At 42.7% G+C, this 72,089-nt stretch overlaps 3 protein-coding genes and 1 non-coding gene across 4 annotated transcripts; 1 reads left to right on the top strand and 3 right to left on the bottom strand.

The window, feature by feature from the left end:
• Nucleotides 1-7,369: 7,369 nt before the first annotated feature.
• On the bottom strand, nucleotides 7,370-10,039 carry LOC120056303 (G-protein coupled receptor 55-like). The gene is made up of 2 exons (XM_039004543.1): nucleotides 9,314-10,039; nucleotides 7,370-7,579 (listed from the first exon to the last, which is right to left on the bottom strand). Exons 1-2 carry the CDS (start codon nucleotides 10,037-10,039, stop codon nucleotides 7,370-7,372), a joined length of 936 nt encoding a protein of 311 aa, XP_038860471.1.
• A 3,215-nt stretch (nucleotides 10,040-13,254) lies between these two features.
• LOC120055856 (protein SNORC-like) lies at nucleotides 13,255-23,882 on the bottom strand. The gene is made up of 4 exons (XM_039003878.1): nucleotides 23,607-23,882; nucleotides 23,187-23,337; nucleotides 14,874-15,044; nucleotides 13,255-14,529 (listed from the first exon to the last, which is right to left on the bottom strand). Exons 1-4 carry the CDS (start codon nucleotides 23,637-23,639, stop codon nucleotides 14,420-14,422), a joined length of 465 nt encoding a protein of 154 aa, XP_038859806.1. The 5' UTR covers nucleotides 23,640-23,882; the 3' UTR covers nucleotides 13,255-14,419.
• Nucleotides 23,883-24,012: 130 nt separating this feature from the next.
• Nucleotides 24,013-60,500, bottom strand: gigyf2 (GRB10 interacting GYF protein 2). The gene is made up of 28 exons (XM_039003879.1): nucleotides 60,409-60,500; nucleotides 57,526-57,577; nucleotides 57,163-57,316; nucleotides 56,831-56,926; nucleotides 56,524-56,635; nucleotides 55,961-56,069; nucleotides 55,478-55,518; nucleotides 55,317-55,349; nucleotides 53,319-53,507; nucleotides 52,726-52,955; nucleotides 51,640-51,787; nucleotides 51,273-51,524; nucleotides 50,801-51,039; nucleotides 41,070-41,214; nucleotides 40,571-40,737; nucleotides 40,006-40,232; nucleotides 39,360-39,493; nucleotides 39,079-39,179; nucleotides 38,540-38,701; nucleotides 38,162-38,314; nucleotides 34,790-35,035; nucleotides 34,365-34,496; nucleotides 33,840-34,085; nucleotides 32,903-33,132; nucleotides 28,882-29,021; nucleotides 28,464-28,672; nucleotides 25,176-25,326; nucleotides 24,013-24,975 (listed from the first exon to the last, which is right to left on the bottom strand). The coding sequence occupies exons 2-28, from the start codon at nucleotides 57,561-57,563 to the stop codon at nucleotides 24,908-24,910; spliced, it is 4,152 nt and encodes a 1,383-aa protein (XP_038859807.1). The 5' UTR covers nucleotides 57,564-57,577; nucleotides 60,409-60,500; the 3' UTR covers nucleotides 24,013-24,907.
• A 6,858-nt stretch (nucleotides 60,501-67,358) lies between these two features.
• On the top strand, nucleotides 67,359-67,430 carry trnap-agg. The gene has a single exon. It is a non-coding gene; the product is annotated as a tRNA-Pro (tRNA).
• Nucleotides 67,431-72,089: the final 4,659 nt, after the last annotated feature.

Raw genomic sequence — 72,089 nt, forward strand, 5'->3', positions numbered from 1 at the left:
ACTGTTAAGATTTTCTACTGCCAAGTTTACACCTTCACTATTACAGTGGAACATTTTATCCAGGAAGTTGTCTAAAAGGGATTGAATTTGTTGTTGCCTAATTGCTTTTTGGTAGGTTTCCAAACGACATTCCTTCCATCTATAGCATTTCTTAATATTACTCAGTTCCTTTGGTTTTGATGCCTCATGACTGAGTATTGCTCTGTTCAAGTAGACTGTGATTTTGCTGTGGTCTGATAGGGGTGTCAGTGGGCTGACTGTGAACGCTCTGAGAGACTCTGGGTTGAGGTCTGTGATAAAGTAGTCTACAGTACTACTGCCAAGAGATGAGCTGTAGGTATACCTACCATAGGAGTCCCCTCGAAGCCTACCATTGACTATGTACATACCCAGCGTGCTATGTACAGTACATATCTATCTATTCCTCAGAGATCCTAGAAGGTAACAAGACTTCACAATTTCATTAGGGGTGTAGTATATCCTATAGGACACCATATTTTGTCAGAGAGCAACGCCTTCATGACACGCCGATGACGCGGGCGGCCATCTCTTGAATGACTGTATCTTTCTCAAATAAGCAACAATTTGGGTCTAACAAAGCTAGCTCGATAGCCAATGAGCTGGGCTTTACGGGAATACCCGTAAACAATGTATATGTCGTCAAATGTAGCTTCTAACCTTGTACGATAGCATGCCTTTTCATTTTGGACAAAAATTATAAGGATATTCAGAGTTATGAAGTTATGAAAACGGGTTATTTTGCAAATGTTGAACTTATAATATGGCTACTAATGATTGGAAAGCTAAATCAAAGTCCAAGTATACAGATTTGACGATATTCTTGCAGAAAAATGGAATATGAATGCGAATGTGTTTTTCATGATTTGCCCAAATGTACCTGGGGACTTCACACTAAAAGTCTTGAGGATCAGTCATACTCCAAGTTATCCATCTGAAACTTTGCACATACACTGCTGCCATCTTGTGGACACTATCGGAATTACAACCAGAGTGATGGCTTTAACAGAGACCTTTCTCTTGCATTTCAAAGATGGTGGTAAAAAACACAGGTTGGTTTTTTCTTTGTATTTTCTTCTACCAGATCTATTGTGTTATATTCTCCTACATTCAATTCACATTTCCACAAACTTCAAAGTGTTTCCTTTCAAATGGTAGGCCCACTGCAATTTGCATACAGCCCCAATAGATCCACGGATGATGCAATCGCCATCGCACTCCACACTGCCCTATCCTATCTGGACAAGACGAATACCTATGTAAGAATGCTCATCATTGACTACAGCTCAGCCTTCAACACCATAGTACCCTCCATGCTCATCATTAAGTTTGGGGCCCTGGGTCTGAACCCCGCCCTGTGAAACTGGGTCCGGGACTTCCTAACGGGCCGCCCCCAGGTGGTGAAGGTAGGTAACAATGCCAAGAGTGTGCAAAGCTGTCATCCAGGCATGTATTTATTTATTTTTATAACCTTTATATAACTAGGCAAGTCAGTTAAGAACAAATTCTTATTTACAATGACGCCCTACTCCAGCCAAACCCAGACGACGCTGGGTCAATTGTGTGCGCCCTATGGGACTCCCAATCACGGCCGGATTTGATGCAGCCTGGATGGCAAAGGGTGGCTACTTTAAAGAATCTCAAATATAAAATATATTTTGATTTGTTTAATCCTTTTTGGTTAATACATGATTCCATGTGTGTTATTTCATAGTGTTGATGTCTTTATTATTATTCCACAATGTAGAAAATAGTAAAAAATAAAGAAAAACCCTGGAATGAGTAGGTGTGTCCAAACTTTTGACTGGTACTGTATATATGTATATATATTTATACTCCGGACTCCGACATTGCACGTCCTAATATTTATATATTTCTCAATTCCATTATATTACTTTTAGATGTGTGTATTGTTAGATGTTACTGCACAATTGGAGCTAGGAACACAAGCATTTCGCTACACCCACAATAACATCTGCTAAAGATGTATATGCGACCAATACAATTTTAATTGACTTGATTTTTGGTTTGATTTGACAGAGAAGAAGTCAATAAAGGACAGGGTAATGTTCATAAGGCACAACACAAAAGACAACACAGTGAAACCGGGAGGTAGAATAGTATCTCAACTTGTGCAATATCAAATGTTTTTTTCGTCGTTGCAACAGGTTTTGTTATGGTCTGTGCTCTAATGAGCACAACCCAGGTTCAATAAAGAACATGTTTAAATCATTAGAGGACAGCATCAACATGGTTGATGCTTAGATGGAGTTTAGATGGATGACATTGTATATGTTGAGTGTTTGTGAGTGAATGAATGGACAATGGAGGAGCATCCTAAGCTGGATGCTCGGCTGGCGGGAACAGGACACACACAGCCTCTCCATTGAGTGTATACTGTCACGTCTGCTCCCGCTCTTCCCTTCCCCTGGCGCTTGAGGGCGCCAGATTACCCTGCATCACACGCTCCTGCCATCATCACTCACACCTGCCCTCCCTCGTCACTCGCTTCAGCGTTATTGGACTCACCTGGACTCACTTATCACCTGTTATTTCCTCCCCTATATTTGTCAGTTCCCCAGCTCGGTTCCCCGCTGCTGCAGTGATTGTTTTTGTCTTTGTTTCTGACGCTGTTCCTGTCTCGTCTATGTCAGTTGTTTATTAAATGTTAACTCCTCGTACCTGCTTCGTCTCTCCAGTGTCATTCCGCGTGACCGATACAATACAAAGGAGTTAGTAGAGCCACACAATGGACATAATCATAAAGCAAAACCATGTAGCTAGTTAGTAAGACTAAGATGTGTACCTTGATTACTGAAGGAGCAGGAAAGGGATGGAAAGGTGCCACCACTGTCACGCTCAATTTAGTAGAGCAAATGAATAAGAACATGAAGCAACTGCTTTCGGGACTTACGTTTTTCAATGGATAACACTAGATGGAAAGTTCAATGTAATAGCCTACCACACATTCTTACCTTGGAAAGCAGCACATGCATGTTGTGTGTCAGTTGCCCTGTGTGTGTTCCTGTTGGTCGGAATTCAGGAATGGGTGGTGGTTGAGATTGTCTCCCTAGCCTCTTGGGGACGTTTCACAATTCGTGAGCTCATTTTATAAACTATGAGCACGTTTGATATCAATTCATGCACAGGTTTTAGTAATTTGTGAGCATGTTTTATCATTCGTGAGCTCGTTTTATAAATCATGAGCATGTTTATTATCAATTCATGCACGTTTTAGTAATATTGTGAGCTTGTTAAAAAAAGATCTCAGTCAATGTCACCTCCTGGGCTCCGTAGGAAACAGACAGAAAGGATTCCTTAATGATTTTGTTAAATCCCCTAATTCAAATAAACGTGCACTGAGTTGCTCAAAAGCCTGTAGTGTGCAACTGAAATCATGGCTTTGGTTAATTCTGCTGCAATTACAACCCCTGCCACCGGGTGCCATTGTTATACCAAGGTTGAGGCACGAGAAATGCAGTATGCAAAACATCACAACTTTGAAGTGGCTTACACAACAACCATCCAAGCAGTTAAATGACATTGCTCATCATTATGGACGTACAGTTTGCTCACAAACAACCCCTTTCAACAGCTAGATGAAAGAGGAATCCCTCTGTATAATTCCATTAATTCCTAAAGACTGTGGGTCAGATTGGCTTAGCTAAGCATTTGCAACTGCTTTGCACCTGTGTTTTTATAATGGAATCAATAAACATTAAAGGTGCACTATGCAGAAATTACTCCGCCATTTCCTGGTTGCTATAGTTCTAATAGTTTGCCTAATTTCAGTTTATGTGAGCAAGTAGGCCGTCATTGTAAATAAGAATTTGTTCTTAACTGACTTGCCTAGTTAAATAAAGGTTAAATAAAATTAATAAAAAATTGTGTTGAGAATCATTGTTCCAACTAAACCGCTGTGAAATATATTTTCCAGAACCAAAAATATTGTATTTTCAAGTGTTTGAAGCTGGTGTACAAAACCGAAAGTAAAAGACGCAAAAAAACAAATTTAAGAATGGGAGGCATAGAAATAACGCTTCTTAGACTTGCTTTCAATGAGTGACAGGTCTATAACTCACATTTCTATGCGAAAAGTTACACATTGCAGCTTTAAGGACAGAAGAAAAACATAAAATAAAGCTTTAAGTTACAGTTAATTTTCTTACATTTCAGAAAAGTTAACTATACCTTTAAACTGACTGATGTTAAAGGTTTTTTCCCATTATGTTACTTAGATTGATTATTGGGTGTGTCAACAGACCTTTAAGGCTTAAGAGAAAGAATAATAAAGTTACAAAAAGGTTAAGAACGTTTTAGCCTTGTTTTATGTGTTAAATCCCTTACTGAAAAAAGGTGCAAAGTGTGACCTGATCTGAGACCTTTTCTTTATGTTTTACATGAGATCTATAGTAGAAGTCCCATATACTGTATGGGTCTATATATATATATATATATATATATATATATATATATATATATATATATATATATATATATATATATATACACACACTATATATATACACACACACTATATATACATATACACTATATATACACACACTATATATACATATACACTATATATACATATACACTATATATACACACTATATATACACTTTAAAATGATGAACTTGGATTAGATAACACAACGTGCCATTAGAACACAGGAGTGATGGTTGCTGATAATGGGCCTCTGTACGCCTATGTAGATATTCCATTAAAAAATCAACCATTTCCAGCTACAACATGAACAATGTCTACACTGTATTTCTGATCAATTTGATGTTATTTTAATGGACAAAAAAAATAAGCTTTTCTTTCAAAAACAAGGACATTTCTAAGTGATGGCAAACTTTTGAACAGTAGTGTATGTATATGGTTATTACTTTGATTCTGATTCTGTGTAAAGTAAGTCACAAGAAAGTGAGTCATTGTAGAGGCTCATGTGGCCAACCTAGTCGGGCCTCAAAGGGAAATGGATCAGGGGTTTATTCGGAAGTGTTTATCACTGTGTTCCATTTGCGTTCTCTTTTTTTCACCATGAGGGTTTAAACTGACTTTCCTTCAAAGCCAGACTAAATCAAGATCCTGAGAGTTCGGCCAGACAGCAGTCTACATTTCTGTTCATCCTCCTATCAGTTTCAAAACACCAGTTAAAGGTACATGTAACGTACTGATAAGGACTGTTTTGAACAACTGTTTTTAGAAAACAGATCAAACAGCACTGTTTACTTTTTAAATTTGATTTCATCTAATGACAGAACAAAACATATTTTAGCGGTCAGTAACATAGGTTGCTGTTATATGAATAGACAGCTTTAATAATGTTTACTCCTGTTTGGACTGTTGTCTAACAAAGCAGTCATTAATTTACACAAAAGGGTAAATGACTGCAGCTAAAACAATAATGGGCAGGATTTTTATGCAATTTAGCAGGGTTTGGGTTAATTCCATTACAATTCACCTAAATCACATATACTAATCGTATCCATCCTTGTCACGTTCCTGACCTGTTTTCTGTTGTTTGGTATGTGTTTAATTGGTCAGGGCGTGAGTTGGGGTGGGTAGTCTATGTTATGTGTTTTCTATGTTGGGTTAATGGGTTGCCTGGTATGGCTCTCAATTAGAGGCAGGTGTTTGACGTTTCCTCTGATTGAGAGCCATATTAAGGTAGGTTGTTCTCACTGTTTGTTTGTGGGTGATTGTTCCTGTGTCTGTGTAATCCACATGGGACTGTTTCGTTTGTTCGTTCGTTTTAGGTAGTCTGTTCCTGTTCTTGCGTCCTTCGTCTATATGTAAGTTCGTTTGTTTCAGGTCTGTTGCCTTCGTTTATTGTTTTGTAGTTTGTTCTAGTGTTTTGTCAGTGTTTCGTCTGTTTTGAAATAAATCGTTATGTATTCATCACCCGCTGCGCCTTGGTCCGTTCATACACCACCAGACGAACGTTACAATCCTATACACTACATATGTATTTTAAATAGACTAATTTTACCTTAATTACAGACATGAACAAAACTAGGATCATATAATAATGTAATACAATTATAATACACAATATTCAATACAGAACATAATATATAGTTGATGAACATATGTTTAATTATAACTCCACAGTAACATTCAGCATACTGTATACACAGATAAGGGAGATTTTTTCCCGTATGACGGCAGTTGAAACCAGTGGCGTGCTGTCTTAGCCCACATACAGTGGAGTCCAAAATGATTGGATCCCTTGATAAAGCTGAGCAAAAAAGACTGTATAAAATATAATATATAAACTATGATCAGATGACATGAAAATAGAAGTATATGGCCACGCACGCCACTGGTCGGTTTGGCCTTCGAAGGAACAACGCATATGCAGAAAATACCTAAACTCGACAGTAAAATATGGCGGTGGATCTTTGATGTTATGGGGCTACTTTGATTCCACCGGTCCTGGGGCCCTTGTTAAGGTCAACGGCATCATGAACTTTCCCAATTACCAGGACATTTTAGCCAAAAACCTGGTTGCCTCTGCTAGGAGGCTAAAACTTGGCCGCAAGTGGATCTTCCAGCAAGACAATAAACCCAAACACACATCAAAGTCCACAAAGAAATGGTTAACTGACCACAAAATCTACATTTTGCAATGGCCAACTCAGTTTCTGGACTTGAACCCCATTGAAAACCTATGGTTTGAATTGAAGAGGGTAGTCCATAAGCGCATACCAAGGAAATATTCTGGAAAGATTCTGTTTAGAGGAATGGTCAAAGATCCCTCCCAATGTGTTCTCCAATCTCATAAAACATTTTAGAAAAAGGCTCAGTGTCATTATCCTTGCAAGGGGAGGGTGCTGGAGTATTGAAAAATGGGGATCCATATCTTTTTGAGATTTCAAAAAAATGACTTGTGAAACAAAATCTCTTTCTCTGAGCAATTGTATTAGCATAAAATAATATAATTGTCTTTTTTTTAAAAATTGAGCATACAATACAGCTCAGTATTTGTGTAATTTATTTTATACAGTCTTTTTTGATCGTCTATATCAAGGGATCCAATCATTTTGGACCTGACTGTATGTCTTAGCCCACGTACTGTATGACTTATAGAGCTCATGAATGCCTATTGTAAGCAAACTGACTTCTCCTATTCAACCTACAGTACCTTGTTGTCCTTCAACCTACCTTGTTTTCAACAATAAACACTCCTTTTTCCTTGTCGACGTCCCTTGTCCTCCAACAGTGGCAGAATGTCTCACAAACTTAGTCAGATTACAGCCAGTAACTTCCCAGTGGGCGAAAATGGTTAAAACGTCATTTCAACCAGTTTGGCTCAGTGTTTTTTCCTCCATGGGTCTCATCAGAGCTCTGAGGTGCTGGTGGTGGCTCTCTTCTGGCTCATGGACCTCCTGAAGGTGAAGGTCTGCTTGGAGCTCCTCACCTCCGTGGTGATGAAGTAGTAACACAGAGCGTCCAGACAGCATGTGATGTTGGCCAGACTCATGGTCACCTGAATGTACAAGCTGATCCTCGTCTTGGCCAAGCAGTCCTCGATCAGGCTTTGATGCACCTGGGAGGACATAGAGGATTAGATAGAGGTTATGCCTGTCAGGTCAGGTCACATGGCCAGGAAAAACTCTGGTTCTTAGCAATAACAGACCAGAGCAAAAGGATGAAGATGCCCCCAGACAATTAAAGTACCAGTCAAAAGTTTGGACACACCTACTCATTCAAGAGTTTTTCTTTATTTTTACTATTTTTTACATTGTAGAATAATAGTGAAGACATCAAAACTATGAAATAACTCATTTGGAATCATGTAGTTACCAAAAAAGTGTAAAACATGTTTTTTATTTTTTTTGATTCTTCAAAGTAGTCACCCTTTGCCTTGATGACAGCTTTGCAAACTCTTGGCATTCTCTCAACCAGCTTCATGAAGAATGCTTTTCCAACAGTCTTGAAGGAGTTCCCACATATGCTGAGCACTTGTTGGCTGCTTTTCCTTCACTCTGCAGTCCAACTCATCCCAAACCATCTCAATTGGGTTGAGGTCGGGTGATTGTGGAGGCCAGGTCATCTGATGCAACACTCCACTCTCCTTGGTCAAATATTCCTTACACAGCCTGGAGGTGTGTTTTGGATCATTGTCCTGTTGAAAAACAAATGATTGTCCCACTAAGTGCAAACCAGATCGCTGCAGAATGCTGTGGTAGCCATGCTAGTTAAGTGTGCCTTGAATTCTAAATAAATCACTGACAGTGTCACCAGCAAAGCACCCGCACACCTCCTCGTCATGCTTCCCGGTGGGAACCACACATGCAGAGATCATTCGTTCACCTACTCTGCGTCTCACAAAGACAAGGCGGTTGGAACCAAAAATCTCATATCTGAACAGATTTCTACCTGTCTAATGTCCATTGCTCGTGTTTCTTGGCCCAAGCAAGTCTCTTCTTCTTATTGGTGTCCTTTAGTAGTGGTTTCTTTGCAGCAATCCGACCATGAAGGCCTGATTCACACAGTCTCCTCTGAACAGGTGATGTTGAGATGTGTCTGTTACTTGAACTCTGTGAAGCATTTATTTGGGATGTAATCTGAGGTGCAGTTAACTCTAATGAACTTATCCTCCGCAGCAGAGTTAACTCTGGGTCTTCCTTTCCTGTGGCAGTCCTCATGAGAGCCAGTTTCATCATTGCGCTTGATGGTTTTTGCGACTGCACTTGAAGGAACTTTCAAAGTTCTTGAAATGGTCCGTATTGACTGATCTTCATGTCTTAAAGTAATGATGGACTGTAATTTCTTTGTACTTATTTGAGCTGTCCTTGCCATAATATGGACTTGGTCTTTTACCAAATAGGGCTATCTTTTGTATACCACCCTTACCTTGTCACAACACAACTGATTGGCTCAAACGCATTAAGAAGGAAATAAATCCCACAAATTAACTTTTTTTAAAGGCACACCTGTTAATTGAAATGCCTTCCAGGTGACTACCTCATGAAGCTGGTTGAGAGAATGCCAAGAGTGTGCAAAGCTGTCATCAAGGCAAAGTGTAGCTACTTTGAAGAATCTCAAATATAAATAGATTTTGATTTGTTTAACACTTTTTTGGATACTACATTATTCCATATGTGTTATTTAATAGTTTTGGTGTCTTCACTATTATTCTACAATGAGGAAAATAGTAAAAATCAAGAACAACCCTGGAATGACTAGGTGGGTCCAAACTTTTGACTGGTACTGTATGTGCACAAAAGATAACCGTAAGAAAGTATTTATGGCATTTCTAGCCGTATTATTAACTCACCAGGAACTGCAGCAGGATGCCCAGGTGGCTGGGCGTGAACGGGACCAGGAAGGCACAGAGACTACTGTAAATGATCTTCACGCAGCTTCTGCTTTTAGGGCTCTCCTGGCCCGACTGCCTCAGTGTCCGGATGCTTTGGGCTGAACACACCACCAGCACCAGGGCCGGCCCCACGAACCCGAAGGTCAACAGGCAGCCGATCACCTTTGGATGCCAGCCCTCCTTTGAGAACGTGTGGAAGCAGTGGAAGTACCCCGTTTCCTCCTTGCGGAACCCATAGATGGGGGAGATGCCCCCCAGCACCACCACCCAGACCAGGATGCAGGTCCCCAGAGCAGCCCGGGGGGAACGGAGCTGCTTGGCGCGGAATGGGTGGCATATGGCCACCCAGCGGTCCACAGCAATGCAGGCGATGGTATAGATGCTGCCGTACATCCCCACGAAGTACAAGCTCTCCAGGAGGGAGCATAGGAAGCGGTGGTGGGCCGCCCATTGGTGGTTGGTGGCGTGCATCTTGAAGGGGAGCAGGAGGAGGAGAAGGAGGTCCATGAGGGCTAGGTTGGTCATGTAGATGGTGGACTCGCTCCACTTGCGGAGGAAGATGCAGAAGACAACCAGGGCGAGGACGTTGAGGATAAGGCCAAACACGAAGATGGGCACGTAGATGACGAGCTCCAGTGATGTCATCAGGCGGTCCACCTCGTCGAAGGAGCAGTTGGGTTCCATGGTGTCGCTGAGGGGTCAAAGGGAGAAACTGGTTGGTGCTTTATATAGTTAATGAAGGCATACTGTAATGTATTATTGTTATGTGATTGCTTTTTAATAAAGTACCATGTATGTAAAATGTGTATGCAAAATGTATATGGAAAATGTAGCAGAAAAGCTGTAAAAAACAAACAAGATATGTGTCCTCCGAAGAGGGGGGGTGGTGGATGGGTTAATAAAGCATAAAGAAATGTACAAAATAAAACATCTTAAGGGAAGACTTCAAAAAGGAATTAAGGTATTTTGATTGTGGATTAATTATACATAAAGGTAATAGCCATACTATCTTAGAATTGTTTAGCTTTTTTCCTCAAAATCATTTTTCCACTACCGTAATATTTAGCAAGCTTGTCCCTATATACCCCAGATACCATTTGAATGGCAAGTGAAACACCCACCCACACGCTCGCACACATACACACACGCATCATTATGCAAAACCACATTCCCTTACTTGTGCGAGCACAGTATCTGTACCCTTCTCACGTACAGAATCAGTGCCTGCCTGATTTAATGTGAGAATCCTTAACCTCTTCACTACCCGTCTGCTCGCCAAACAGACAGTATTCCAAACAAAAATGCTATTTTGGCTGGCTCTCTCTTGTAAAGAGCTCTCAATGAAAGTAAACAGGTAAAATAAAGGTTTGAAAAATGTGAACACAATTCAGACTCTTCGAATTTGAATGGGTTACGCTTTAAAGGAGTTAAAGATGACTTCTGGTTTTGTTTATTACATTGTTGTAGATAAAGTAATGAAATCAAAAATATTGCGCCAATTCTGTTGTAATGATGAAATAGAATACAGTACAAGTGAAACCTTACCTTATAGATGCCATTCTGCTGGTGCGTCTGTCTATCAGTCTGTCTGTCTATCTGTTCCAGACACAGTAGTTTCACAGTTCTGTTTTTTTCCCCCCATGACCACTTCCTATATGTGACATAGCCACAGTAGTCTACTGTAGCTAGATAGAGGTTCTATGCAGCAGAACATTGGGTGAAGTCTGTGACATCCTTAAGACAAAGAGATAACAGACCATAACAAACAATGTAAACAGTCACTTGAGAACATAGTATCATCCTGCTATCACATATATGAAAATATATTAATGCTGATTTTTAAAATGTGCTTATTTCTTATAGAAATATTAAAACTAAGTCAGTCTGTCTGCAGTAGTGTAGCCACACAAGGCTCCCGAGTGGCACAGTGGTCTAAGGCAATGCATCTCAGTGCTTGAGGCGTCACTACAGACACCCTGGTTTGAATCCAGGCTGTATCACAATCGGCCGTGATTGGGAGTCCCATATGGCGCCGCACAATTGGCCCAGCGTGGTCCGGGTTTGGCCGTTGTAGGCCGTCATTGTAAATAAGAATGTGTTCTTAACGGACTTGCCTAGTTAAATAAAGGTTAAAAATAGGTCAAACAGCCACATTCCTTTGAACAAAAGGTGTGAAAACTTTTAAAGTGAAAAATGAAGATGACTTAGAAACGGAGGTGCTTTTTACAATGTCTCTAATGTTGAATTCAAATGTATAGTTTATTCTTGTGGAAAAACTCTTGGTCACACCATACTTTAAGTGGTTTCGTATGAAGGTTATGTTGAAATGAAGTCTGAGACACTTTGATGGCACAACAGACATGAAAGGGCTCATGATTGCGTGACAGCAGTCTGATCTTGTGTACAGTAATTGAGGATTTCCTGGTTTCGACTGGAGGCATAGAAACAATGTTGAATCAAGGTTTTCATCTCTCTCATCAAAGGGATTGAAGACGAATTATCATCATTTTATATGTTATACAAAGCTATTAGTCTCATTTTTACTGATGATACTGTAAACCATACTCATTCATGAAAAGATCATTGATGGTCAAAAATGAACGATTTAATCAACATTATTCTCCAATCATGTTGAACGTTTCTGGACAGCATTCTACTATCAATCAATCAAAAGTATTTATAAAGCCCTTTTTACATCAGCCGATGTCAAAAAGTGCTATACAGAAACCCAGCCTAGAACCCCAAATAGCAAGCAATGCAGATGTAGAAGCTACAGTGATATGAGCTATATAGAACATACTGCACCATATCAACTTTCTTATGACAACTTTGAGGAAGCACCCGATTTTGATCAAGATAACTTCAATGTTTTTACAGGGAAATAAATGTGCTTTTACTCCCCCTAGTGGAATGTTGTATTTATTATGGATCCAGCAAAATTAAGTTTTTAAATTTTAAAAACAGAATACATTCACAGATTTCACAACACACTGTGTGCCCTCAGGCCCCTACTCCAACACTACCACATATCTACAGTACTAAATCCATGTGTACGTGTGTATAGTGCGTATGCTATTGTGTGTGTGTGTGTGTGTGTGTGTGCCTATGTTTGTGTTGCTTCACAGTCCCCGCTGTTCCATAAGGTTTGTTTTTTAAATCTAATTTTACTGCTTGCGTCAGTTACATGATATGGAGTAGAGTTCCATGAAGTCATGGCTCTATGCAGTACTGTGCGCCTCCCATAGTCAGTTCTGGACTTGGGGACTGTGAAGAGACCTTTGGTGGCATGTCTTGTGGGGTATGCATGGGTGTCCGAGCTGTGTGGCAGTAATTCAAACAGACAGCTCGGTACATTCAACATGTCAATAGCGCTCATAAATACAAGTAGTGACAAAGTCAATCTCTCCTGTTCCACTGCTCAACTTTACCACTGATTGACTTTGAATGATAAACCATTACCATTTCCCTTTTGAGGAGCAACTGGTGTGCCATTCTAACCTTTGACCCTTGTCTGTGTCCTGATCATATACAATTGATTATATTTCCATGTTCCTGATGACATGGGTCTTTTCCAAACCAGAACCCATAGAGACAGTTCTAATCTGGAACAATGATGGAAGTTTAACATTTTTATTGTGCTCCCATGACTCATTTGTTCCAGTTTCGCTAAGTCAAACACGTGCTGCTGACTAGCACATCCGGCACCTGTGAGTGAGTGACTTCCACTCGTCAGTGGGTATCGTGTCAGTCCAACACAATAACTTATGACACCACCTGTTTGTATTATGATTGGATGAATGAAGCCCTCTATTCTGCCTTACTGATAAACTTAGTGTACCAGTATATTACCCATAAACATTTTAAATAAATGACCAGACTAATATTTGGTTGTAGGAAGTGATTTATACAATATAAAACATAGTTCAAACAGGTGATATTACCTTAAAGAATATTTGTTTTACATAAGCATTAGTTAGTTGATTGGTAAAACGCAAGAGTAATACAGAGAAAATCGAAAATATTATACAATGCTTCCCATCAATCCCCCCCAAAAACACATCAAACACACAAACACAACAGTTATTCTGTCATTTTATACGCAAGGTTAATATTTGCTTTGCAGGTAAAAACAAACAAATTACCCTGTTTATTTATTGACGACGCCAGCATTTTCATCTTAAAATATTATAGTTTTGGGTCACTATCAATATGTTCGTTCCAATGGAAAATGGCAAACGTTTCTTAAATAAATAAAAACGACTTGCCAATAAAAGGTAGCACATTGTGTGCATTGTGAAAATATTCTCTCATGAGATATGATCATTCAAAATAACATTTGATCATATAAGTGAATTCTGTATAGTACATTTGGTAAATCATTTCATTTTTCATTCTACTGTTAATAACACTTCACTTTGAACCAAATGAGTAGGCACTCAGCAACGTAATGAACATGGTGGATTCATCTTCACAAAGACACTCATCACACCCGTTCATACACAAAGACAGACAGACAGACAGGATACAGCAACACACAACATAACCATCAGAAAAAAATTACTTCTACAAAAATCAGCAAAAACAAATCAAAGCTCGACAAAACATTTGGGCACACAATTATCAACTACAGATCATTACAAGTAAAGTAAATAAAAAGGGATTTTATTTTTCACTATTCAATCGTATTAGAGCTATGACTTTACACTGGAAGAACCTGCCAGTCTCTAATGTCCTCTTAAGGGCAAATTCTAACTTCCACTTAAGGTACATTTTCACATAGCCTCCAATTGACAATGTAATAGTGGACATGTGCGCCAACAAGAACAGCATGATTATAGTAGCTAGAGTCTGAAGGTATTTCATTGTCAGTTGCTCTTCAAGGCCAAAGGGACCTGCCACATACCATTATAGCATCCAAGGTTGTAGAGGGTTTCACTTTCACAATATGTGTGTATAAGGGAAACGGAGGGAACGTGAGAACATTTAGAGAATGGGAAAAACAATAAAGATAGATGAATGGAAGTGACAAAGTGAAAGAGAGATTGAAAGAAAGAGGAAGTGGCTCTAGGAAGCAGTAAACTTCCTGAGTGTGATGACGATGAGGGCGAGGAGGACTGAAGCCCCCAGGACGACTGCGATGACGATGGCTGTGATGGCGCCAGGGCCCAGAACACCTGGATACAGAGGCACACAGAGAACACACAACGAGCAAAGGTCAGAGGTTAGGCCACCAACCTGACACTCGAGTAGAAAGCAGGATTGTCAAGTCAAGGTCGAATTTGATTTAAAATGCATCATCACAGACTCGATACACTTTACAATGGTGTGGTTTACCAATTCAGGGGTTGTGGTGTGGATTTACAGACACAAATAACCCCACCAGTGAGCTTTGGCCAATGGCTCTTCACGTGCAAATGTTTGCGGAATATACTGTTTTCTAAATCCTCTGGGTATAACCCATATTCTTTATATTAATAACATTTCTATATTATTTAACTGGTGATGGGAAATGTCTCACTTTCCTCCTCGTCCACGGCCTGTGAGTGGGTGTTGTCCTCGTATTCGAAGGTCAACACACTCTCTGTCATATCCTGGAAGGGGTCTTTGGTGGTGACTTCATATGCCCCCTCTCCGGACAGCGTGTCCTGGTTGTCCCCTTGTAAAGTGGGTGTGGGGTCTGCCACAGTCTCTGTGAACAACAGCAGTGCAACAGTGTGTGTGTGTGTTTACAATTTGGGCTTGTTCAAATAGTTAAAGAGTCTATAACTGTTTAAATGTAGCATTTTGTACATATTTGTAGTGCAAAAGTGTGGGAAACATGAGTCCATTGGAAAATAGACATTCTGACCTCAATGGGACTAACTGGTTAAACAAAACATTTCACTGAGGATAACTCAACAAGCTCAGTCATACATGCAACTCCCTACACTTTCAGTTTCAGCTATTCAGATACTTTTAGTTACATAAAAAACCAACCCTGAGGTAAAAGTGTGAACTAAAAATATGACAAATGTTATATTACACGTAATAGTTTGTCTAAGGAGTAGCTTTGCTGGTTTGGCAGCTGCTAATGTGAGGGACAGAGCTGTGAATGTAAGCTAGAGTACTTACAGAGCTACATGTTAGCCCTAGTCTTTGACGCTGCAGTGGAAAGAGGCTAAACTAGTGGTTCATTCCACGAAATAGTGCCTATGATTTGTGTCTGATATTTTAATTAGAAATTGTGCATGAATATTTAAATTCATGATATTAAATGACGTGCCCTTTTATAGACCACGGAAAATTCAATAAATCTGCATTTGGACAAGTCCCTCTTCAACCCTATCACTTCGAGGAAGATTTTTGACCTACTTAATCCCAAAATGACTCCAAGTTTCACCATCATTGTAAAGCTCTAGTTATTGTGTTGCTTTGACAAAAGTCATTTCGGAAGATTGATTTCAGATGAGCTGGTTCTACCATTTCCTGGTGTTTTGTGGTGGAAAACTGAGCGGTTCTAGAACAACAAGTCAACCCTGTTACCCATAGATAGACAGGCTGGAAAAATGTTAACAAAGTCATTTGGTTTGTGAAGCTTGCATTCATTTGCCACTCCCTGTTGCACACAAGCTTCCATTCCCACTGTCACAGGGGGATTTAAGAAACAAAGAGTCAACCCTGTTACTTTATTTGGCACTTACTACTGTAATTGTATTATTTAACCTCTTGAAAAGGGAAAACATTTCTTATGAAGGTGAACATGTGCTCTATGACAGAATATTAAAATGAGGTGAAATTAAGTTGTTTTTTTTTAACCCAAGTTACACTTCTCAAAAGGCACAGAATTGGTGGAACAACTAATAGCTTTTCTGTGCTGCTCTGCTAGCAGCCTTAGACCCTGAAAGGAAGTCTTTGTAGGGGATCAGCACTGTCTGTACACAGTACAGGTAGCCTCCACTGTGTGCTCGCTCAATTCCTCCGCACACCTCGCTCTTCTCTCCACCCTCCATCTCCCCTCTCTCCTCAGTCTCTCCTGCGTCTCTCACTCCTCTCACCTACATTCCACAGGTCCTAGCATTGAGGTGGTACGTGACTTTTCACACCTTCATAGTACCCATGGAATCCAGATCTCTTAAAAAAAGCCGTCTCTCACGCTACCCCAGGAGAAGGAAAGGCTCAAGAGTACTAAGAGTGGATTCTGGATACGGCCAATTAAATTGCCTAAACTGCGACATGATTCTCTCCAAAGATCTGAGAAACACCGTGTCCTCGATGGCTTGTGTTAAAGGGGAATGGAAACACTAGGATTTAGAACGCCAGCTAACTGTAAACCACCGTTCCCCTTCAAATCGCACAGCTGAGCGACCTTGCTTTTGTGAATCTACGGAACGGGGAAAATTCGATCCCAATCACCAAAGAAAAACAAACCGTCCACACACACACACACACGCATGTATGATGCACACACAAGCCCACCCATTCACTCACTGACTCAACCTACCCAAGCTCACGCTTCACATACCAACAAAACCATACAAACATATTTACACCTAGGCTATTTACAACAGACATATTTACCTTCCAGCTATGAAGACACCCACTCTAAACTTCATAACCTTACTGAACTCTGAAAATCTCCCAACCAAACATTCCCACTCACCATAGCTAATAAGTTTTATCTTGAAAATACACATAACCAAACACATCACTTCAAAAGATTGAACGTTCTTATGGGGAAGAGAATTCCAACTATCAACGATAAATACAGAATAATGTGCAACAATTTATGTCCATTGCGGCCCATCATTACGACTTATAATTCCAACACCACACATAAACTCGTGATAGATAACCCTGTTGGTGCTGGCCTGTGTACTCCGGTCTGTACATAGACAATCTTTTGAACTGATACGTTTGGTTGTGTATTTTCAAGATGATCAAATAAAAGGTATTAGCTATGGTGAGTGGGAATGGTTGGTTGGGAGATTTTCAGAGTTCAGTGATGGCCTGTGTACTGCGGCCTTTACCCAGGCGGGGTACAGGCCGGGCAAGCGGGTGGGGTGAGCATTTTTGCTGCGTGTGTTGACTTGTGTTAGCATGTGGCTTCCTGTGCAGGGGCTGGCTGCAGGTACAGAGCCCTGGGCCTCTGGCCAGCCCTGCCATCAATGAGGCCTTCAGCCCATGGCACAAAAGGCAACTTGTGCGTTCAGGGAGGGCGGCTGCAGTAGAGGCAGGCTCCAACCGGTAACGGCCAGCCAGCCCCAAACCTACAGTAGCGCCAGCCCCTAGAATGGCCGGGCACTGGACGTCAAACAAGGATGTTTATCAAATAGTCTGTGTGTGTGTAAAAAGGCTGTGCCTCCTTGGACAGCTTTGTTTAATGAGGACGGGGAGAAAAAAAGCGCTGTGATGTTTTTTCCGTTGGTGTTTGTTTGCCTCATCAAGGAGGGCAGGAGAAATTTGCTTCTCCGTAATTTCCAGTAATGGCTCCCAGATTTGACCGCAGTGCTACCGTTGACCAGCTGAATCCTCTGTCTTTCATCTTCCACAGATCAACACTGAGCTGCATCTATTCTCATGACGCAGTTTCCAAAGGTGTTCTCACTACCAGTTTCAGGTAATACCAGTCTACCAAACTCTTCTACCTGGGTCTACACACAACCAATCTGTGACAAGACACTAACATGGGTATCACATCTAGTATGAGTGAGCCCATAGGCTCTCTGTCACTCATTGACAATATGTGAACATTTCCATGGTTTTGCAGTTAAGCTAGGGCATCCCTCCATGTCTCATTCGCCCAGAGGAACAGGTCCAAACTCCACTAAACTACACAGCTAATCTGCCTCACATTCGAAGTCTGGCTCACTGAAAACCCATGATGATGGAACGTGCCATCTCAGTCTTATGTGTCTCTTGTCCCTGTGAGCTACTGTAGTGTGACATAAACACAGACAATACCACAGACATTAGGAAAAGGCTGATCTCAGACACTAAAAACAAAGACAGACGTTGGTGGCTTTGACCTCTCCAGTCCGGTCAGGATTTCACACGGCCCAGAGAGATGACAGAGCTTGCAAACGGGCGTATGTGAACACCACACTGCCCGGGCACCTGGTCCTGCGGCTGTGCCCACCTCCAAAAGGGGCATTGCCTGTGCCCGTGTCCTCACCTCACCTCTTTGACTGCCTCCCAGGTGGGGTTTGCTCCACCTTCCTCCACACACCTTCTGACAAATCACAGGGCGATAGCTACAAATATCCTGTTTGTTTGTGAGGTTCAGAATTTATAGCAGACCTGTAGGCTGGTGAAGGCCACAAGTTGGCCAGGAAGGTGTACTATGGCTGGGTCCCATTACTGTAAAACAGCTTCCTTTTCTTGTGTACTTTACTTCAGTGATCACTGGACTATAAATACATTATAGTCTAAATATTGGACTATTAATTGTGCTTTTCTGTATTATGCTGCCTTTCTGTATTATACTTATGCTAAAAAATGTATTATATTCTACTGAGCCATTTACCTTGTGTTCATATTATCTTTTACTATTTCTTATTGTTGTTGTATTGTTGAGAAGGAACATGAAACTAAGCATGTAATTGGACAATGTATACCATGTGTATCCTGTACAGTTGAAGTCGGAAGTTTACATACACCTTAGCCAAATACATTTAAACTCAGTTTCCCAATTCCTGACATTTAATCCTAGGAAAAATTCCCTGTCTTACTTCAGTTAGGATCACCACTTTATTTTAAGAATGTGAAATGTCAGAATAATAGTAGAGAAAATGATTTATTTCAGCTTTTATTTCTTTCATTACATTCCCAGTGGGTCAGAAGTTTACATACTCAATTAGTATTTGGTAGCATTGCCTTTAAATTGTTTAACATGGGAGAAACAATACGGGTAGCCTTCCACAAGCTTCCCACATTAAGTTGGGTGAATTTTGACCCATTCCTCCTGACAGAGCTGGTGTAACTGAGTCAGGTTTTTAGGCCTCCTTGCTCGCATTTTTCAGTTCTGCCCACAAATGTTCTATAGGATTGAGGTCAGAGCTTTGTGATGGCCACTCCAATACCTTGACTTTGTTGTCCTTAAGCCGTTTTGCCACAACTTTGGAAGTATGCTTGGGGCCATTGCCCATTTGGAAGACCCATTTGTGACCAAGCTTTAACTTCCTGACTGACGTCTTGAGATGTTGCTTCAATATATCCACATCATTTTCCAACCTCATGATGCCATGTATTTTGTGAAGTGCACCAGTCCCTCCTGCAGCAAAGCACCCCCACAACATGATGCTGCCACCCCCGTACTTCACGGTTGGGATGGTGTTCTTCGGCTTGCAAGCCTCCCCGTTTCCTCCAAACATAACGATGGTCATTATGGCCAAACAGTTCCTTTTTTGTTTCATCAGACCAGAGGACATTTCTCCAAAAAGTACAATCTTTGTCCCCATGTGCAGTTGCAAACTGCAGTCTGGCTTTTTTTTTTTTAATGGTGGTTTTGGAGCAGAGCGGCCTTTCAGGTTATGTCGCTAATAGGACTTGTTTTACTGTGGATATAGATACTTTTGTAACCGTTTCCTCCAGCATCTTCACAAGGTCCTTTGCTGTTGTTCTGGGATTGATTTGCACTTAAAAAAATTTTTTTATAGGAGACAGAACACGTCTCCTTCCTGAGCGGTATGACGGCTACATGGTCCCATGGTGTTTATACATGCGTACTATTGTTTGTACAGATGAACGTGGTACCTTCAGACGTTTGGAAATTGCTCCCAAGGATGAACCAGACTTGTGGAGGTCTACAATTGTTTTTCCTGATGTCTTTGCTAAATTCTTTTGATTTTCCCATGATGTCAAGCAAGAAGGCACTGAGTTTGAAGGTAGGCCTTGAAATACAGCCACAGGTACACCTCCAATTGACTCAAATGATGTCAATTAGCCTATCAGAAGCTTCTAAAGCCATGACATCATTTTATGGAATTTTCAAAGCTTTTTAAAGGCACAGTGAACTTAGTGTATGTAAACTTCTGACCCACTGGAATTGTGGGTCAGAATTATAAGTGAAATAATCTGTCTGTAAACAATTGTTGGAAAAATGACAAAGTAGATGTCCTAACCGACTTGCCAAAACTATAGTTTGTTAACAAGAAATTTGTGGAGTGGTTGAAAAACGAGTTTTAATGACTCCAACCTCAGTGTACGTAAACTTCCGACTTCAACTGTACATACGACTAATACAACTTGAAACACAGATGAGGTCTCTGGGAGGTTAGTACGGAGGCAGTGTACTATGGCTGCGTCCAAATAATTCGAAACAGCTTTCTGTCCTTATCTACATCCCTTCCTTGACCACTAAGAGATGAGTGCTTGGGTCTCTGGAGAACAGGAGTACTTTTGTTTGGGTCCAAATACTGTTAAACTGTTTTCTTTCCTCGTCTTCTTTTGTTCACGACCCCTAGGAGAAGAACGACCTGGATAGGCCATGAGTTAGAGCAGAAATAAAAATGAGAAAAGGAAGATTTTGGTGGAAACGGTTTAGTAAGCAGCTTGTTCCGGCCATGACAGAAGTCATGTGGGTGCAAAACGACATCATTCACATCACTCATGGGTTATCTTTGAGATTGTCAAATACAGATTGTGGTGGTGCTGATACTGAATCTTATGCTTGTGAGACCATAGACATATCATTGGTACAGGAAATACAAAATTATCAAAAGAACAAATCATAAATGGAAGTGCCGTTTAAAAAAGGAGAATGCACAAGGTTCCAAGTTGAAATGCAAAACTGAACATCATGATCATGTAAACGTAGATCAAAGAAACGGTGAGCTCAGTAACACCTCAACACTTGTCTACAAAACCTCTCTTTATCAAACCATCCAGCTCATCCTACGATGATACAGGTGTGTAACAAATCATTCTAGCGATAGACAACGCCATCCTCGCGCTACATTCTCCGGCATGACATTGATGTCAAAAGCTCAGCCTGGTCACAAAAACGGGACGGCAGGGTAGCCTAGTGGTTAGAGCGTTGGACTAGTAACCGGAAGGTTGCAAGATCGAATCCCCGAGCTGACAAGGTACAAATCTGTCGTTCTGCCCCTGAACGAGGCAGTTAACCCACTGTTCCTTGGCCATCATTGAAAATAAGAATTTGTTCTTAACTGACTTGCCTAGTTAAATAAAGGTTAAATAAAAAACATTGTCCCAGGGCATGCCAAGCAAGTGTTGTACAGGTCACCGTTTCGAGGAAGACTTCATCAAACCAACCAGCTCAACCTAAAAATCCTTCAGGTGTGTAACTATCATTCTAGCGTTAGACTCTCCGACAAGACATTGACGTCTCAAGCGCACTGCTGTCACTGCTTACTGACAGTTGTGTACAGGTCATTGTTTGGAGGAAAAAGTGGCATGCTATGGCTTTAACCCTTGCCCTGACCCGTAGGGCCTTAGGAAAGCAGCACTAAGGCCCTCACAATCCCTGGCTTTGTGAAATCCCCTTCATTCCCATGCCTCGCCTTTGGCTTATCACTTAGGTGTGAGAGTAGGAGAACGAGAGCGAATTGAAGAGAGAAAGAGAGAAGTAAACAGAGAGGAAGAGGTAAACCGAGAGAGAACTAGAAAGAAAAATAGACAGAAAGAAATGGGAGGGATATAAAGCTAGAGACAGAGAAATGGAGGGAGAGAACATGAGAAATTGAGAAAGCAAAGGAGGGAGAAAGATTGAAAGAGAAAAACTAAACGAGAGGGTGAGACTTCCTGCTGATCAACATACAGAATCAGCAGATTCGCTGGAAGACCACACGCACAGAGGGTTCTTGTAAAAAAAACAACTCTTACACTGTTAAGAGGGACATCAAATAAATTCCAAGTACTTGCTCTCATTTTTAACCATTTCATCAGTGCAAGTAATTAAAATGTCAGCGGTCAGCTTTACTTTGATAAGCTCCTCTCACATTTAACAATTTTCTCTATAAAAAATGACAAAACCTTATAAAGAAGCACATAGAAAAGGTTGATGACACCTGGCAGAGCGAAACCACATCCAGATTGAGCCAATATTCAGTTTCAGAAAGGTTCTAAACATGAGGTATTATATGAAAGCAAGTGAGTCACCGTGTTTGTCAAAGACTAGCTTTCAGTCTCTAAAATGTCCTTTTTCTCGAACAACTGCATCATTTAGAGTGCAAGGCCTCTCGCAACAGGGCCTCTAGGTCAATAGTGGGGGGAAATGACACGTACACACACTCACCTTGAGCACAGCTAAATATGACTATACTTACCCAATGCCCACTCAAATGAGAAACATTCAGAAACAAAAACTAGAATATTCTGATTATTTGTCCACTGAAATAAAGTAGAACGTCGATTTGAATAAAATTTTAATGTCACTGAAATTGCACATAATATTAGACTACTTGTTGATGTGCTTGTTGGAGCAAAAGAAAAAGCAGGGAGTATATTTTTGCCTTTCAACTTTCCAACAAATGACCTTCAACAACCCCTGCATCTCTGGTGGCAAATCTTGAGTCTGTTTTTCACAAGCACACCCCACTTATTTCTAATCCACATCTCTACAGATGACTAAACAACCAAACCAGTGTTCTACCCTTGCCCCTTCAATCTTTTCAACCCTTGTGCTCTTGCGGTGAGGTCTAAAGGCAATGTCTAAACACACTCATAACATTGTAATAAATACATTTACTGTAGCGTGAACTTTTTATGATGCATTCAGACTTGGGATATTCGAAACGTGAAGACCAAATAGACGTATGTATCATATATTACACTCCTTCCCATGGCTAATACAAGGAAAACCAGGAGAGACACTGTCCGGCAGGGAGCTTACCTGAGTGGAGGGTGGCTACCCAGAGGCCGAGGAGGGCCATGAGGACGAGTCTGGAGACGCTGCTGCAGTTGGCCATGATGTTTCCTGTGTCTGTGAGGAGGATGACTGGACTGGGAGTCTCCAGAGCTCCTGATGCATGGGCTAGTGAGGGCTGGAGCGAAGGAAAAAGGGGAAGAGAGGTGAAAGAGGGGGAGGAGGGACTGTGTATGGAGACAGAAGTTTCTGGACAGTGCAGACTTTGTCAACACCTCTGATGAGGGTCCACCCACTTCATACTCCTCAGAAAAACAAGGAAATACCCCTAGATGCTGATTAAAGGTTCAACCATTTCCACCTGAACAGTTAGGGTTAGGACTGGGGCAGGGTACGCTGATCCTAGATCTACCTACAGGAAACTTCTACTTGGAGAGGAAGACTCACCATCCCAACACCTTCCCAGGCCTCTCGGTCCATCGTCCCTCGTCCCAGTTGGTAGACATCATCGATACAGACTCAGGTATTTTTTCACAAAAGTTCGTATTGGGGGTAGTATTATCTGTGGTACTGGTAAGAGGTTATGGGGGGTCAGGTTGCCACTTGGAGATAGCTATAGGTTGTGAGAAGATATGAGCTTTGCTTCACCAGAGGCTGGTTAGAGTAGTATTGGAACTCAATGACTGGGATGAGATAAATGCACAACGTTGAATCTTACACAGGATAACACATTTCCTAAAAAGTGTCAATGTTTTTTTTATCTGTCTACAGTGCATCAGCATCAGAGGGGGTTGGGAGTACAAACATTGTGCAGGCAAGAAGGCAAAATGATACACTTTCAGTACTTTGAAGACAGAAGTGTGAACAGCCCACACAAGAGACTGTTTTATTTCATACCGCAATAGAAAAGTATGACTCCAGTAGTTCATCATTTTCATATATTATAATACAGATGCAGAATTGAAAGTTTATTCTTTAAACAGCCTAGTATTTTACAAGAAATGGATAACTACTTGGAACTTTCGAACATGTCCTTAAAACAGGACATCAGCGGGCACACATCCTTAGCTCCTACAATGCAACCATCATCCACAAACAACTGGCAGAAAACAGGAGGAGAGAAAATTTAACAAAATGGAAGGGGGAGGAAAAACTTTCAATAAATAAAAAACAAAAAAAAGGTTTAACTGCCAATTTTTTTTCACCGAAAATCCCCCCACATCCCCACCCTTATGTCCACACATTAAAAAATTCCATGGGGAGATGATTGCATCAGGAAATGGCCTCTCTTTTTGGGCACTTTCAGACACCAGAGACTAGAAGGGAACTGAACAGCCAACCATAGACGGGGAGAGACATCCACATCCTCCTCATCCCCTTAGCTCTGCTCTCTTCTCCGAGAGAAGTCAGATTTCAATTCATAGATTTTTTTGGTCAGTTCGTTCAATGTTTCATTGCGTGAATGTTCCGTTTGATTGTCTGGCTGCGTCATTAGCCTTCTCCCGGTCTCCCATAGGGCAAAATACTCATTTGGGATGTTTTTTGGGTGGGGGTCCTTTGGCACTGGAAAGCATCCCCAGCTTCCAATGACAAACATTAAATTAACTTAAACAGAACAGAAAGAGGATGCATTTTCAAAAAAGAAAAGTAAAAGGGATTGGGACGGGGAGGTGGGGGACGGGACGCGTGGGCGGGTAAAATGACAGCTGTTCAAAACGGATTGAGTCAGTGGCGGCAGAGCAGTCCCTTTAAAAGTCCTCCACCGTCTCTATCTCGCCCATATTCAACCTCTCAGACGCCGCGTTCACAGAAAAACCTGGGGAGAGGAGAGAACAGGAAAAGTTACGTTAGATTCAATGTCAAACAGTTAAACGATAGAGCACTTCTTATCAACTGATGCTGTGAGTTGCCAGGTAAGGCTGTATCAGTGGTGATATAGGAATGAAGGTGATACAATAACAAATGACTCTCATACTCTTAACTCCTTAAAAAATGCAGAATTGTATTTGTCCTCACCTAGCAGGCTGGGGTCTGCCCGGACCATCTTCTGCTTTTTCTTCTTCTTCCCTGAGGTGACGGTCTCGAAACGTGCCTGCTGCTGGAGGTTTGTGTGGTTCGACTGGTACCGAGTCTGAGAGCCCGTCCCGCTCACGCCCCACACTGAATCCTGGGAAATGGAGTCACAGGGGAAATGATGGGTGAGATAATTACTAACTAGTGGTGTTGCACAGTATACTGGTACCAAAACGTCATAATACATTTGATTCCAACATTTTTTAATACTGTTAACGTTACATATAATAATAGCCATATCTAGGAAAACCAAAGTTCCAAAGGCTGGGCCTAATATAGTGTATAAGAAGTCATACAAGAAGTTTTGTAGTGATTCATGTTGATGATGTAAAGAATATTTGCTGGTCTGTGGTGTGTAATGAGGAGCAACCAGACGCTGCACTTGACGCATTTATGAAACTACTTACTCCAGTTACTAATAAGCACGCACCCATTAAGAAAATGACTGTAAAAACTGTTAAATCCCCTTGGATTGATGAGGAATTGAAAAATTGTATGGTTGAGAAGGATGAGGCAAAAGGTATGGCAATTAAGTCTGGCAGCCCAACTGATTGGCAAAAGAACTGCAAATTAAGAAATCATGTGACTAAACTAAATAAAAAGAAATGAAACAAATAAATTATATAAAGAATGATATTAAAAAGCTTTGGGGCACCTTAAATTAAATTTTGGGGAAAAAAGCCAACTCGGCTCCTTCATTTATTGAATCAGATGACACTCAAAAAGCACAGCACTTACACAAATGACTGATGATTGGCTGAGAGAAATTGATAAAATGATTGTGGGGGCTGTCTTGTTAGACTTCAGTGCAGCTTTTGACATTACTGATCAGTCTGCTGCTGGAAAAACTTGTGTTATGGCTTTACACCCCCTGCTATAATGTGGATAAATAGTTAATTGTCAAACAGAACACAGAAGTTTTCTTTAATGGAAGCCTATCAAATATAATCCAGTTAGAATCAGGAATTCCCCAGGTTAGCTGTTTAGGCCCCTTGCATTTTTCACTAACGACAAGCCACTGAGTAAAGCCAGAGTTTCTATGTATGCGGATGACTCAACACTATACACGTCAGCTACTACAGCGACTGAAACGACTGCAACAATCAACAAAGAGCTGCAGTTAGTTTCAGAGTGGGTGGCAAGGAATAAGTTAGCCCTAAATATTTCTAAAACTAAAAGCTTGTATTTGGAACAAAACATTCACTAAACCCTAAACCTCAACTAAATCTTGTAATAAATAATGTGGAAATTGAGCAAGTTGAGACGACTAAACTGCTTGGAGTAACCCTAGATTGTAAACTGTCCTGGTCAAAACATATTGATGCAGTAGTAGCTAAGATGGGAAGAAGTCTGTCTATAATAAAGTGTTGCTCTGCCTTAACAATACTATCAACAAGGCAGGTCCTACAGGCCCTAGTTTTGTCACACCTTGACTACTGTTCAGTCGTGTAGTCAGGTGCCACAAAAAAGGACTTAGGAAAATGGCAAAATGGCTCAGAACAGGGCAGCACGGCTGGCCCTTGGATGTACACAGAGAGCTAATATTAATAATATGCATGTCAATCTCTCCTGGCTGAAAGTGGAGGAGAGATTGCCTTCATCACTCCTTTTATTTATGAGAGGTATTGACATGTTGAATGCACCGAGCTGTCTGTCTAAACTACTGGCACACAGCTCGGACACCCATCCATACCCCACAAGAGGTCTCTTCACAGTCCAAGTCCAGAACAGACTATGGGAGGCACACAGTACTACATAGAGCCATGACTACATGGAACTCTATTCCACATCAAGTAACTGACACAAGCAGTAAAATTAGATTTAAAAAAACGGATTAAAAAAACACCTTATGGAACAGCGGGGACTGTGAAGCAACATAAACATTGGCACACACACACGATAACATACACACTATACATACACATGGATTTAGTACTGTAGATATGTGGTAGTGGTGTAGTAGGGGCCTGAGGGCACACAATGTGTTGTGAAATCTGTTAATGTGTTGTAATGTTTTAAAATTGTATAAACTGCCTTAATTTTGCTGGACCCCAGGAAGAGTAGCTGCTGCTTTGGCAACACTAGCCTATTTTACACACGGGTCCAATAACTTCCACTTCACTTCCATGCACATATTACGTGTGGCAGCTGTAATCCGCCAGCCGCATCCCCTTCCAGCCCTCACTCACCTGCTTCTCTCTGTCCGCTCTTCATGCACATCTAATCCTCCATCAGATTTGAAAATATAATTTAGCTATGACGGCGAGGGCGGACCCTGATCAGTCTTCTGTGATACATTGGAGCAGCGCGAACATAGTTGATACATTGTATATCATTTCACCACCAGAGTTGTTGCCAGATAATTGAATGTTCATTCTACCATAATGTCGTTTTAGAGAATTTGACAGTATGTCCAACCGGCCTCAAACGCAGACGATGTGTAATCACGCCAGCCCAGGACCTCCACATCCGAGTATTTCTGTCTGTAATAAAGCCCTTTTGTAGGGGAAGAAAACTCACTGATTGGCTGGGCCTGGCGCCCCAATTGTCCGATTTCCTTATATGAACTGTAACTCCGCAAAAATGCATGTGGCATTTATATTTGTATTCAGTATATATTCCTTCCTCCATTCTTCCAGCCAAATCACAGGTGGGCCTTTGCAAATATGAGCAAATTAGCCATTCTATGCAGTATTCTATTATAAAGTGAACAGTGTAAAGTAATATGTGTTGTATTGAGTAGAAGTGTGAATATCAGTGACAGGTGTTGTATAGCACATGAGCATAACGTTAAGAAAATGTGAACAAGTGTCAGGGGAAGAGGTGAATAGGACGCCAGGCAACATCTGAAATGTTTCCCCGGTTGTATCGTGTTACTTGGCCTTCTATCGTATCGATAATAAAATGTTACCAACGTGACAACACTAGGTAGTTCAACTATTGGTGGTGGATGAGGTGAGCATCCCCATACTATTTAAAGCTCTTTGGGTGTTTTGAAAAGCGCAATATAAGTCCAATCGATTATCATACAACAACAAAACGGCAAACCAGGGGAGTATTCATTAGTGCACACCAAAGCAAAAGGTTTTGCAATGGAAAACAGATTGCAACAAAAACAAGTTTCTTTTGGACAAAATCAGGAAGTTCCTTCTCCGTTTTTGTCTCGTTTGGTTACTAAAAGATAGCTACACCCCAGTTGTCCAATGACCTGCTGTGCCATGTTTCTCTCACCTGCTGTTGCTGTCGCTGTTTGAGAGTCGGCTGCTGGTTCTGTGGGGCCTGGGGCTCTTTCTGTTGGTTGGCCTTCTGCTTGGCACGGCGTTCCAGGAACTGCTTGGCAAACTCCTTAGCCTCGGATGTGTCCCCCAAGTAGGCGCGCACGTAGTCGTGCACCTCGTACGGACTGTCCACCTCCTTCAGGAAAGACGCAAATGTCGGGACTAGAGGAAGAGGGTCGGGTGAGTTTTAAAGATGGGGTCACACACAGTCACGGTTACTTTAGGTTCAAGGTATCTTTAGCGTGCGTCCGAATTGACACCTCTTCCCTATATAGTGCACTATTTTGGACCAGGGCCCCTAAGGAATAGGGGGTGCCATTTCTGACGCACCTAGGTTGTTGGCGGTGTGTGTGCGTATATTATATACTCACCGTCCAGGTTGTTGGCGGTGTTGAGGGTGTGCAGGGTCTGCTCACACCACTGCATGAAGCCATCCTGCTGGCTCTTATTAACCCCCTGGAACAACTTCAGCAGCTTCTCCTCCTCCTCCACCTTCTTATTGGCCCGACTGCTGCTCACAGTTACCACACATACACACACGATTAGATACACTGGCCCCAAAACTTTAAAGACTTCCTGTTAAACCATCATCCTATTTATAAGTGATTCATCATATTCAGGGATGCAAACTGGTAAGGGCCCACAAAATGTGAAACTTGTGGAAAGTCCATATGAAGTGCAAGAATATTTGCTTATTTTCAGAGAATAACAAGTACATAATACACATATTTCAAAATAGTGTCCTGTGGTAGGGGGGAGTAGGGCTCCTTGGTCTGGACTGAAAGTTTATCATGACATGCTCCTGTCTCCCCAGACAGGAATACATCAGTATTCAATGCACCTGTATTTGACAAGTTGTTCTATAGAGGTGTATAAAGACAAGTAAAACACAAATCCGGTCTCACATCCCTAATACTAATACTATAACTATTTTTATGCACTTCAGCACTCAGCTGAGTGCTGAAGCTCATAAAAATAGTTTGTCCTCGGCTGAAACACTCATTACAGAGTTCCAAACTGCCTCTGGAAGCAGCGTCAGCACAAGAACTGTTCGTCAGGAGCTTCATGAAATGGGTTTCCATGGCCGAGCAGCCGCACACAAGCCTAAGATCACCATGCACAATGTCAAGCGTAGGCTGGAGTGGTGTAAACCTCGCCGCCATTGGACTTTGGAGCAGTGGAAACGCGTTCTCTGGAGTGATGAATCTCGTTTCACCATTTGGCAGTGTAACGGACAAATCTGAGTTTGGCGGATGCCAGGATAACACTACCTGCCCGAATGCATAGTGCCAACCGTAACATTTGGTGGAGGACGAATAATGGTCTGGAGCTGTTTTTCATGGTTCGAGCTAGGCCCCTTAGTTCCAGTGAAGGGAAATCTTAACGCTACAGCATACAATGACATTCTAGACGATTCTCTGCTTCCAACTTTGTGGCAACACTTTGGGGAAGGTCCTTTCCTGTTTCAGCATGACAACGCCCCGGGCACATAGCGAGGTCCATACAGAAATGGTTTGTCGAGATCGGTGTGGAAGAAGTTGACTGGTCTGCACAGAGCCCTGACCTCAACTCCATCGAACACCTTTAGGATGAATTGGAAAGCCGACTGCGAGCTAGGCCTCACGTGTTCGTGAGAGTCTCACCTTTCCACAAAGGGTTCATATTAGTGTGTAGACCAAACTGTTCGGACGCTACAGACAGAAGTTGGCAGATTGGCTGTACCGACTTCAAACGAGTCCCAAGACGCTTGTGGGGGTCGTAGAGCAAGTGTCATACACTGTTACCCCAGGAAATCTTAAGTCTCATTAAATACAGCCGGGAGGAACTATTGGATATAAGAACGCTAACTTACCAACATTACGACCAGGAATATGACTTTCCCGAAGCGGATCCTCTGTTTGGTCCACCACCCAGGATAATGGGTCGGATCCCAGCAGGCGACCCAAAACAACGGTGCCGCAGAAAGGGCAGACGAAGCGGTCTTCTGGTCAGGCTCCGTAGACGGGCACATCGCCCACCGCTCACGAGTATACTACTAGCCAACGTCCAGTCTCTTGACAACAAGATAGATGAAATCCGAGCAAGGGTTGCCTTCCAGAGAGACAGAGATTGTAGCATTCTCTGTTTCACGGAAACATGGCTCACTCAGGATACATTATCAAAGTCGGTACAGCCACCTGTTTTCTTCTCGCATCGCGCCGACAAACAAAAATCTCTCTGGTATAAGAAGAATGGCGGGGGTGTATGCCTTATGATTAACCAGTCGTGGTGTGATCATAACAACATACAGGAACTCAAGACCTTTTGTTCACCTGACCTAGAATTCCTTACAATCAAATGTCGACCGCATTATCTACCAAGAGAATTCAATTCGATTATAATCACAGTCGTGTACATCCCCCCAAAGCAGACACCTCGACGGCCCTGAAAGCACTTCATTGGACTCTATGTAAACTGGACACCACATATCCCGAGGCTGAATTTATTGTAGCTGGGGATTTTAACAAGGCTAATCTGAAAACAAGGCTCCCTAAATTTTATCAGCATATCGAATGTGCGACCCGGGCTGGGAAATTCTGGATCATTGTTAGTCTAACTTCCGCAACGCATACAACGCCATCCCTCGCCCTCCTTTCGGCAAATCTGACCACGACTCCATTTTGTTGCTCCCTGCCTATAGACAGAAACTAAAACAGGAAACACCCGTGCTCAGGTCTGTTCAACGCTGGTCCGACAAATCTGATTCCACGCTTCAAGATTGCTTCAATCACATGGACTGGGATATGTTCCGGGCAGCCTCAGACAACATTGACGTGTACGCTGATTTGGTGAGCGAGTTTATTAGCAAGTGCATCGGTGATGTTGTACCAACAGGGACTATTAAAACCTTACCCAACCAGAAACCGTGGATTGATGGCAGCATTCGCTCAAAACTGAAAGCGTGAACAATTGCTTTTAAATCAGGGAAGGCGACCGGAAACATGACAGAATACAAACACTGTAGCTATTCCCTCCGCAAGGCAATCAAACAAGGTAAGCGTCAGTAAAGAGACAAAGTAGAGTCGCAATTCAACAGCTCAGACACGAGAGGAATGTGGCAAGGTCTACAGTCAATCACGGACTACAAAAAGAAAACCAACCCCGTCGCGGACCACGATGTCTTGCTCCCAGACAAACTAAACTAATTCGCTCGCTTTGAGGACAATACAGTGCCACCGACACGGTCCGCTACCAAAAGCTGCGGGCTCTCCTTCACCGCAGCCAACGTGAGTAAAACATTTAAAGGTGTTAACCCTCGCACGGCTGCTGGCCCAGACGGCATCCCTAGCCGCGTCCTCAGAGCATGTGCAGACCAGCTGGCTGGTGTGTTTACGGACATATTCAATAAATCCCTATCCCAGTCTGCTGTCCCCACATGCTTAAAGATGTCCACCATTGTTGCTGTACCCAAGAAAGCGAAGGTAACTGAACTAAATGACTATTGCCCCGTAGCACTCACTTCCGTCATCATGAAGTGCTTTGAGAGACTAGTTAAGGATCACACCCTACCCGATACCCTAGACCCACTCCAATTTGCTTACCGCCCCAATAGGTCCACAGACAACGCAATCACACTGCACACTGCCCTAAGCGTCTGCACAACGCATCACCGGGGGCAAACTACCTGCCCTCCAAGACACCTACACCACCCGATGTCACAGGAAGGCCAAAAAGATCAAGGACAACAACCACCCGAGCCACTGCCTGTTCACCCTGCTATCATCCAGAAGGCGAGGTCAGTACAGGTGCATCAAAGCTGGGACCGAGAGACTGAAAAACAGCTTCAATCTCAAGGCCATCAGACTGTTAAACAGCCATCACTAACATTTGAGTGGCTGCTGCCAACATACTGAATCAAATCTCTAGCCACTTTAATAATTAAAAATTGGATGTAATAAATGTATCACTAGTCACTTTAAACAATGCCACTTTATATAAGGTCTACATACCCTACATTCCCCATCTCATATGTATATACTGTATTCTATATCATCTACTGCATCTTGCCTACGCCGTTCGGCCATCGCTCATCCATATATTTATATGTACATACTCTTATTCATTCCTTTACACTTGTGTGTATAAGGTAGTTGTTGTGAAACTGTTAGATTAATTGTTAGATATTACTGCATGGTCGGAACTAGAAGCACAAGCATTTCGCTACACTCGCATCTGCTAACCATGTGTATGGGACTAATAAAATTTGATTTGACTAAGTGGAAAATAGGCGTCTCCCCTTAATACCTCAAACGTAAAAAATAGCCATGTGGTAGAGAATTGTCCTGACCTTTCGAGTAAAGCAGCCAAAATAGACAAGCAGGTGTGAGCTGTAAAACTGTCCTGAGGTTGTACCTGAGGTTGGCGTTGGCCTTGTTGTTCTTCTGAGCGTTGGGCTTCCTGGTGGGGGGTGGGGCCTGTGGCGGGGGCTGGGCCGCCTCCTTCACCGCCTCGTCCCAGAAGCCCATGTTGGAGTTTGTGCTGTCGCCCCAGATGCTGCTGCTTTCCCCGCCCCAGTTAGGAGCCCCTCCGCCCATGCTGCTGGTGGCCACCGAGCCCCACACTGAGGAACTCAGAGCAGTGGTCTGGGGGAAAAGAGATCCATGTACAAAGCCATGTCATCGTGGAATGCTCTGCTACTAGAGGTTAAAAAACAGATTAAAAAAACATCTGGCATCAGAGTGCCTATCCTCTATTGAAAGATCTAATTTAACTGTACTGTATATAAGAATATGAAGTGTGTAAATAGTATTTCTGTTGTCTTTCCTATATATAACTTATTTTACTTTCATTATTTTATTTTGAATGTAATATCTTATGTTGTTCTTGTCTTTTACTGTGTTTGTCATGTATTTGTACGTTTTATGTGGTCCTCAGGAAGAGTAGCTGCTGTATGTACAGTAGCTAATGGGGATCCTAATAAACTTAACTAAAGTAAACCAGTGTCATTACGGCAAATAATGAAGGGATGTTTTCCAACAGAGTAGTCTGATTTAGAGCAGTGTTTGCCCGACCTCTTCTCCAGGGCCCCCCAGATGTTCAATGTATTTGATTTATTCCAGCCCTAGAACACCTGATTCAGCTTGTCAACTAATCATCAAAGACCTTGATTAGATGAATCAGGTGTGCTAATCTTTGAAACATCTGGGGGTCCTCAAAGAAAGGTTTGAGAAACACCGTTTTAGACACCACTATCAACACATAGTCAAATAAATGACATGGAAGACCTACCCAGAATGAATGCAGACGAATTAAATGAATGAACGAAATAACAAACCAACGAGTGACTCACAGCTCTGTTCTGGGCGCGGTTCTGCTGGGTGACGGTGGGGTGACTGGGCTGCTGGCTCCCACCCCCCTGCTCCTTCCTCTGCTTCACCTGCTGGGCCTCCTCCCTCTGGATCTCCAGCAGGGACTTGGTGGCGGCCGGCTGCTTGGCCACGCTGCCCCAACCAGAGAGCTTGGCCTGAGGCTGCAGGGCCTCCTGCAGGGCCTGCTGCTGCTGGAGCTTTAGGAGCTCTGCTTGCTGGCGCCGCTGCTGCATGGAGGGAGGGGAGAGGGAGAGTGAGATCTACTGCGCTCCTTATAAACATAGCAGGAAAACAAGTTTGGTGATTGACAGGTGATTGAGGTGAGAAAAACTAAAGGTAAAGTTGGGTTGAGAAGGATTTTTAACAATTTAGAGCCTTTTGAAACAATAGATATCTAGTGAAATTGTATTATGCTATCCAAAATGCTGTTAAGCATTGTCCAGATTGGTAGCACTATACTGCAGTGCCTCCGTATCCCTCTACGAACTCAGCCCCTATGCTCACACCTCTTCTCGTGCTTGTCGTTCCCTCTCCTCCTCCACTTTCTGGATCTCAGCAAGCGACAAGGCGTTCTGGGACTGGGAGATGGCTGCTGCCGTGACTGCTGACTGCTGGCCCCACTTAGAGGACGACGGCAGCTACGAGACAGGGAAAAGGGAAAAGGAGCAAAGGTAGTCTGGTAACCAGTACATTTTTCATGCTAAATTACAGGTACCTTAAAACACAGTATTCAGTGATGTTCTGACTTCAAAGTTACTTTGGTAGTTATATATGGTGTGTAGTTTATAAGGTACCTTCACCTGGGCTAGTGTAGTGGTAGGTGTGTATAGTGTGTGCATACTAAGTATGTTACCCTTACCTGTGCTAGTTGTTGCTGATGCTGCAGTGTAAGGTGTATTTTGTGTTGTGTTAGTGTTATAATATTAGTCACCTTCATCTGGGCTAGCTGTTGCTGCTGCTGTTGCAGCTGTAGTCGGCGGAGCGCCTCCTGCTGCTGTTGCCTCTGTCTGGCTAGCTCCTGCTGCCTCGCCGCCTCCTGCTCCCTCCTCTTCGCTTCCTCCTGCTGTTGCCGTGCCAACGCCACCGCGGCCGCCACCGCCTCCTCCTCCAGCCGCTTCTCCTCCTCGCACCTCCTCAGGGCCTCCAGCTCCTCCTGCATCCGGCACTCCTCCTCCTGCTTCCGGCGCTCCTCCTCCCGGCGCTCCTCCTCCTGCTGCTTCCGGCGCTCCTCCTCCTGCTGCTTCCGGCGCTCCTCCTCCTGCTTCCGGCGCTCCTCCTCCTGCTTCCGGCGCTCCTCCTCCTGGGGAGAAATGTGGTTGTTAGAACATGGTCAACTTCAGTATTAACATTATGTAGCAATATGCCTTTTAGCCTTAGCAGTATTCACAAAGCAACTAAGAGTAGGAGTACTCATCTAGGATCAGGTCCCCCATGACCATATTACTTTAAAGGAAAAAAAATCCCCATGACTGAAACTTAAGTCGATCTCCCCTTTCATGCTTTTAGGGAACAATAATAATTTTGTACATGCATTAAACTGCAAATGTAACCAATTCCAGTCCCCTTGCTTAGGGAGTACAGATTCCGATGTAGAAGTACAGAGAAACTCAGTTCCGGTAACTTTAAAAAATGTACATTCTACTCCAAAATGAATATAATTTTAGATGGTCAGAATAAATGTTTCACTCTCATGTTGTGAAGAGCCATAGGATGCGTCTCGAGAGGAATATTTATCTGGGCTATACCCGGCCTCGTCTCAGGCTGGTAAGTTGGTGGTTGAAGGTATCCCTCTAGTGGGGGCTATCCTTTGGCAAAGTGGGTGGGGTTATATCCTGCCTGTTTGGCCCTGTCCGGAGGTATCATCGGATGGGGCCACAGTGTCTCCTGACCCCTCCTGTCTCAGCCTCCAGTATTTATGCTGCAGTAGTTTATGTGTCGGGGGGCTAGGGTCAGTCTGTTATATCTGTAGTACTTCTCCTGTCTTATCCAGTGTCCTGTGTGAATTTAAGTATGCTCTCTCTCTCTCTCTCTCTCTCTTTCTTTCTCTCTCTCTCTCTCTCTCGGAGGACCTGAGCCCTAGTACCATGCCTCAGGACTACCTGGCACGATGACTCCTTGTTGTCCCCAGTCCACCTGGCCGTGCTGCTTCTCCAGTTTCAACTGTTCTGCCTGCGGCTATGGAACCCTGACCTGTTCACCGGACGTGCTACCTGTCCCAGACCTGCTGTTTTCAACTCTCTAGAGACAGCAGGAGCGGTAGAGATACTCTTCATGATCGGCTATGAAAAGCCAACTGACATTTACTCCTGAGGTGCTGACCTGTTGCACCCTTGACAACTACTGTGATTATTATTATTTGACCATGCTGGTCATTTATGAACATTTGAACATCTTGGCCATGTTCTGTTATAATCTCCACCCGGCACAGCCAGAAGAGGACTGGCCACCCCTCATAGCCTGGTTCCTCTCTAGGTTTCTTCCTAGGTTTTGGCCTTTCAAGGAGTTTTTCCTAGCCACCATGCTTCTACACCTGCATTGCTTGCTGTTTGGGGTTTTAGGCTGGGTTTCTGTATAGCACTTTGAGATATCAGCTGATGTAAGAAGGGCTATATAAATACATTTGATTTGAGGTAAATATTTTACAATGGGGTTGTCTGTCTGTTTTAACATTACATGGCAAAAACAGTATAACTGTAAATAAAGTTACATCCTGAGTGATAAAGTACAGGATTTAAATTACTTTGCCAGCAGCAACAGTAGGCTACACACTGCTGTTTAAGTTGAGCGTCGCAGTTTAATTCACTTCTTCTAAACATCGGAGTGTCAGCAACAATCATGCACGTCAGTTCAGTGCACACAGCGTTGAGAGAAAATACAACCTTTGAGAATACATTTATTTAAGAATGTATTTCGTAGAACAGACATGCTTCTGTTTTAAGGCTTTCAGCATGCTTCACAGCTGAAACCGTTCAGTAGAGTTCATATATACACCACCGTTCAGAAGTTTGGGGTCACTTAGAAAGACATTTTTTATCCATTAAAATAACATAAAATTGATCAGAAATACAGTGTACACATTGTTAATGTTGTAAATGACTATTGTAGCTGGAAACGGCCCATTATCTTTGCGCTGTTCTGTGAAGGGAGTAGTACACAGCATTTAAGAGCTCTTCAGTTTCTTGGCAATTTCTCACAACTAATAGCCTTCATTTCTCAGAACAAGAATAGACTGACGAGTTTCAGAAGAAAGTTCTTTGTTTCTGGCCATTTTGAGCCTGTAACCGAACCAACAAATGCTGATACTCAACTAATCTAAAGAAGGCCAGTTTTATTGCTTCTTTTAATCATCATAACAGTTTTCAGCTATGCTAACATAACTGCAAAAGGGTTTAATGATCAATTAGCCTTTTAAAATGATAAACTTGGATTAGCTAACACAACGTGCCATTGGAACACAGGAGTGATGGTTGCTGATAATGGGCCTCTGTACGCCCATGTAGATATTCCATTAAAAATCAGCCGTTTCCAGCTACAATAGTCATTTACAATGTCTACACTGTATTTCTGATCAATTTGATGTTATTTTAAATGGACAAAAATGTGTTTTCTTTCAAAAACAAGGACATTTCTAAGTGACCCCAAACTTTTGAACGGTAGTGTACATTATAACGACATTTAGTGACGCTTTTGTTCGTTTTGGACTTCGGTGAGTTTTCCCCACCGGTTGTTAAAGGCACAAAACATTTTTTCTGGAGGCAAGCTGAAGTTCGGAGCCGAAGTCTACGCCCCTTCATCGGTGATTGGTCAACAGTAGGGATTCTTCAGTAAAGTCTTTGTTGTCATTCAACGAGACGCGACTCGTGCTAAATACTGCACCAAACACCTTAGTCTGGCAATTTTACATCTAACTAAGATCTCTTCGGCAAAAACGGCAAAATTAATGACATATCTTGAGTTACCTTCGATTCATTATGACTATTTTGAGGAAGTGTATTCTGCCAACGGCGTCCCATAATGGACAAACAGTACTATTGCCGCTTTTTTCAAGCTACGGTCTTAAGGGAGTATGTGAGCAGAGTTCGGCTAGGGACCAGCCGAACTGAAGCATGCTGACGCCTTTTTAGACCATGTCATCTCCAAACCATTACTGCGGATCTACAATGATCTTGAAAATAACCGTCGCAGTGAGGGAGTACTTTTACACGTGATCTAAAAATGAAAACTAATCCTAGATCAGCACTCCTACTTTGAGACGCTTCATGATTATGGGCCCTGATACTGTCTTTATTCTGAAGCCCAGTACCTGTTTATGGAGAAACTCTTCCCTTTGCTTCCGCTCTTCCTCCTCCCTCCTCCTTTCCTCCAGTCTGCGGAGGGCCTCCTCCTGTGCCTGCCGTTCCTCTTCCTCCTTCTGTCTGCGCTGTGCCTCCTGCTCCCGCTGCCTCAACTCCTCCTCCTGTGTATAGTAAAAATCCATCAAATGCATTGCATTAAACAGAAAACAAGGCCTATTTCTAGGAATTGACCGGCTACTGGGTCAAACTTGCAACTCTAGGCAAACATGTACTGAACATCAACAAAGACTAGGTGTGGTGCAGCTGAAATTCATAACGTTTCATACCAACTTCTCTAAAGCATGGTATTATGACCGTCTTATTTCAGCAGCACCACCCCCCCTAACCTGTTTATGACGTGATAGCTCCTCCTCCAGGCGTTTGCGTTCCGCCTCCTGTCGGGCCCGTAACGCTTCCTCCAGTCTTTTCCTCTCCTTCTCCTCCTCTTCCCTCTTGGCCCTCAGCTCAGCCTCACGCCGCTCCATCTCCAGTAGATGAGGAGGAGAGACCTTCAAAAAGCAAATCACATTGTATCATTTTCATAGCATTGTTTAAAAAGTAGATTCAGCGAGATACTAATTAAAACAGCAATATCGGGCTGATTTCCCAACAACTAAGAGCGTTGAAATCGCAAGGCCAAACTTCACCGCTGTTTTGCTCCGGTAGTTAACACATTGTAGCCGAGGTGAGCTGATACTCTGTGTGACTGTGTGAGAGCAAAGGGTTGAGTCGCACTCATCTCAGTATGTGGTGCTGAATCTAGTCTAGCTTTTATAAAAAGTGTTTAAAATGTCCCAATTCCCCCCGCATTGAGCCCAACCCCTGAGCACTACGTCTAGATCTGAAACTAAGGATTGCGTAAGTATAGACAATACAGTGCGCTTACCTTAGCAGCCTTGCTCTTCTCCAGCTGTTGCATCTGTTCTATGGTGGGGGCCTGGGCCATGGAGTCTATGGGCAGATCCCACACACTGCTGCCCTCCCACGCTACACAGGACACAAAACAGACAGTCAGGCCAGATGGCCATTATAGATCATACGATTGAGGTTTCTCTTCTTTTTGTAAATTGAGGTTCAGATCCTCAAACTACCAAAAGCTCTATATGCTATAAAACATCAGCCAAAACAAATTCTGTGCAAGTTCCTGTGTTCTGGGTTGAGACGTACCACTTGGGGCAGGTTGCTGGATGTTTGGTGTGCAAGAGACCTGAGAGGTGGGGTGCTGCATTTCCCACACAGAACCCTGGGAGTCTGGTACAGACATGGACCGCGTCACCGGAGGTAAGAGATTCTCGGATGTTCTAGACAGGGAGACCGACACAGAAACAAGTTACATTACCAACATTAACATGATCGACATTGCATTATCTGTATGTGTGATGTCATCTTGAGGGGGGGTATTGAGGTATTGCTGTGTGTGGTGTGTGTGTGTGTGTGTGTGTGTGTTCTACAAAATGACGTTTCACTTAACTACAGATCTCGGATCAGTTTCCTCTCCCCCAATTCTAAACTTAACCATTAGTGGGGAAAATGCTATACTGACCCAAGATTAGTGTCTAGGGGCAACTTCACCCTACTCTGTGTTAATGTGTGCCTGACATGTTCTCGGACACTGGGATTACTGTAGGTGTGTGTGTGTGTGTGTGTGTGCTTACGTACAGTATGCCCCGCTGACCTCATCTTAAGGGCCGGGTACTGCAGTAGAGGTGTGTGTGTGCTTACGTACAGTATGCCCCGCTGACCTCATCTTAAGGGCCAGGTAGTGCAGTAGAAGGTGTGTGCGCACGGGTACGCTTACGTGTGTTCCGCTGACCTCATCTTGAGGGCCTGGTATTGCTGGAGGAGCAGGTTGATCTGCTGCTGCTGCTGCTGCTGCTGCTGGTGTGGTGCTGAGCTGAGGGCCTGGGCTTTCTGCTGGGCCAGGGCCTGGGCGTACTGCTGCCTCAACAGGTACTGGTACTGCAGCTGCTGCAGCTGGTACAGGTTGAGGGCAGTCAGCTCCTGCTGCAGTTTCAGACGCTCCTGGTCCCCAGCGTCACCCTGTGAACACAGACGGCGAGTTAGACATGGGGATCGGCAGGCGGACGACCACCTTGGATGCGTTCAACATGGCACAACGTTGTGGAGCGCAATACATGTACAGCTAACACGCCTCTGACTTGTAGAATAAATAATTGTAACATTCACAACATTTTCCTTCTGAAGTGCAGGCGGCCAACACAAACTTGCTTTGTCTTAACAATGAGTAGACTAAAGTGGTCGAGGGTGAGTACGAATAATTTTGAATTGCCTATGGAATTATCAAGATTATTTGACAATATTTAAAAGGAGGAGCGAATGCTAGAATGCTCGATGGAGCTCAGGTGTGTGATGGTTACCAGTAAGGGTGGCGGTGCTGGTCCAGGGGCGAAGGGGACCCTGCCCCACATTTTGATGATCTCCCCCAGGGGTTGGAAGACCTCGTCACAGCCTCTCTTCACCAGCAGGGTCATTGTGAAGTAGCCTGCCTGGAACCACTCTGTCATCTCCGGGTTACTGAACGGACCTGGAGAGGGGGAGATAATTACATTTGACAATGTCACTTTTACATGTGTCCATTAAAAAAAATATTTTAAAAAATTAAGTTGCTCTGAATCTGACTATTTGAAATTATATTCCTTGGCTGTACAACCCCTTCGAATCACAGATTAATAATTTACTTCAGAACAGGAAATACAGGTGTATGCACTCTGAGCAGTCCGTGCCATTGATAACAGATAAAGAGCCCAGTCTCTCTCCAGCAGTGGTGACTAGTTGAAATGATACTGGTTGCAGAGCACGCAGATTTCCATTCAAAGAAGCCCCCCCCCCTCCCTTCATTCTCTCCCTCTGTCTTACCCTGCATCTCTCCCTGGGGGTCTTTATAGAACCACTTCAGAGCAGCCTCGTGTGTGAGCGGCAGGCCAGCTGGTTTGGGTGCTGAGCTCTTGGCAGCCAGCCGGTCGTCACTGTCCTGTAGATACGCCACCATCTTCTCTGCTTCCTTCACAAGTAGAGAAAGTGAAAACAGGAAGTGAGAGAGATGGGGGTGAACGTAGACACCTTTATTGTACATTCAAGGGGTACAAGTAGAGCAGGGCTCGACATAATTAACACTTGTCCGGAACAAGTGAAACAAATTGTTGGACAAGTAGAATATAGATTTAAGTTATGTACACTGCTCAAAAAAATAAAGGGAACACTAAAATAACACATCCTAGGTCTGAATGAATGAAATATTCTTATTAAATACTTTCTTTACATAGTTGAATGTGCTGACAACAAAATCACACAAAAATGATCAATGGAAATCAAATTTATCAACCCATGGAGGTCTGGATTTGGAGTCACACTCAAAATTAAAGTGGAAAACCACACTACAGGCTGATCCAACTTTGATGTAATGTCCTTAAAACAAGTCAAAATGAGGCTCAGTAGTGTGTGTGGACTCCACGTGCATGTATGACCTCCCTACAACGCCTGGGCATGCTCCTGATGAAAGTGGCGGATGGTCTCCTGAGGGATCTCCTCCCAGACCTGGAATAAAGCATCCGCCAACTCCTGGACAGTCTGTGGTGCAACGTGGCGTTGGTGGATGGAGCGAGACATGATGTCCCAGATGTGCTCAATTGGATTCAGGTCTGGGGAACGGGCGGGCCAGTCCATAGCATCAATGCCTTCCTCTTGCAGGAACTGCTGACACACTCCAGCCACATGAGGTCTAGCATTGTCTTGCATTAGGAGGAACCCAGGGCCAACCGCACCAGCATATGGTCTCACAAGGGGTCTGAGGATCTCATCTCGGTACCTAATGGCAGTCAGGCTACCTCTGGCGAGCACATGGAGGGCTGTGCGGCCCCCAAAGAAATGCCACCCCACACCATGACTGACCCACCGCCAAATCGGTCATGCTGGAGGATGTTGCAGGCAGCAGAACGTTCTCCACGGCGTCTCCAGACTCTGTCACGTCTGTCACGTGCTCAGTGTGAACCTGCTTTCATCTGTGAAGAGCACAGGGCGCCAGTGGCGAATTTGCCAATCTTGGTGTTCTCTGGCAAATGCCAAACGTCCTGCACGGTGTTGGGCTGTAAGCACAACCCCCACCTGTGGACGTCGGGCCCTCATACCACCCTCATGGAGTCTGTTTCTGACCGTTTGAGCAGACACATGCACATTGTGGCCTGCTGGAGGTCATTTTGCAGGGCTCTGGCAGTGCTCCACCTGCTCCTCCTTGCACAAAGGCAGAGGTAGCGGTCCTGCTGCTGGGTTGTTGCCCTTCTACGGCCTCCTCCACGTCTCCTGATGTACTGGCCTGTCTCCTGGTAGCGCCTGCATGCTCTGGACACTACGCTGACAGACACAGCAAACCTTCTTGCCACAGCTCGCATTGATGTGCCATCCTGGATGAGCTGCACTACCTGAGCCACTTGTGTGGGTTGTAGACTCCGTCTCATGCTACCACTAGAGTGAAAGCACCGCCAGCATTCAAAAGTGACCAAAACATCAGCCAGGAAGCATAGGAACTGAGAAGTGGTCTGTGGTCACCACCTGCAGAACCACTCCTTTATTGGGGGTGTCTTGCTAATTGCCTATAATTTCCACCTTTTGTCTATTCCATTTGCACAACAGCATGTGAAATGTATTGTCAATCAGTGTTGCTTCCTAAGTGGACAGTTTGATTTCACAGAAGTGTGATTGACTTGGAGTTACATTGTGTTGTTTAAGTGTTCCCTTTATTTTTTTGAGCAGTGTCTATATATATATATAAATAAAACTACTTTGATCAGAGTTGTATCAAAAGGTGTCCTCCAAATGCAATGTGCTGTGCACTGTTCTCCCAATCTCTGCAGAGCGCATCAGAGTAGAATCATGTATTGTATCTACAGGCACCGCTTAGGCCAGAGAAAAAAAATATTGTAATGATGCTATTCTGTAGTCCAGGGGTATTCAACTGTTACCCTATGAGGTCTGGAACCTACTGATTTTCAGTTCTACCTGATAATTAATTGCACACACGCCACCTGGTGTCCCAGGTCTAACAATGGTGAACAATGAAAAAAATGCAGTGGAACTGGCTTCTAAATCCAGAGTGGAGATTGAGGGCTGTAGTCTATGTAATAGTTTAAAAACCAGATTAGATCCTGAAGATGTTAATGAGCTATTTTGTTTAATTATCACACGCACATATAGCCTAGTTTGAGCGGAACGTCAACTGTAGGGCGGCAAGAGAGTGCAACTCCTCATATAGCCGATTGCTGCGTGGAAAGCAATGTGTTCAAGTAAGTCCAGTCACTGCGCAACATTCCTAAATGCAATCTCGGGAAGAGTCCGCCATCACTTGAAAAGAACGGGATCCCAGCTTTCCAGTGCTGTATGATTTATTTCTCAACTCCAAATACTGAGCAATTGGCAGCGTTTCACAACTCAATGTCCGGCACATCGTCCATTCGCCATTCGACTGAATAAAGGGTAGGCCTATATCCACTGTAAAATTCACACAATTACACCATTTATAAATACAATTATTATTTTTTATTTTTTTATCACAATTTTATTAGTGTCAGTGGTATTTATTTTTAAGCACATTAAAAACTAGCAACAAGTTCATATTTAGTGTTTGATCAAGCTTAGGGGTTCCCAAACTTTTTCACTTGCGGCTCCCCTTCCAGCATGGGAACACTCCAGAGCACCCCCTGCGCGTGGGCCCACGCACCATGTCTATTTCTATGGTCACAGGCACTGTTCATGATACAAACTGTTAACACCCCTCTTGGTGGTGGAGAGAATTTTGCAGGGTTAAAGCTTATTTCCTGCAATTGTACCCATTTTGTCATGGGGTGCAAAGAAAATGTTGCCATTTTAAAGCACATTTTCTTGACATTCTATACATTTTGCCATGTCTAATATGATTTCATGTGATTTGAGTGACAAAAAAAGACAATATCTAAAACCTTAACGTTAGCTGATATGGGCTAGTTGATCTGGACATATCTGACAAGTTATAAATAGAAGTTTGTTGTCATAAGCACATCCTTAAAAACATAGGTGCTGGGATAATTAAGAACACTAGTATAGAACAAGGCCCGCACACTGTTAAAGCTCCTAATACACGGCTTTATTGACAACGTTTCGACCCGAAACGGATCTTCGTCAGGTCAAACAAACAAACTGTGCTTACATCCCGAAATACACACATTTCACCTCACATGACCATTACGCACATGACGCATGGTGGATGCAAAAACAATGTATATCTCCAATAATTTGATATCAATGAGATGGGCACATATAGTAGTGACAGAAATTAATATATATTTACAAAATGACCAAGTCAGAGACCTGGAAGGTTATAAACAGCTCTCAAAAGGTATGCAATGACTGACATGACAAGAGGAACTGATGATGCAGAACCCAATTTCGAATGTGATCGTAGAAAGCACAAGGTGCACAACTTTCAAGAGTAAGTTTAAAGCCAGACTGAGACCCCTCCTGGAGGGACGTGCCCCACGGTTAGGGGAACAGCGATGTAGCTAATGATTAGCCCATTGGGGTAAACAATGCAGAGGAGCAACACCATGCTTAAGCCATGTAGCCACTACGATGCATCAGGATACACGTGATAGGCTAATGCTTATTGCTAAAAGAGCACACCTGCAAGATAATATGGACCATGTATATAGACCCTAAATATATTACTTTCATCAATACAGTGCATTTGGAAAGTATTCAGACCCCTTCACTTATCCCACATTGTTACGTTAAAGGCATATTCTAAAATGGATTAAATAGTTTTTTCCCCCTCATCAATCTACACACAATACCCCATAAAGCAAAAACAGGTTTCTAACTTAAATATCACAATTACATAAGTATTCAGACCCTTTTTTCAGTACTTTGCTGAAGCACCTTTGGCAGCGATTACAGCCTCGAGTCTTATTGGGTATGACGCTACAAGCTTGGCACTAGAGCTCGCCCGATTAATCGGAATGGCCGATTAATTAGGGCCGATTTCAAGTTTTCATAACAATTGGAAATCGTTTTTTTAGGACACTGATTTGGCAGATTTATTTAAAAGAAAACATTTTTTACACCTTTATTTAACTAGGCAAGTCAGTTCATTAAGAACACATTCTTATTTTCAATGACGGCATAGGAACGGTGGGTTAACTGCCTTGTTCAGGCGCAGAACGACAGATTTTTACCTTGTCAGCTCAGGGATTCGTTTTTGCAACCTTCCGGTTACTAGTCCAATGCTCTAACCACCTGCCTTACATTGCAAACCACGAGGAGCCTGCGTGGCAGGCTGACTACCTGTTACGCGAGGGCAGCAAGAAGCCAAGGTAAGTTGCTAGCTAGCATTAAACTTATAAAAAACAATCAATCTTCACATAATCACTAGTTAACTACACATGGTTGATGATATTACTAGTTTATCTAGCGTGTCCTGCATTCCATATAATCAATGCGGTGCCTGTTAATTTCTCATCGAATCACAGCCTACTTCACCAAACGGGTGATGATTTAGCACTGTCGTTGCACCAAACCTAACCATAAACATCAATGCCTTTCTTTAAAATCGATACACAAGTACACATTTTTAAACCTGCATATTTAGTTAATATTGCCTGCTAACATGAATTTCTTATAACTAGGGAAATTGTGTCACTTCTCTTGCGTTCCGTGCAAGCAGTCAGGGTAAGTGCAGCAGTTTGGGCCGCCTGGCTCGTTGCGAACTGTGTGAAGTCCATTTATTCCTAACAAAGACCGTAATTAATTTGCCAGAATTGTACATAATTATGACATAACATTGAAGGTTGTACAATGTAACAGGAATATTTAGACTTTGGGATGCCACCCGTTAGATAAAATACGAAACAGTTCCGTATTTCACTGAAAGAATAAACGTTTTGTTTTCAAAATGATAGTTTCCGGATTTGACCATATTAATGATCAAAGGCTCGTATTTCTGTGTGTTATTATGTTATAATTAAGTCTATGATTTGATATTAGATAGAGCAGTCTGACTGAGCGATGGTAGGCAGCAGCAGACTCGTAAGCATTCATTCAAACAGCACTTTCGTGCGTTTGCCAGCAGCTCTTCGCAATGCTTCAAGCATTGAGCTGTTTATGACTTCAAGCCTATCAACTCCCGAGATTAGGCTGGTGTAACCGATGTGAAATGGCTAGCTAGTTAGCGGGGTGCGCGCTAATAGCATTTCAAACGTCACTCGCTCTGAGACTTGGAGTAGTTGTTCCCCCTTGCGGCTTTTGTGGAGCGATGGGAAACGATGCTTCGAGGGTGGCTGTTGTCGATGTGCTCCTGGTTCGAGCCCAGGTAGGGGCGAGGAGAGGGACGGAAGCTATACCGTTACACTGGCAATACTAAAGTGCCTATAAGAACATCCAATAGTCAAATGTATATAAAATACAAATGGTATAGAGAGAAATAGTCCTATAATTCCTATAATAACTACAACCTAAAACTTCTTACCTGGGACTATTGAAGACTCATGTTAAAAGGAACCACCAGCTTTCATATGTTCTCATGTTCTGAGCAAGGAACTTAAACGTTAGCTTTTTTACATGGCACATATTGCACTTTTACTTTCTTCTCCAACACTTTGTTTTTGCATTATTTTAAGCAAATTGAACATGTTTCATTATTTATTTGAGGCTAAATTGATTTTATTGATGTATTATATTACCTGTAAGTTAAAATAAGTGTTCATTCAGTATTGTTGTAATTGTCATTATTACAAATTTAAAAAAATAAAAAGAATTGGCCGATTAATCTGTTTCGGCTTTTTTTGGTCATCCAATAACCGGTATTAGTATCGGCGTTGAAAAATCATAAATCGGTCGACCTCTACTTGGCACACCACGACTCCAACACCATCATTAAATTTGCCTATGACAACAGTGGTAGGCCTGATCACCGACAACAACGAGACAGCCTACAGTGAGGAGGTCAGAGATCTGGCCGTGTGGTGCCAGGACAACAACCTCTCCCTCAATGTGATCAAGACAAAGGAGATGATTGTGGACTACAGGAAAAAGGAGGACCGAGCACGCCCCCATTCTCATCGTCGGGGCTGTAGTGGAGCAGGTTGAGAGCTTCAAGTTCCTTGGTGTCCACATTACCAACAAACTAACATGGTCCAAGCACACCATGACAGTCATGAAGCGGGCACGACAAAACCTATTCCCCCTCAGGAGACTGAAAAGATTTGGTATGGGTCCTCAGATCCTCAAAAGGTTCTACAGCTGCACCATCGAGAGCATCCTGACTGGTTGCATCACTGCCTGGTATGGCAACTGCTCAGCCTCCGACTGCAAGGCACTACAGAGGGTAGTGCGAAAGGCCCAGTACATCACTGGGGCCAAGCTTCCTGCCATCCAGGACCTCTACACCAGGAAGTGTCAGAGGAAGGCCCTAAAAATTGTCAAAGACTCCAGCCACCCTAGTCATAGATTGTTCTGCCTGCTACCACACGGCAAGCGGTACCGGAGCGCCAAATGTAGGTCCAAGAGGCTTCTAAACAGCTTCTATCCCCAAGCCATAAGACTCCTGAATATCTAGTCAATTGGCTACCCAGACTATTTGCATCCCCCCTCCCCACTGCCACTCTCTGTTGTCATCTATGCATAGTCACTTTAATTAACTCTACCTACATGTACATACTACCTCAACTAACCGGTGGCCCCGCACATTGTACCGGCACCCCCCTGTATGTATTTTTTTTTTTTTTACTGCTCCCCTTTAATTACTTGTTACTTTAATCTCCATTTCTTATCCATATGTTTTGAAACTGCACTGTTGGTTAGGGGCTCGTAAGTAAGCATTTCACTGTATGGTCCATACCGGTTGTATTCGGCCCATGTGACTAATACAATTTGGAGAGTTTCTCCCAATCTTCTCTGCAGATCCTCTCAAGCTCTGTCAGGTTGGATGGGGAGCATCGCTGCACAGCAATTTTCAGGTCTCTCCAGAGATGTCTGATCGGGTTCAAGTCCGGGCTCTGGCTGAGCCACTCAAGGACATTCAGATTTGTCCCAAAGTCACTCCTGCATTGTCTTGGCTGTGTGCTTAGGGTCATTGTCCTGTTGGAAGGTGAACCTTTGCCCCGGTCTGAGGTCCTGACCGCTGTGGAGCAGGTTTTCATCCAGGATCTCTCTGTACTTTGCTCTGTTCATCTTTCCTCCAGATGTGACGCTTGGCATTCAGGCCAAAGAGTTCAAATCTCGGTTTCATCAGACAAGAGAATCTTGTTCGTCATGGTCTGAGAGTCGTTTAGGTGCCTTTTACCAAACTCCAAAATGGGCTGTCATGTGCCTTCTACTAAAGAGTGGCTTTTACTGAGGAGTGACTTCCATCTGACCACTCTACCATAAAGGCCTGATTGGTGGAGTGCTGCAGAGATGGTTGTCCTTCTGGAAAGTTCTCCCATCTCTACAGAGGAACTCTGGAGCTCTGTCAGAGTGACCATCGGGTTCTTGGTCACCTCCCTGGCCAAGGCCCTTCTCCCCTGATTGCTCCGTTTGGCCGGGCAGCCAGCTCTAGGAAGAGTCTTGGTGGTTCCTAACTTCTTCCATTTAAGAACGATGAAAGCCATTGTGTTCTTGGGGACCTTCAATGCTGCATACATTTTTTGGTACCCTTCCCCAGATCTGTGCCTTGACACAATCCTGTCTTGGAGCTCTACGGACAATTGCTTCAACCTCATGGCTTGGTTTTTGCTCTGACATGCACTGTCAACTGTGGGACCTTAAGTAGACAGGTGTGTGCCTTTCCAAATCATGTCCAATCAATTGAATTTACCACAGGTGGACTCCAATCAAGTTGTAGAAACATCTCAAGAATGATCAATGGAAACAGGATGCACCCGAGCTCAATTTCGAGTCTCAGCAAAATGTCTGAATACTTATGCAAATAAGGTTTGTTTTTTATTAATACATTTGCAAAAATTTCTAAAAACCTGTATTGGTGGTATTGTGTGTAGATTGATGAAAAATTACATTTATTTTAGAATAACGTAACAAAACGTGGAAAAGGTGAACGGGTCTAAAATACTTTACGAATGCACTGTAAATATGCTATTGGAACTGACCCATATAGAGTATGCTTCCTTAGTGTCCTTCATATTTCTTATTTCTTGTAGGGTTTTTCGGAGTATTACATTGTTATTGATTATTGCATTTGGTTGGTAATTATAATGTTTACATCCTCCAGGAAAGCTACTGGGTGGGCAGGCTTTTGTTTGTGCCCCACTCATTGTTTTTTAAAGCAGCAGCTCAACATGACCTTGATAACCGGACTCTGGTGTTTGAGCAGGGCTGTATCCAAAGCCTGTACACCCAGTAGCTCTCCAGATGGCTTGACCACGTGTTTTATACATTAGCCTAACAGTGCAATTATTTTACATAATGGGGGTAAAGCTCCTTGCTTAAGGGCACAACAGCAGGAGATTGTACCTGGGATCCCAAAATGTTTATCTAGTCCTGTAGAGCTTCATGATAGTATACAGTATCACAAAACAAACACCACTAGCTCAGTTTATCCAAGAGGAATATACAGAATGGCAATAAGGTGTTTTCGATTTCATTACAATTCAATGAACATCCTCTCCATATTCTTGACGTGTTTCAGAAGTGAACCCACACTGCACTTTTCATATCCAGAGATGCTCCAATTTCAGTTTCACCAAAGCCAGCTTGTTAACTTTCAGTACCCTGCTCAACACGCAGCTCTGCAACCAACTAACTCCTACTAGAAACCGTCATTAGCTTTCCATTTACTTGTCCAGTCATTTCTTTCGTCAACATTTAGAAAGTCCGGATGGAAAGTAGATGTGACAATTGGCTGCCACAGTGAGTTTCCATTGAACTGTCATGTAGATCAAAACAGTTAAAATAAAATGAAATAAAAAAATAAATAAAAATATGCTAAAATGTTTTTGAATTTAAATAAAAATGAAGTGGTTGAAGTGTTTCCATTATCCATATAGACAAATTGTTTATTAATAAAGTGACAGCCTATATGCCCTGCCCACCCATCTGTTTCATGTCTCAAGTAGCCTGCAAAAGCCAGCATGGATAGAATGCAGGAATTTACTAATATTTGCCATACCTTATTCTAATAATTCCCATATGCCTACTTATTATGGCCAGAGTCTGTGCCATAGTGTAACTTGCAGTCATAGTAGAGATCTCAAACAAATTCAAATTGCAATTCAAAGCAATTCAGGCATTCTTGAAAGTCATGATAATCGTCGTCTAAACATTATTATAGTTTAATAAATCGATTTTGCAAGCAACAGGCTTTTATAATTACATGTGTGGTGGAGCTTTATAGTTATGTGATAACATCACGTGCCCCGCTTACCTTCAAAATTATTCACCAATCAATTTGTTAGAAAAACACAATTTCCATCATTTGTCGCAATAAACTTAGACAAAAGAAATGATTCTTCTGAAAAATAATCCTACGTCTGCCGTGTCCATTACAAATGCCGCAATAATTTTACTTGCTGCACAGCTTTTGTCAACTAAACCTGGGTCAATAACAACCTGCCTACTGTCTGTCTACTTACCTGTTCAAAGTGCTTCAGTCTCTCATCTTCAACCATGGTGTGGTGTGGCGGCATGACCGTGGGCCTTCCAATAGGAGCCATGAGGCCCGTGCTGGGGGCCATAATGTTGGGGGTCATGATAGACGTGCTCTGAGCCATGAGGCTGGTGCTGAAGGGCAGCGGGACGGGCATAGCCACGGGCACGTCCGGGGGCTTCTGCTGCATCTGGATGGTAGACGACTTGGCCGACACTGGAGACACTGGACAGGACAGAGGGTGTAGGGTTAGTCTGTCACAGATGGAGGTGGAGCTTCTAGATACTATGTGCAGGTGACAACCTCAAACTACAAGCAATCCTGAGTCTGTATATTTGAAGCACAAGGTGACTGGAGGAAATGCCATTGTCATTTACAATGTGTCATCAATCAGCCTTTAGCGCGCACAAATGTGGCAGATTTGACTGTACTCCTCCCCTGCTCTTGTGTAAGCCTACCTGTGAGAGTGTGTGCTGCGGTGTGGGGGATGGGGAGGGACTCCAGCATTGTGTTGGACATGGGCATCGACATGGGGACGTGCAGGGGGACTTTGTTGACCTCTGGCCTGTGTTCCGGGGCTGGGGTTCGCTCAAGTGGCCTCTCAGGCTCCTCTGCTCTGTCGGGCTGGCTGGGGGGCAGCAGAGGGGCGGAGGGCTGGGGTTCTGGAGGCGAGGGAGCAGGCGGCGCCTCCACTACCCCTCTCCCCACATCTGGGAAAAAAACCAGGACAAGATACATTCATTGATGTTCTCTCTCCACAGTCTACTATTGGGAGAAAAAATATATACAGTATGCCAGACATAGTTTCTACTCCTCTTAACTCACCCTGTTTTCTGTCGGGGTCTCTTCTTGCCTCTCCGTCTGGGTTATTGGTCTCCCGGGGCTGTCCGTCCTCCTCAAGGCCCTCGTCACACTCCTCCAGGGGTCTGAAGTCCAGCTCTGCCTCCTCCAGGATGGGCTGCTTGGGAGCTTTCTGTGGAAGAGAAATATATACTGTATACACACGAATTGTCATGAAAGTCTCCATATGTCCTTCGCATAGCAGCTTTGCATTCACAGTGCTCCATGTGCCACAGTGTTCCATGTGCCACAGTGTTCCATGTGCCACAGTGTTCCATGTGCCACAGTGTTCCATGTGCCACAGTGTTCCATGTGCCACAGTGTTCCATGTGCCACAGTGTTCCATGTGCCACAGTGTTCCATGTGCCACAGTGTTCCATGTGCCACAGTGTTCCATGTGCCACAGTGTTCCATGTGCCACAGTGTTCCGATGCCATACTTTTTGTAATAGCTGCAAACAAATTGACCATCGGGGAAAACAAATAATCATTGCATATCTACTCAAGACCTCAAACATGTGTGCAGGTCCTACTTAATTTCTTCAACCTTTATTTGTCCCAGCATCCATTAAAGGAATACTATGGGATTTTGCCAATGAGGCTCTTTAACAGCTTCCCAGGAGTCAGATTAACACGTGGATACCATTTATTAATGTCTCTGCGTGTGGTTTGAAGGAAGTTGCTAATTAGCGTTAGCACAATGACAAAGTCTATGGGTATCTGATAGCAGCTCCCGAGTTGCGCAGCGGTCTAAGGCACTGCATCTCAGTGCTAGAGGCTTCACTAGACCCTGGTTCGAAAAATAAGTAAAATAATAATTTGTTCTTAACTTACTTGCCTAGTTAAATAAAAGGTCAAATAAAATTACAATAATTAAAGTCATTGTGCTAACGCTAGTTAGCATTGGCTCACGAAACTACCTCTAACTTTCTTCATACTAGACACAGAAACATACAAAATGGTATCCACAAGTTCCTCTGATGCTGGGGAAGTAGATAAAGGGCATCATTGCAAAAATCAAGCATCCCTTTAACAAGTGACGTTTGTTTGACTATATGGAGTTCACACTCACTCGAACCTTGAGCGAGAGGAAGGCTCCGGAGGAATCGAAGGTGCCCGTCTCCTCCTCAGCATCCTCCAGGCACCACTCTGGCAGGCTGCCCCCATCCTCCTCCAGGCTGCCACTGCCTGACCGGGGACGCCTGTAGCCGCGCTCGTCCTCTCTGGCGTCGAACGGGAACCGGCGCTGCCGTGGCTGCTCCCCCGGGTGCACCTCTCGCCGCACTGCCGACCGCAGCACGTCTGAGGAGAGGAGCGGTTTAGAGACCCTGTCACTCAGCTTTACCCCAGCCATTCTCTCATATTGAAGCCCACTACTTTAGATCAATGTGATGCTTTTTTGGGGGGGGATGTTATTGTGTGCCTGAATGGATTCCAGTACTCCCTGTTGAAAACCCATTCTCTTAGGTGTCGTAAACAAGAGACATATTGACAAGCTATTTTACAGGACTGTAGTAGGATTTGAGGTGTCCGTTGTGATTTAAGAGTTCAGAATAAGACTGCCTTTTTAAAATCAACCTGTAGCGTGTTAGGCCTGCAATTAAAACCTCCGCCTGCCAACGGGACAATATGGTGGCAGCAGTGTAGGATCACTACAGGGCACACCTGGACTCGGGGGGCACCACCGGTCGCGTCGCGAGGCACCTGCCAGGAGCCAGCCCCCCTCGTCACCGTCCTCACCATTTGCTTCGTCACGGGACGTGCGCCAATTCTCGCTCTCCGAGCGTGTAAAATCGTGCTTCCTCACAGGCAGGCATCCCACGCCGGTCCCAACATCCTCGTAGTTAGCACGGACTGGAGAGGGAAAACAATTGAATAACTTGAATTTAATTCATAACAAGGGGAACATCAAGTTCAACATTTTTTTTTTTTTTACTCAATTACATATGTAGGAATACATAATCTTTTAGCCTGATACTGTCTTTGATGACAATAAATAAGTGATGAGATTGTCTAAACATTTGTAGCGCTGTATCGTTGCCTGATTAAGCAAAGTACAGCGTTACAGTTAGGCCCTTGTGAAGTACACATTTACCCTCAGTTTTAGCATAGAAAATATAAACAAAAAAAAATAGAAACGTCCCTTTTTCAGGACCCTGTCTTTCAAAGATAATTGGTAAAAATCCAAATAACTTCACAGATCTTCATTGTAAAGGGTTTAAACACCGTTTCCCATGCTTGTTCAAGGAACAATAAACAATTAATGAACATGCACCTGTGGAACGGTCGTTAAGACACTAACAGCTTACAGACGGTAGGCAATTAAGGTCACAGTTATGAAAACTTAGGACACTAAAGAGGCCTTTCTACCGACTCTGAAAAACACCAAAAGAAAGATGCCATGGGTCCCTGCTCATCTGCGTAAACATGCCTTAGGCATGCTGCAAGGAGGCATGAGGACTGCAGATGTGGCCAGGGCAATAAATTGCAATGTCGGTACTGTGAGATGCCAAAGACAGCGCTACAGGGAGACAGCACGGACAGCTGATCGTCCTCGCAGTGGCAGACCACGTGTAACAACACCTGCACAGGATCAGTACATCCGAACATCACACCTGCGGGACAGGTACAGGATGGCAACAACAACTGCCCGAGTTACACCAGGAATACACAATCCCTCCATCAGTGCTCAGACTGTCCGCAATAGGCTGAGAGAGGCTGGACTGAGGGCTTGTAAGACTGTTGTAAGGCAGGTCCTCACCAGACATCACCGGCAACGTCGTCACCTACGGGCACAAACCCACCGTCGCTGGACCAGACAGGACGAGTCACGGTTTTGTCTCACATGGGGTGATGGTTGCGTTTATCGTCGAAGGAATGAGCGTTACACCAAGGCCTGTACTCTGGAGCGGGATCAATTTGGAGGTGGAGGGTCCGTCATGGTCTGGGGCGGTGTGTCACAGCATCATCGGACTGAGCTTGTTGTCATTGCAGGCAATCTCAACGCTGTGCGTTACAGGGAAGACATCCTCATCCCTCATGTGGTACCCTTCCTGCAGACTCATCCTGACATGACCCTCCAGCATGACAATGCCACCAGCCATACTGCTCGTTCGGTGCGTGATTTCCTGCAAGACAGGAATGTCAGTGTTCTGCCATGGCCAGCTAGGAGCCCAGATCTCAATCGCATTGAGCACCTCTGGGACTTGTTGGATCGGAGGGTGAGGGCTAGGGCCATTCCCCCCAGAAATGTCCAGGAACTTGCAGGTGCCTTGGTGGAAGAGAGGGGTAACATCTCACAGCAAGAACTGGCAAATCTTGTGCAGTCCATGAGGAGGAGATGCACTGCAGTACTTAATGCAGCAGGTAGCCACACTAGATATTGACTGTTACTTTTGATTTTGACCACCCTTTCTTCAGGGACACATTATTATATTTCTGTTAGTCACATGTCTGTGGAACTTGTTCAGTTTATGTCTCAGTTGTTGAATCTTATGTTCACACAAATATTTACACATGTTAAGTTTGCTGAAAATAAACGCAGTTGACAGTGAGAGGACGTTTCTCTTTTTGCTGAGTTTATATTCTTTGGAGAAACAACATCTAGTTCCCCTTGACAAGAAAGGGCGTGTATAAGTGCAAGGGCGTGGAGGGCAAACTTACTATGATTCATCGGAAAGTGGGCAGGAGCAACTTCTGCCAAGTCAATGGAGAGAGGAGCGACAAAGAAAAATAAATGATTACCTGTAAATGCTGTAACTGGCATTTAAGTACATTACATTCATACTGCATTGATTACTTGATTAGAAAGTATTGACACAAACCTGACTCTTTTCGACCTGGCTTTTCAAACCTTCTGTCTCCCCTAGATGGGGAGAAAATAGACTCAGCGTGACTTTGAAAAAAGAAAAGGAAAAAAGACAAAAAGGATGACTGAGCATGCAGGTAAAAACAGACATAAAGCAACATGACAATACGTAAATCTCATAAAACAAATGGGTTTAGACCAGGGCTCACAAACCCTGTTCCTTCAGAGCTACCTTCCTGTTGTAACTAACCTGATTGTGCATCAACCAGCTAACTATTAGAATCAGGCTAGAATAGGGTTTGAGTGAAAACCTACATGATGGTAGACCTCCTAGAACAGGGTTGGAAAGCCATGGTCCAGACCATTCTCATTCCACTAGCCTGGAACCCAACTTAAGATGCGCCCACTCAACATTTGCATAAATCATCCAATGAAGTCAAAGGTTAATGTGCATAAAATTACAGTTGCGCTTGTGTCTCTAGTGAGGGTAGTCCATTACCTCTCCTCCCAGCTTTGGGAGCGGTGCATCTCCCTGCCTCCGCGTCCAAAGCCTCCCTCCACGTCATCAAAACTTCTTTGGTAAAACCCTCCGTCTCCTCTACCCCGTCCTGCCAGACACACATTTTAAATACTTTATTTGAATCCACAAATCACACTACACTCGAGAAGGATTCAAACACACACACACACACACTATACTTTAATGTTGGCGCTAGCTGTTGATGATGAATTCAACCAGCTGCGATAGCTTCTACTGACAGAGGCATAATCAAGCGTAGAAACAGAGTGATACTGTTCATTCCCTTCTGTGAGGCTGGCACAAGATTGTTAACATTCTTAAGGGTGGGTCTCAGTCAATATAATCTAAAGTGGGTTCCTCTCCTCATCTCCTTTCCTTAAAATCAGCACTGACTGAAATATTTTAACAGTTTAAAGCAACTGTATGCTTTGCCTCCTCCATACCACTTTCACTGAGACTGTTTTCAGATGAAGAAGAGACAAGCAAAGTCACATTAGACTATTGGGATGCACACATTGACACAACAAGACACTCCACCTCACCTCTTCCCCGTGAAGTACTTCGACCCCTCGGTGCCCCTGGCCCCACCGGACCCCCTCCTCTTCCCATCAGCCTGAGCACCGCTGCACTGTTTACAGACATGGAGAAATTTCTCTGTGGGGGAGATAGAGGGAAGAGGGGGATGAAGAAAGAGGGAGACACACAAGACTTTAAAAAGACATGTCTATGGCCATCAATTATACTTACTAGGTTAGCAACAAAATGGGTAAGAACACTGGGAAAGTCATAGTTGTAATTTTGCATATTCATTCTAGCATGGCCTCCTATATGAACAGTGAAAGCACCAACCTGCTCTTCCTCTGTAAAAGCTACAAGTGCCAGCGGTGGCAGGGGCTCCTCTTGTAAAATGGGCAGAAAATCTTTATCATGTAGGTCTACAGGGATCTGATGCGATGGCAAAAAATGAAAGTCTATGAGCCATTGCAATGTCAGGTTTTAATACACAAATTACAGGAAATGGCCATTATATATTTGATTTAAAAAAATTAAAATAATGAATGACTCCACAGAAGGATACATCTAAATGTCACACTTTATAGAACATGGGTAAGAACTTTATTTGTATGTCAATCATATATTTCTGTATCCTTTTAGAACACATCAGAATTCCTTTGCCTCACCTCCCTATCCTTGACATAAAGTGCTAGCATTTCTTCTCTCCCGTAGCGGTAGTCCGCAAGTTTATACTTTGGCAATGCAGGAGAGAGTGGTGGTGAGGTGGCAACACTACTGCTGCTACCACCCCCATGGCCACCCCCAGACAGGGCCCGGAGCCTGGGGAAAAGGGAGTGGGGGAGGGGAGGAATAGGAAAAGGGACAGAAGGAGAAAGACAAAAGTGAAGTTTAGAGGACAACTGACAGGCCTCAAAATGTGAGGCTCCACTGCACCTGGTGTCAAACGAAAAACCAGCCTAACAACCCAGATCCCTGTTAAATCAACCTGATACAACATTTCAGCTCAACAAGTATTCATATTTACTAACCATTCTGGTCCAAAGTTGAGTGTCTGAGTTTCTGCCATTCTTTCTAGAACTTCTATGGGGAGGAAAGGGCCAACATTATTAGCCTATTACAACAAACACCACACTTCAGGTTGAATATTCTTGGAGATGTATTCAGTAATCAATCTGCCAATGCAACTGAAAATCGTATATCAATTTCTAGTCATCAAAGATTACAGACCCAAATTATGGTTAAAAAGTGTTTTGATGGTGTAACAAATATTGCATCAGCCAATCAATTCCCTAAATGGTTCATGTTTTAGACGTAGTCCGATTGGATCTTACAGTGAGTTTGTGGTATTTCAACTCATTCCAGAGGATAGCCCCATCCCTCCCTTACACAAGGAGTACAATTTCAATCGACTGAAGCCATTTTAGGAAGTTGCCCAGTTAGGAAAGAGGTTCCTCAGACACCAATAATTGACAACAGTGTCTCCTTTTCCCTGCCCAGAGAGGCTTTATTCTGGAAATACTACAATAACCTTGGATGTTTGCATGCAAATTACCATAATCACAAACAAGTAATTGTATGCTGTATACAGGCTACCTAGTTAAGGTTCACAGACCAGTTAGATAATGACCCTAGGTTAGCTGAATAAACTCCACAGTGAAGGAAGTTTCTGATTAACTCCACCAATGGAGTGGAGCAGAGACCAGGCATTGTGGAATTCAGCTCCGACTACATCAATTTGCTCAAGGTCAACACTTCAAATTATGTTAACTATGAAACTCTAACCTTGGACCTACAGTATGTTTTTCCTCTGTAGTTGCGTGCCTTTGTTTGCGGCAATCCATACTTTTCCAATAAACGTTAAAGAGAGTGGTGGTTGCATTTTATTAAAGGAATACTTCGGGATTTTGGCAATGAGGCACTTTATCATCTTCCCCAGAGTCAGATGAACTCACGGATACCATGTTTATGTCTCTGCGTGTATTTTGAAGGGAGTTGCTAACTAGCCCTAGCGCAATTGCTAACTAGCGTTAGTGCAATGACTGGCGGTATTGGGGATCTGCTAACATTGAATCTGGGGAAGTAGATAATGGGCTTCATTGCCAAAATCCCAAAGTATTCCTTTAATAAAATGCAACCACTGACTGTTTGCTCATTGCTGTTGCTCTAAAATGGCAACTCTGCACAAATGCGCCAATTAAGTCAACAAGGAAACAGGTGGTGGTTGTATTTGATTAACATTTATAAAAAAGGTATGGATTTCAGCAAACATACGTACAAGGTGAGCTTTCATAATAGATTTATTTTTATTTTTAATATTGACCTTGGTTCAGTCAATGTAGTCTGATCTGAATTCCACAAAGCCTGGTCTCTGTGCCACTCTGTTGTTGATGGAGTTGATCAGAAACTTCCTTCACTGTGGAGTTTAGTCAGCTACGTAAAGGTATGTTCAAACTGCAATCTGTCTACCTATAGGATAAACAGGAAGCATGCATGGGATGGACTTTTCACCTGTTGCAAGCCACATGCGGGCTACATCCAATCAACATTCGAATTTGATTGATTATTTGTAGTAAAAAAAAAAAAACTGCCAACTCCTGTCAAAAAAATACCAAAAAATGAATCCTACACCAAAACACCCGTCACAAATTATTTATTACATTCAAAACAGTATGTCACTGTCAGTACTGTAGCCTGTGACCTCAGGTTGTGAATAGGAACAAATTGCGGCCCAAAAAATTAATTGTAAGGAAAATATTCAAGTTTCAACCTACACATTTCAAGTAGCCAATACTATTGGACTTTTAATGTTTCATGCAGACACAATGTACTAGGCTTAGATGAAGTCTAACTATTAAACTCAAATTACTTTATATGCATGTCTATGTCTGATCAATTTTGTATAACGTTGTTATAAGACAAGGAATTTTCGCAAATGAGCTACCTGGCTAACAACAAACTTTTCTAGTGACATAACGCACCGTCATTTCATTTCAAACACATGAACTACAGTAGCTAGCTAACTTCCCATTTGGCTGACCATAATTAGCTTGCTAATCCGATTGACTCACGCACGTTCCCATACGTAACTTTAGCTAGATGCTAACTAGCAATACTGCTGTTCATTAGCTAATGTTAGATAGTGAAACTAACCTGACAGTTAACATTTAAAAAACAACTATCGGTAACTAGCTAGGTAGTTAGCTAACCAATGTGCAACTGTGCTGCCAAGTTGGTTGGCAAACTAACGTATCTAAACTAGTTTAATAGGTAGTAACATGCTAGCTAGCTAAGTAACAGCATGACAGCTACTGTACAGTAGACAATCAAACCGTTTTCAGAATCATTGACGTTGTAACTACTGTATTTAACCACCAATAATGATACCATGTTCAAACATTATAAGACAGTTAGCTAACTATTGGACCAGCTATCTAACGTTATATCGATAAGGTTAGCGAGGTTAGTTTGCTAGCTATAGTTGCTAACTGTTTAGCATAACTACTGTTAACCAGCTAGCGAACTTAGTTTTACAAAGCTTTAAGCAACAATCGATCATTGATGCTCAGTCATTTCTACAAAAATGCTAAGTTTCTCGAAAGGAAAACAATCAAAAATGCATACTGTCACAAAATCGCACAGAAGTAATGAACTGACAAGTTAATCCTTAACCCCCAAACCTCCGTGCGGCCTCCGCCACAACGCTGAAATACCTCCCACCTCGCTCCAATCCAATGCGGTGCTCCCACATACTTTAGTCCCAAGCCTCAAGGCCAAGCAAACATGCTGCTATAACAACCCTCATAAACGCAATCAAATCGCTAAAACTGGGCTCTTTAACATCGTGAACGCTTGTTTCGATAGTTTAGCTTTATTTTATAGCAAAACTGTGCAATTAATCTTCGCTGTCTTACCTCTGCTTTTACTGACAGCACAGGGTTTATATTCGAGGTGTGTGGCTCTCTCCGTTTCAACAAGATGGCTGAGAATGGGTGACGACAACACATATCCCGATAAAGACCCGTATGCAGGCGCGTTCGTAAATTTACTCTGGCTATCTACTCCGATTTCAGAGCACTCTCGTCTGAGTGTGTCAGAGCACAGAATAACTGATTAATTTACAAACGCTCAACACCAGTTGAATATGGTTGTGTCGGCAAAGAAGCGTAATTAAATTGTTGCCAGCAGCAGTTGCAGTCACCAACGCTCTGGATAACATGAAAACAGCCTAACCAGCTCTGCTAGGGCGAGTATTTGTGTCTGGAAGTAGCTAGCCAATGTTAGCTTGGGTAACGTTACCGTTCTTTATTTATTTTGTATTGAACCTTTACTTAACTAGGCAAGTCAGTTAAGAACAAATTCTTATTTACAATGACGGCCTAACCCGCACGACGTTGGGCCAATTGTGCCCCGCACTATGATACTCCCAATCACGGCCGGTTGTTATACAGCCTGGAATCGAACCAGGGTATGTAGTGACACCTCTAGCACTGAGATGCAGTGCCGTAGACGCAGTGGAACGCTCGGATCAATCCTACTCCTCGGCCAGAGGGTCCAGTCTGGCTCTGAATTTACAAATGGACAATCTGGCGACGCTCTGAATTTACGAACGGTCAGAGCGCTCTCTGGCACTCCAGATTGAATTTACGAACACGCCCTCCATATGCCAATAATATTTGCAGACTGGCATATTTTAAAAAGTACAAATCGCGCTGAAATCATCTGTATGATTTCTGTAAGTGGAATGTTAGACTTGTATGGCAGAAGAACACGTTATTGGCCTTATTCTAACCAAATGTTGAAATGTTGTAGAAGATTAAGAATTAGCTACCACCTTCAGAAATAATTACATGCATCATTGTAAACATCATACATACATACATACATACATGCAGGTAACTGCCAGTACCAAAATAATGGAAACAGTTGAATAAATGAGGATACCAAGTGTATTGAAAGCAAGTGCTTTCACCATGGTTATGGCCCCATCCACAGGGCACAAGTTGTCACTGAATGGTTTGATGAGCATGACAATTATGTAAACCATATGCCATGGCCATCTCAGTCACCAGATCGCAACCCAACTGAACATATGGGAGATTGTGGAGCGGTGCATGAGCCACCATTTTCCACCACCATAAACAAAACACCAAATAATGGAATTTCTTGTGGAAGAATGGTGTCACAATGCTCCATTAGAATGCCAGGCACTTGTTGAATCTATGCCCCTATGAAAAAAGATTAGTCAGAGAGCAGTATTACTTACTGCAGTTAGTTAGAGTGCAGTACAACTGCAGTATGCTGCAAATACTGTCCAAAATAACACCGTTTTTTTGTCCGGTAACTTTGCTGTGTAACTGCAGTTGCAGTGCAGTATAACTAGTTCAACTGCAGTTATGCAAGTACTACATCCAAAACACCACAGTCAACAGCAGTTACTGCAGTTTCGAAACTAAGCTTTTTAGGTGCATTGAAGCTATTAAGACACTTTATGTTGGTGTTTCCTTTATTTTGGCAGTTAGCTGTACATACCATTATCAAATACATTATGCATGACATTTACAGATTAAATACCCTATCATGATCTTCTGAACCAAAACTTAAATGAAAAGTAAAATATTTATGATTGGTGTGGGCTACAATGCAAAAATGACAAAAATAGTATCAACATTTTCCTTATGTTATGTAAAACTTTAGCCCTAGCTATCAAATATAGTCAAATCAAATCAAAGTTTATTTGTCACGTGCACCGAATACAACAGGTGTAGACCTTACAGTGAAATGCTTACTTACAGGCTCTAACCAATAGTGCAAAAAAGGTGTTAGGTGAACAATAGGTAAGTAATGAAATAAAACAACAGTAAAAAGACAGGCTATATACAGTAGCGAGGCTAGAAAAGTAGCGAGGCTACATGCAGACACCGGTTAGTCAGGCTGATTGAGGTAGTATGTACATGTAGATATGGTTAAAGTGACTATGCATATATGATGAACAGAGAGTAGCAGTAGCGTAAAAGAGGGGTTGGTGGGTGGTGGGTGGCGGGACACAATGCAGATAGCCCGGTTAGCCAATGTGCGGGAGCACTGGTTGATTGGCCCAATTGAGGTAGTATGTACATGAATGTATAGTTAAAGTGACTATGCATATATGATAAACAGAGAGTAGCAGCAGCGTAAAAAGAGGGTTTGGTGGGGGGCACACAATGCACCGAGCACGCCCCCATTCTCATCGACGGGGCTGTAGTGGAGCAGGTTGACAGCTTCAAGTTCCTTGGTGTCCACATCAATAACAAACTAGAATGGTCCAAACACACCAAGACAGTCGTGAAGAGGGCACGACAAAGCCTATTCCCCCTCAGGAAACGAAAAGGATTTGGCATGGGTCCTGACATCCTCAAAAGGTTCTACAGCTGCAACATCGAGAGCATCCTGACCGGTTGCATCACTGCCTGGTACGGCAATTGCTCGGCCTCCGACCGCAAGGCACTTCAGAGGGTAGTGTGTAAGGCCCAGTACATCACTGGGGGCAAAGCTGCCTGCCATCCAGGACCTCTACACCAGGCGGTGTCAGAGGAAGGCCCTAAAAATTGTCAAAGACCCCAGCCGGCCCAGTCATAGACTGTTCTCTCTACTACCACATGGCAAGCGGTACCGGAGTGCCAGGTCTAGGACAAAAAGGCTTCTCAACAGTTTTTACCCCCAAGCCATAAGACTCCTGAGCAGGTAACCAAATGGTTACCCGGACTATTTGCATTGTGTGCCCCTCCCCCAACCCATATTTTATGCTGCTACTCTCTGTTTATCATATATGCATAGTCACTTTCTAACTATACATTCATGTACATACTACCTCAATTGGCCCGACCAACCAGTGCTCCCGCACATTGGCTAACCGGGCTATCTGCATTGTGTCCCACCACCCGCCAACCCCTCTTTTTACGCTGCTGCTACTCTCTGTTCATCATATATGCATAGTCACTTTAACCATACCTACATGTACATACTACCTCAATAAGCCCGACTAACCGGTGTCTGTATATAGCCTTGCTACTGTTATTTTCAAATGTCTTTTTACTGTTGTTTTATTTCTTTACTTACCTACACACACACACATACATACCTTTTTTTCGCACTATTGGTTTGAGCCTGTAAGTAAGCATTTCACTGTAAGGTCTACTACACTTGTTTTATTCGGCACACATGACAAATAAACTTTGAGAAAGGGCCTTTAAGGCTATGTTCATCATTAGAACCTTCGTAGGAGCATCGTTAAGGGTGGGTTGCACCAACATGGTGTAAATTAGAGCTAATCTAGGTTTTGTAAATCTAGGTTTATAATTAATCAGAGATGTGTTGCACCACTTCATTTTAAATCTGGATCGGTTTTAAACTATGATTAGTGACATGTTACACCAATATATGAGGTATTTCGTGAGTTGAAACTAAGTATCTAGCCTACTTGACAAATGAGGCCACAAAGTTGCTGTTATAATATACAATGTAACATTAGACCTACTGCAACTCCATCGTGAAAGGTTCTCATGGGTTGGCTGATGTGAATTAAAATCTGTTATTTGCCAGTACTAGACAGAAAACTAATTTGTTAGCTAACATTAGCTACTGTATCTAGCTAGTTTATAAACCAAGTTAGCTAGCATACAATATTATTTATTATTGTCATTACTTAAAGTTATTTAACTATGTTTTATTTGTCCGCTTGCCACCTGATCATGGCATATCAAAGAAGTTCACATTTCTCTGCTTATGAAAAAAAACTATTGTCGGAGCTGACGATGGAGGAATTTAGTAACGTACTGGAGGATAAAAAGACAGACAACATGACTGTCAAAAAGAAGGAAGACACCTGGGCCATTTTATGCGACAAATGTAATGGCTTAAAGAGAAGAGGGACCCAAATCAGATGAAAGCTTGCTGGAAAAAAGATGACTGTATGAATAGATGAATACAGCAGGCTACATACAGTTAAGCCAATACCTCAGAAAAAAAATTGTAGACCTCCACAAGTCTGGTTCATCCTTGGGAGCAATTTCCAAATGCCTGAAGGTACCACGTTCATCTGTACAAACAATAGTACGCAAGTATAAACACCATGGGACCACGCAGCCGTCATACCGCTCAGGAAGGAGACACGTTCTGTCTCCTAGTGATGAACGTACTTTGGTGCGAAAAGTGCAAATCAATCCCAGAACAACAGCGAAGGACCTTGTGAAGATGCTGGAGGAAACAGGTACAAAAGTATCTATATCCACAGTAAAAGGAGTCCTATATCGACATAACCTGAAAGGCCGCTCAGCAAGGAAGAAGCCACTGCTCCAAAACCGCCATAAAAAAGCCAGACGACGGATTGCAACTGCACATGGGAACATTTTGGAGAAATGCCCTCTGGTCTGATGAAATAAAAATAGAACTGTTTGGACGTAATGACCATCGTTATGTTTGGAGGAAAAAGGGGGAGGCTTGCAAGCCGAAGAACACCATCCCAACCATGAAGCACGGGGTGGCAGCGTTATGTTGTGGGGGTGCTTTGCTGCAGGAGGGACTGGTGCACTTCACAAAATAGATGGCATCATGAGGATGGAAAATTATGTGGATATATTGAAACAACATCTCAAGACATCGGTCAGGAGGTTAAAGCTTGGTCGCAAATGGGTCTTCCAAATGGACAATGACCACAAGCATACTTCCAAATGTTGTAGCAAAATGGCTTAAGGACAACAAAGTCAAGGTATTGGAGTGGCCATCACAAAGCCCTGACCTCAATCCCATAGAAAATTTGTGGGCAGAACTGAAAAGGTGTGTGCGAGCAAGGAGGCCTACAAACCTGACTCAGTTTCACCAGCTCTGTCAGGAGGAATGGGCCAAAATTCACCCAACTTTTTGTGGGAAGCTTGTGGAAGGCTACCCAAAACGTTTGACTCAAGTTAAACAATTTAAAGGCACTGCTACCAAATACTAATTGAGTGTATGTAAACTTCTGACCAACTGGGAATGTGATGAAATAAATAAAACCGGAAGTAAATCATTCTCTCTACTCTTATTCTGACATTTCACATTCTTAAAATAAAGTGGTGATCCTAACTGACCTAAGCCAGGGAATTTTTACTCTGGATAAATGTCAGGAATTGTGCAAAACTGAGTTTAAATGTATTTGGCTAAGGTGTATGTAAACTTCCGACTTCCACAGTATACCTATATATTTAAATTATATTGAAATACATTTCTTGTTAATTCAAATTAGTTTTATTTAGCGTAGCTATTTGTATGTTACTGTCTGTTATTTTTGCTTCAATATATTTCATGATGTGTAGCCTACATGTGCGCAATGATGTGTCAAGTCTTTATTTAGTGCATTATTGTAGGGTAAACATTAGAATAAGCCGCCTCAATAGTTATAGCCATATGTGATAATATCTCATAGGAACTGATCCGTTGTCAGTATTGTGGAATAATTAAAATGTTACCGTAAGATTTGAAAGGGAGAACGCTGATCGAAGAGCGGCACTGTCTTTCTTTCAATTTTATCAGTATTCCTACCATGTTGTTGTTTTGCTACCATGCTACCATGCTACCATGTTGTTGTCATGTTGTGTTGCTGCCATGCTATGTTGCTGTCTTAGGTCTCTCTTTCTGTCGTGTTGTGTTGTCTCTCTTTTCATGATGTGGGTTTTGTCCTATATTGTTATTTAATTTATTAAGGAAGACTTTTGCCTTTTGGTAAAAATTGTAAATAAGAATTTGTTCTTAACTGACTTGCCTAGTTAAATAAAGGTTAAATAAAAATAAATAAATAAAAGACACACTTAGCGAACGTTCTCTCTGTATGGTGCTTTGGGAAACGCATGTTACAGCTTCGGACGTTATAAGAAATACATATAGTTAAAACAAACACTCGCCAGCTTACATTTCTCGTAAGCCTACAAATTCTGCAGTGGAGAAGGTTGATAGCTTCAAGTTCCTTGGTGTCCACATCACCAACAAACTATCATGGTCCAAGCACACCAAGACAGTCGTGAAGAGTGCACGACAAAACCTATTCCCCCTCAGGAGACTGAAAAGATTTGGCATGGGTCCTCAGATCCTCAAAAGGTTCTACAGCGGCACCATCGAGAGCATCCTGACTGGTTGCATCACTGCCTGGTATGGCAACTACTCGGCCTCCAACCGCAAGGCACTACAGAGGGTAGTGCGAACGGCCCAGTACATCACTGGGGCCAAGCTTCCTGCCATTCAGGACCTCTACACCAGGCGGTGTCAGAGGAAGGCCCTAAAAATTGTCAAAGACTCCAGCCACCCTAGTCAGAGACTGTTCTCTCTGCTACCGCACGGCAAGCGGTACCGGAGCGCCAAGTCCAGGTCCAAGAGGCTTCTAAACAGTTTCTACCCTCAAGTCATAAGACTCCTGAACACATAATCAAATGGCTACCCCCCCACCCCACCCCCTCTTTTACACCGCTGCTACTCTCTGTTGTTATCATCTATGCATAATCACTTTAATAACTCTACCTACATGTACATATTACCTCAACTAACCGGTTCCCCCCGCACAATGACTCTGTCCCTGTACCCCCCTGTATATAGTCTCACTATTGTTATTTTACTGCTGCACTTTAATTACTTGTTACTTTTATTTCTTATTCTTATTTAACTGCATTTTTGGTTAGGGGCGCCTAAGTAAACATTTCACTGTAAGGTATACCTGTTGTATTCGGCGCATGTGACTAAAAACATTTTATTTGTTTTAATCGCTATCGGGAAACCAGGCCTAGATAATCAAAAGTATGGAAGTCAGTACGCCATTGTTGTCGCATGAAGAAAACTACATAAATCCATAGACGTGTATCTTGGCTCGTTGGTCTAGGGGTATGATTCTCGCTTAGGGTGCGAGAGGTCCCGGGTTCAAATCCCGGACGAGCCCTCCTTTTTCAAAGGATACGTTCGTAAATATATTCTGGTTTCTACTCCGATTTCAGAGCGCTCTCGTCTCAGTGTACCAAAAGCGCAAGATAATTTATGATTGTACGAACACACAACACCCGTTGAAATTGGCCGGTGTCAGTAAACGTCGGCAAAAAAGCGTAATTAAATTGTTGCCAGCAGCACAGTTACAGTCACCAACGCTCTAGATGACATGAAAACAGCCTAACCAGCTCTGCTAGGGCGAGTAAAATGGTCAGAGTGAGATGTTCTCTCATTTGTGTCTGGAAGTAGTTAGCAAGCTAGCCAACGTTAGCGAGTTAGCTTGGGTGCTTGACTGCAGTTGTAATGGCAGAACGCTCGGATCAACCCTACTCTATGGGGGGTGATAAGGGACATATATAAGCCTAGGCAACCCTACCACCTGAAATGACATGATACCAACGACTTACGAACTAACGCCTGCATCGCGTGTTAATGAAAGTTAAAATGTGCATAGTTTATATTTATATTAATTAAATCGCAACCATAAATGTAAGAAACTTAAAAATGTTCCCTGAAAGCAGACATTCCGATGTAGCCTACGGCTTGTGTATTTCCTGTTATCCCTAATGGCCTAGAAAATATTATATCCAATCTATAGATAATCTGTCTTTCCCTCAACACCTCATGGCATGGTATAATATCTTATCCCGCTGTATACAGATCTAAATGTTGTTAGCCAATCACAGACTGTGTTGTTACCAGTTCAACATCAGACAACCAATAAGAGTTGTGTCCATGACTTTCAGAGGAGTTCATAGTTCATAGCTATTCGGGATCCTTGGGATGTCCCTTCGGTTGAATAGAGCATTTCATAGACTTTTCCAGAGGGTCCGTGCTATTCGGATTCCTTGGGCTGTCCACACCTCTATCAAGTATAAATGTAAATTGGTTAAGTTTAGTGTTAGTTTAGGGTTTAGGGTAAGGATGTCCCAAGGAATCCTGATTGCAGTGACCATTCATAGAGTGAGAGACTGGCACGGTATTTGAGAGCTCGGTGGCGACACAGACATTCATTTGTTTTTTACAAGCGGCAGAAGCGATTTTCGAGTGTCTGCCCCAGATAGGTTCCTTATTCGAGACAATGAAAATAATTATCAAGATGTCCTTGATCCAATTTAGGAGTAAGTAGGCTATATTTAAGTTGTGATATCGTTAGAAAATATTTAGGTCTAGAGTGTTAAGGGAAATTTGGTTTATTTGAAAACAATACTTTTTTGTTGATAACGTATTGTCAAAAGCACGTAGGCAATATTATTTACAGTGTCGATAGCAGAGTAGGCTAGTGTATAATAATGTAATTTGATGTGCTAGTATTATTTATTTAATGGATTAATTCAATTGTAAATGAAATAACTACTTTTCACTGAAGGGAAACGAGGTACAACATGCAACTTCGATCGAAGACCTAAAATCATGCCTGACAATATCACAGCGGTATCCTAATATAGTGTGGATACAGTAGTACAGTACTATTCTACAACAATGTACCTGTATGTGCTTGCTAGTATTATTTATCTAATTGATCAATTAAATTGTAAATGTGGATGGGTACGCTATTTCATTCAATGATTACGTTATTGTACAAGGTAGATACAGGAGTAGTCTACAATAATAATGTAATTGAATGTGCTATAGTATCATTTATTTCATTGATGAATACAATTGTAAATGGGGATGGGTAGGCTACTTCATTCAGTGAATACTGAATATATTGCCATCTCTGGGAGTATGTTAATGACGGCTTTTCAGTTGTTGAACTATGGCAATGTCAAACTAATTTCTAAATCTCTTTCATTTAGTCAAGATGTGATGAGCCAGAACAACCAATCAGATTCACTGCAGGTGCTCAACCCACCACCCTCACTGTTCTCCCTCCACAAATAACCACAGAGCTTGACGAAAACCTTCAAAGGTTGTGGTGCTATGTTGCATGTTATCATGAATACCAGGCAGATGTTTGAGTACAGAATCAAATGGTGTAAACTTAACAGTCTAAACTTGTTGAGTACACTCTTTGAGAAAGGCTTTCCAACAGGGTTGTTTGGCTATCAGGAGATACCTTTTTGGTTCCAGGTAGAACCCTCTGTGGAATGTAGCCCAAAAGGGTTCTATCTAGACACAGAAGGGGTTCTACCTGGAACTAAAAAGGGTTCTCCTATGGGGACAGCGGAAGAATCCTGTTAGTTTGTAGATAGCACCTTTATATCTGAGTGTAGGCCTATATTGCAGTCGGTTCCGTGGATATCTGTGAAAAATAAAAATTAATTGGTGGTGGTGAGTTTATCAGAAATACTATGAAGCATACCCACTTTTAGCACACATTTGCAAGCAGGCAAAGTAACCTATGTGTGCTGAGGCATGTGTGCTCACTCAACATTGACAGAACCAACAAAAAAGCCATGCTTGGGACTCCTAAGCTGTGCAGCGGTCTAAGGCACTGTATCTCAGTGCGAGAGGCATCACTACAGACCCTGGTTTGTTTCCAGGCTGTATCACAACCGGCCGTGATTGGGAGTCCCATAGGACAGCGCACAATTGGCCCAGCGTCGTCCGGGTTAGGGTTTGGCCAGGGTAGGTCGTCATTGTAAATAAGAATTTGTTCTTAATTGACTTGCCTAGTTAAATAAATGTTCAATAAAAAAACATGCAAACAAGAAGATGACGTGTCTAACTTGCACCGTTATGCAATTATTAGGAGACGAGATACGCTCCTGCTGCTACATTGACCCCCCCTCCATTTGTTTTGTACGCTGCTGCTACTCACTGTTTATTATCTATGCATAGTCACTTCACCCCTACTTACATGTACAAATTACCTCAACTAACCTGTACCCCTGCTCACTGACTCAGTACCGGTACCCCCTGTATATAGCCTCGTTATTGTGTTACTTTTTTATTATTTTTTATTAAATGTTTTACTTTAGTTTATTTGGTAAATATTTTCTTAAATTTCTGTAACTGCACTGTTGGTTAAAGGCTTGTAAGTATGCGTTTGACGGTAAGGTCTACACTTGTTGTATTCTGCGCATATTTGAAATAGCTAATCCTGGCTACCAATGTTCTAGTATTAATTTATCGAGGCAAGCAGATCAGAGATGTCAAGGTGGTACTCAAGCATATGCCATGTGTATGTGACACACATATGCATGGTCATATTTTTTATGTTTTATTTAGTTTATTTTGCCTCCCAGGTATTTACATTTAATGTATGTATATAATTACTGCTGCTAGGGGAGCTGTGACGTCAATGAAGTGAGTTAGTGAGATCTTTAACATTTCTTCTTCCTTATGGAGAATGACTAGTTTTGAAAACAAACGTTTCTCCGTCTCATCGTTTTACCCTATTCATTCAGGTATGTAATGTGCAAAAATGCAATATGACTAAAAATATTAAGGTAACATGGTTAATTACACAGTCCATGAGTTTGGTAATGTTTGAAGGCAGTTTTAACTGAGTGAAAAACTGCTTGGTATTTTCCCCATTGTAAGTAAGTTAATTGAGTTAGGCTAGGTTGCTAACGTTAATGGTTTACATGAACGAGAAGGGATTAACAGGGTGTCCAAACTTTCTGTATTTTTTTTAACGTTTTATATCCATTTTGTTTTATTTTCTATTAACAAAGGCTCAGTTTACTTTAGGTAATATATGTAAATATGTGATGTCACGATAAAATGTGTTAGTGTTAATATTTGTACGAAAATAGCGGTTAACAGTTCGCTAGCTTGATGCTAACCAAATTTAGCTTGGCTAAACGCTATAGTAGTTAGCTCTAGCCATTTGGTTTTAGTCAATGTCAGTTTAATGTAATGGTTGTAGTGTAACGGTGTAATTAAGTTGTTAAATTCCTGCATAAAATGGGTGTTATGCCATCTCCTGGTGGATTAATGTGTTTACATGGTCTAAAACACTCAGTGATAAAGGTATGGGATTCTGGTCAGTGATAAAGGTATGGGATTCTAGGTAATCCACAGCAGATCTATGGAGAATTGCTGTGGGTGAGTTGAAAATTGAATGGTCCCGGGATAGAAATGTATAAAGTTGACATTACATCATAAAATCCACCTTTTGCATCGTACATTAGTAATTTATGTCATTAGTAACTAATGTTGTTGGTTTGCCGTCAAATAAGCCACTCTTTATATGTTATTTGCCGAATTTCAGTTAGCCATGTGGGTTTTATGCAAGCTAAAGTTCCCTCTTTAGGAGTGCTATTTATATCCCATCGACTACTCATCATTCATCCATACTGTCACGTCCTGACCATAGTTCTTGTGTGTTTTGCTTGTTTAGTGTTGGTCAGGACGTGAGCTGGGTGGGCATTCTATGTTGTGTGTCTAGTTTGTCTGTTTCTGTGTTCAGCCTAATATGGTTCTCAATCAGAGGCAGCTGTCAATCGTTGTCCCTGATTGAGAATCATATATAGGTGGCTTGTTTTGTGTTGGGGATTGTGGGTGGTTGTCTTCTGTCTTTGTGTTCTGCACCAGATAGGACTGTTTTTGGTTTTCACATTTATTGTTTTGTTGTTTGTAGTGTTCTCATATTCTTTATTAAATTATGTTGAACACGCCGCGCTGCATTTTGGTCCTCTCCTTCATCCCAGGAAGAAAACCGTAA

The sequence above is a fragment of the Salvelinus namaycush genome, chromosome 11 (assembly GCF_016432855.1).
Source record: "Salvelinus namaycush isolate Seneca chromosome 11, SaNama_1.0, whole genome shotgun sequence".
In the NCBI taxonomy this organism is placed as follows: domain Eukaryota; kingdom Metazoa; phylum Chordata; class Actinopteri; order Salmoniformes; family Salmonidae; genus Salvelinus; species Salvelinus namaycush.

Bases quoted from the DNA above. Each gene is read 5' to 3' on its own strand.
- LOC120055856 (XM_039003878.1), bottom strand. From the start codon at position 23,639: ATGGACCGAGAGGCCTGGGAAGGTGTTGGGATG. The intron at 15,045-23,186 runs GTAAGCTCCCTG...TGTTGTTCACAG, and splicing joins GGTAGCCACCCTCCACTCAG to AGACTGTGGCAGACCCCACA. The intron at 14,530-14,873 runs GTGAGACATTTC...CTCTGTATCCAG, and splicing joins GGCCGTGGACGAGGAGGAAA to GTGTTCTGGGCCCTGGCGCC.
- gigyf2 (XM_039003879.1), bottom strand. From the start codon at position 57,563: ATGGCAGAAACTCAGACACTCAACTTTGGACCAGAATG. The intron at 55,519-55,960 runs GTAATGGACTAC...CTCCCCATCTAG, and splicing joins TCCCAAAGCTGGGAGGAGAG to GGGAGACAGAAGGTTTGAAA. The intron at 28,673-28,881 runs GTGAGTATATAA...CTCTTCCTCTAG, and splicing joins CACCGCCAACAACCTGGACG to TCCCGACATTTGCGTCTTTC.
- LOC120056303 (XM_039004543.1), bottom strand. From the start codon at position 10,039: ATGGAACCCAACTGCTCCTTCGACGAGGTGGACCGCCTGATGACATCA. The intron at 7,580-9,313 runs GTGAGTTAATAA...ATGTCCTCCCAG, and splicing joins GCATCCTGCTGCAGTTCCTG to GTGCATCAAAGCCTGATCGA.